General features: G+C 39.1%; 1 protein-coding gene across 1 annotated transcript; it reads right to left on the reverse strand.

The window, feature by feature from the left end:
- Positions 1-7820: 7820 nt before the first annotated feature.
- Positions 7821-57943, reverse strand: LOC139708240 (E3 ubiquitin-protein ligase UBR2-like; the record flags this gene model as incomplete). Its single annotated transcript, XM_071620213.1, has 48 exons — positions 7821-8316; positions 12302-12403; positions 13215-13391; positions 13963-14040; positions 14768-14939; positions 16742-16881; positions 18047-18170; positions 19313-19469; positions 20370-20443; positions 21404-21500; positions 22493-22548; positions 23148-23235; positions 23560-23620; positions 24675-24771; positions 25717-26183; positions 26612-26794; positions 27505-27598; positions 29022-29068; positions 29717-29872; positions 30245-30519; positions 32181-32269; positions 32789-32879; positions 33350-33504; positions 34268-34316; positions 34962-35067; positions 35826-35878; positions 36358-36482; positions 37418-37481; positions 38619-38726; positions 39734-39799; positions 40352-40462; positions 41189-41250; positions 41967-42053; positions 42347-42431; positions 43025-43153; positions 43511-43610; positions 44505-44580; positions 45109-45190; positions 46844-46942; positions 47787-47875; positions 48614-48718; positions 49916-50102; positions 51172-51249; positions 51836-51899; positions 52536-52666; positions 53040-53147; positions 53843-53921; positions 57639-57943. Coding segments are annotated over 48 exons (5664 nt in total), but the record flags the coding sequence as incomplete, so codon positions are not given.
- Between the last annotated feature and the right edge of the window lie 724 nt (positions 57944-58667).

Genomic DNA, 58667 nt, shown 5'->3' on the forward strand with positions numbered 1-58667 from the left:
GAATAAAAAAAAAAAAAAAAAATTATGCTGCAGGTCTGTGTAATGTCTCTTTATAATGTATATTTACACACAATTATACATTCATATGTACATACATACATACATACACACATACATATACATACATGCATACACACACAAATATACATATATATATATATATATATATATAACATACAGATAAAGACATACACATGCATACATATTGCTGATATATCATTTAGCATGTAATTACAAGGAACGCATTAGACGGAGTTTCAAGCTATATGATGTTACCAAATATGGTAAAGTTTATTGTTTGCATGTCTGCTATACATAATAAGATCTGTGAAGAATAACACTCTGAATGTCAAAAACATGCAGAAAACCACACACATGAGATCTGTAATGTCGACAGCTTCTTATCATTACCATTATTCTCGGGCAAATGCAATGCCCCAAAACAATAAAACTGAATAAAAAATAAATAAAAAATCTAGTCCGATCAGATAGCAATATCCACACTTGACCATGTCTGAGAATATTATGTCAACACATGAAGAGAATTCTTAATTTCAACTTCATGCATCTTGATATAAATATTCAGACTATTTGCAGGTTCCCATACCAAATTCATGTCCACTGCATGGCTATCGACAGTCATACAGGCTAGCTATTCCACGACACAAAAGGTCTGTCTGATATAAAGGGCCGAGTTGGAGAAAGCACCAACACATTTCCACATTTCTTCACCAATCACATATTACAGAAAAGTACAATTAAATGACAAGTTGTTTTTCTGTTGTTCTTTTTTTTTTTGTCTGAAAGCCAAGTCAGTGAAAGAAGTATACCTATACCTTGCACAAATGCACTGCAAGACAGAAAGAACATGAACTTTATATAGTGGTCAAAATGGTAGTTCGCCAAAACTGGCGCACCTGGTCACATGACTGTTTTGTCACCTAAGGGGGACCGCCCCAAAGGCACCACTCATGAATATTTATGTCGCCATGCTCTTATGCTAGATAAACAGTGTATACAACCGTACTATCTTCCTGCATAATTTTGCTGGCGGGAGTGTGTGTGCATTTGTCTTAAATTCAATTACTTGCAAAACACAAAGTGTAACAGATCAAGACACATCCCACTGTATGGTTAAATGCCGAGTGCAGTGGGTAAAAATCATCCAAAACTACACATAATCAACGAACCTATTGAAGCAAATTAAGAAATTGAGAACTGTTTAATGATGCTTGAGAATTTTTGAATACACACCGAAGAGTTCAAGTGATTTGTTTGAGGCAAGCAATCACATAAGAGTACTCTGGAACAGCAGGGCCCTATTTCATAAAAAGTTGATATGATAGCAACTCTTGCTGGAATGGCAATTGTCATAGTAACGACAAGAATCCAGCTTCCTGATTGGCTGTTGCCATTGGAAGTTGCCATTCCAGCAAGAGTTGCCATCCTAACTTCTTTTATGAAATGGGGCCCAGAACACACCTATTTTCTCAAACACAGTTGCAGGTTTAAACACAGTTTAGGATAGTACACCACTGAACTCTGAAGTACACACTTAGTTCCAGCTTTCCACAGATGGATTTTACATCGGTTATGTTTGAAGAAGTGTCTGTGTGGAATGGACAACTCAACCATGAAAAAAAAAAAAAAAAAAAGACATGTAAGTGTGTGAGCCAAGATTAGAGTTAAATTCAATTAAACCCCACCAGCCACAGACATTACATTTTGAAAGAGAGAGCAAAAAAAAAAAAAAAAAAAGGACATTCCATGGTATGGATGCAAGACATCGAAAGAATGAAGTAGTGTCTCAATATCACTGACCTTGCATATAAAGGCCTCAATTTTTTCTTTCTTTCTGTGTGTTTTTTTTTTTCTTTTTGTGCAAGCAAAAACACTCCTCTCATAGCTTGTTTGATGATTGGGTCAGTATCTCCAGAACATCTGAACATGTTAAGTGCCTATCTGGTCATAATAAAAGTGATATATTTCAAATCTTCAGCACCCAAGATTATAAAACACTGAAATCAGGAAAGGAGACATATGAACACCAACATTGACATCGGATGAAAATGTGGTCAATCATTTCAATACTCTCATAACTTTTATTCAGCCATGAAATATGAGCTTTGCATCTTGAGGTATGGCATCACACTATATACTCTGGCAATAACAATTTACACCTCAAAGACTAAACTGTGTTTTCAAAACTTACTCATAGAACTATCCCACACGCAACATAATATATGCATATAGAAAGAAATGTACACATTTTACTTCAGTTTGATTTGTTTCACCTACATTTATCTCATCATTTTCACAATAAAAATTGCACCAAATGCTGAAATGCATTTCTCAATACTTGGTAAATCTGACTTGATGTCAAAAGATATGCCTCTATCTATCATGCATTTTATTTCCACTATTATTAGTTTCATATGTGTACACCAGCTGTCATTGTAATTTGTTTGTTCCCCCTCTTATCTTACCAGATAAGTCACTAACTCTACTCTGACCTCTGAACTCTACTCTGACCTTTGGTCCTTGACTTTTACATCAGCAATTCCACAATTTTATCATCAATCATTCATCTTTTTATTGGTTATCATATCATAAGTTGTTGTTGTTGTTTTTTATTCCATTTGTGTGTTATTTTTCTTCTTATGAGCTTGTGTCAGAAAATGTACAGATATCCTGTTATTCCGTACTCGGTGTCAGCTCAGTACTCGATCCTCGACATCCACGATCGGACTATGATTCATCCAGGACCACTCGAATTCTAATAACTTTTCTGTCCACTTGTCCTTGAACTTACTTTAATTTGCATTCAAAAATCCTTCAATGCTCCCAAAATATTTGGAATACCACTTTTCTCCTTCCTCAGATTTCTCTCGCTTCAATAACTATCTATGCATGCACCAAAAAAATTGGCCTATTTTCATCGAAAATTTCCTGAGGTATTGTGAGCCCTATGAAATTTCAGACTTTGACCGCGCTTACCACATGGTCCCAGAATTTCACTCGCTCTTCTCAGAATAATCTTCTATGCACGCACACCACGATATATATTTAGCTAGAGACGTCTTCCTACGCTAACTCTGCAAACTAGAAATCATTCTGCAAGAATGGTTGAAAGAGCGAGAATTCTCCTGTGGCACCACTGCACATGTGTTGCAATGGCATCATTTTAAGATAAGAGGTACAAAATTTTTTCACTAATAATTCTCCGCACGAAGAAGCATTTAGGAAAATGCCCAAAGGCAGTGAAATGCAGCAAATAATTCAGCAAACTTTTAAGAATCTTTCCATTAATTTTCAACAAAAGAGATACATTGTAAAACCAAATTTTTTTGTGTGTGTGCATGAAAATTTCGCAAGGATCCACGATTTGTGAAAGTAAAATGTGCGCAAAAGTTTTTTGTCTATCTACACAATGCACTGAATGCCAGTGCCGATTTGGGAAAGTTTCATGCGCGTAAAAGACCATTGGCTAAAATTCATGAAAGTTTCATACCGCGAATGTCTCTAGTCTTACAGTTTATCCCTGACTTGGCTAAAAAAAAGCCCAATTTTCCAGAAAAAAAATTCACAATCACTGCCGTTTGATGGATATGCATCTATAGGAGTAACAAAACACATCATCAAGGCAATACAAAAGCCATAGCAGCATTGGCACATACCATTTGTACACCTTTTTTTTTTTCTATCTTGACAACCAACTGCATGTCCGTACACACAGCCCAATCATCGTTCATGTCATGATTCATTTCTGCTGATTCTGCACTGATTAGATTAAACACTTGGGGAATAAAATAAATGAGAACAAAATGAGCAAAGCTCTCGATGTAAGGTGCCAGATGTAAAGACTGCCACAATAAACAGCCGCTGTCAAACTGTCCAATAAACGAGGAATCCAAGACCTTCACAGATCACCTGCTATTGACAGGAATAAACATGAGATGTTACTTACAATGAAGACTATGCGGTGAAAGCAGAGTTTGCCGGGGCTTCAGAGCCCACAGTATTGCAAATCAGCGATGAACCATGTAGCGGTACATAAAATGTTGAATGACACACCAGTTAGGAGTCTCAATATTCAATTCCACATGTGATAAAGAGCCGTACAATGTAAAGAATACAATACACACATTGGGAGACAACATTTGCAAATGTAAGACTGCATCCTAATGTTTATAAACAAATGAATCAAGTGCCCCCATCACACTAAATTCACTAGTATATATCATATACATTGAATATACATTATAAGCAGCCTGGCCTTCTGTTCACCAGTAAGCCAATTGTCTCACATGGCAAAATTTACATATGAACACAGAATCTACTTTAAAAACACTTTTTTCTTTTTCTTCTTTTTGTTTTCTTTTAAAGCTAGATGAGACTGTCCACTGTCATGTAAACATTCACTTTATATACAAGATTAGCTTGAAAACAATCTGACAAGCAAAGAGGAACCTACAGGCATTCGATATTGTAAGATACCCTGTGAAAATACTGCATAAGGTGAAAATGCATTTCATTTTGGTGGTTTGAGTGCCTAGCAAAGTGTGGGGAGTTAGAGGTGGATGAACTCTGTCATTACTGAAGGCGGCGGCTCTGTTTGGTGTAGAAATGTTTGGTTCTCAAGAGGTGCACACACAACGTTTGCTCCTTGTAGCACTAGCAAGCTCGCTAGCGGACATACCGTTACTCGTACTATTATGTTTGTGTGGCAGCGACAGCATACAGTGCGATACTATCATGTACTACAGTACATTGTACATGGTACATTTAGACAGCGCGTAGCGGTGATCGCTAGCTGAGCGCGGAGCGTAAAACTGAGAAAATCACTAGCACTTCCGCATTTTATCCTCGTCCAAGTTTATTTGAATAAAAGAAAGCCGATATACCGTAACCTTAGTTTTTTTAACCAGAGAAATTGACTAACCATGAAACTTAGGTAGGCACCCGCCTCTAACCAGAGTTTTTCTCAGGTTATTTATGCAACAGGGCCCAGGCAAACTTATCGACAGTGCAGCTTTTTTCTCCCCAAAATCTTTTGCAAGTACAAGTCTGCGATGAAATTGGCGCTGTGAGCAGTCAGGTTCATCCCATAACGAATAACCATTTTAGCTGCTTTCATGTCTCTTACTGCAATTGGGAAAAAAATCTATTAAGAGTCTCTTGGACTTTTAAAGTTTCATGTTTCCACCAAATACTGACATTGGTTGCCACCGCACACGCCTGTCTGAAATGGTGATGTCACTGCCGTACAACTCTCCCACGTCTCGGTACACAAAAATGTTATCGAAATCACAGTTTTGGTCAATAGTTTTAGCTACTACAACCCTTCTTCATCCTTAGAGTTATCATTGCCATATTGTTACAGTACATAATTGTAACATTTCGATGTGAATGGTAAACAATTCATCCCCACTGATTTGCATGGATTAAACCTGCATGGATGAAACTTGCAAAAAATTTTGCGAGGGGCAATATTTGCAAAAGTAAAATGCACACATATTTTTTTTTTTTCTAGCCAATGCATTGAATGCCAGAACAATGTGGTACACAAAACATGGTTGGCCATTCGCCAAAGGTTTCATGGCGCGAATGTTTCTCGTTGTACAGCAGTTTATTCAGAACATTCCTGCAGGTAAGCAAACAGCAGCTCAACTAGGCCAATGTCATGTCTGACTGTGCCACTCCAACAAAACCAGCCACTGGGCAGTGAGTTAGCTTAGTCGGTAGTGCATCTGCCTCATGATCTAAAGGACTCCAGTTCAATTCCCGGGTCCCACTTAGCAACGTTGTGTGTAATCATACCGTCCCCTTGGATAGGGCATAAAATGGAGGTCCCGTGTGTGATAGAGTCATAGCTCATACACGGAAAAGATCCTGCTTCATTTACTCATCGAAAAGAGCAGGGTGTTTAACCCGGTGAAGTGGTCCCGCCTCGCATCCACCTGGACCCCATGGAAGACTACCTATTGCAGCTGAATATGGGCTTTCCAGCCATCATCTCAGATGGAAATGAAACAAAAACTGTCCATCTGTCCAATTTCGATGAGAGTTCTTTTTGCTGGATTTAGGCTAATGCAATGGCACACACCAACTGTTCCTTGTGCCGCTGGGAATAAACCAGAATCACTTCACTTCAGGATTTGGGTTATCATCAGCTTTTTTCACAGAATGAACTCCCTTTAGAGTATTTCTTACTGTTCAGTATTTACATTTCATGTAGCTTACTCCGTCAGTCAATGTCTCTTTTATAGTTCACTCTAGAAGATGTCACACCTTTCCAGGTTCATCTGACAACAGGTCAGACATTTTGTATACACAGTTCAGATTTATGAAAATATGCATTTGTTTGAGAAGCTAGTAAAAAAAATTAGCTATAATGAATACAAGCAAGAGATATTGCTTGCACAGAGCATAGGTATATATTCATGTATTACATTGCAGAATTTTGACTGCATTTTATCTCACGTTCAATGCTTTTCATTCTATGTGATGTGAACTCTCATGCAGGAGATAATCATTTCCAAAGTTTCCAAAAGTAGGTTGTTTTGCTATCACAACAGTTAAACATGAGGGTTTATTTTAAAAAACGCATGGGTACTACCAAGCAAACAACCAGCAAATTACAAAATCTATTCGAGTGAAACTGATAAGAAATGACCACACCTCAAGACGATGGACTGAAACATGTTGGCGCAAATCATGCCCATGTTCGCATCATCACACACTACAGTCTTTGGCATAACATCAGTACCCTCCTGGCTCTTTTCTAGAAGTCAATCTTTAGATTATAGGTTTAAACGCAAATACACAAACACAAAATACAGCATGTTATGTTAGTATGGTATGAAATGAAAGGATTATACTGAGAACTAGCATTCATGTATTACAGACACAGCCCAGTCCATTCTCTGGAATTTTGTGTGCATCAAAATACTGCATGGACGTACATGGACGTAGAACCTTTGAAATCTGCCACCAAGATATAGGGACATACACATTGAAGGGTAAGAGAGTCGTACAAAATGAAAGCATGCATCTGTGTTGTCACACATCCACAGTGAAAGATGATTTAAGCTGGAAATATGCACTCCTTTGAAATTTGAAGCGTACCCCTTCTCTGCTGCTGACTATCTGCCTGAGCCTTACTGCAAACAGCATACATTGTAATTCTTCAAGTGCCCAATTCTACAAAACACTTTCTAACCTTGGTAGGGGGAGGCCAAGATTTTAAGTGATTTGACATTTTTACTCTAATCAACTTGTAGCACAAAGATAGGACAAACGTACAAACAATCTGACTGAATCTATATATCTATAGTGAATATATGTGTTTGCATGTATGGCACATACAGCAAACAGATTTCTAAGACACACTCTAATGTCAAAACACTTATCTGATCTCACCTACTGACGTAGCAGGAGATGGGCTTACCGCGGTATCTGTAAAGCGTTTCCATGGATACGGCACTTAATTGCACTGACAGAAAGCTGCTTTGTAGGTCTTCTGCTAACTCCTGCTGAGAATGATTGGGCTACTTTCCATAATTGGAAAAGCCAGAGCAAGGACAATTGGGTTTGCCCTGAAGCATCTTGTGCCTTGCACGTTTATCACGGCACCTCAAAGCAGTAGAAGATGAAAGCAGGTGAGAGGGATTAATGGCAATGTTGACGTGGTACTGGTCTCGCATGCTGGTGATGCCACATTCAGCAGAGAAGCGAGCTTGAATCCATCTACATTGCCCTTTAAACTAAGAAGAGTATACTCAAGGAAAAAACAAAAATGCCCCCCCCCCCCTAAAAAAAAAAAAAACCAACAAACAAACAAACAAAAACACTCCTCACAATTTCAATGGGTTTTAATTCATAGATAGACGTACACCAAGCTTTTCACTTAAATTATTGCAAATATCATCAATATGACTGAAATACCCAGTGAGCGTATACTTGGCAATGCCAAATGGTTGACATAGTAACCTAGTCACATGGTAAGAGGGCCCCAGGGTGTTGATCAACCAAGTGAGTGAATAGTTGTATTGTAGTAGGAAAGAAATGACACCCCAAAAAGTGGCATTTCCTACTACAAGTCCCACTGATATATTCTTGCGTGTCAGCAGAGATTGTGTGAGAGGGCTGGCCAAACGGATGGGGGTTGCCATGGCAATTCACATATTCTGCCAGTTCATGAGAGGGGAGCTGCCCTCAAGCCGGCGACTGACGGTAGCTTGGACGGCGTGGGCGAGCCAGAGTTTGTGGAGCTCACCGTAGCACTCCCTGCTGAGGTGGAGGGGGTTCCCACGCCTACAGACACAGACAGAAAGCATAAAAAGAGATATACAATCTGCGCTTTGAGATTCTGCAAACAAGTTAGTCTTGCTTGATCATTTCCTTTCACTTCTACTCGGACAGTGTTGTGATCTGAAATGTGATTTTCTTTATTACCACTTTGGGAGAGACTATGCAGTCACCAGAACAAATCGTCAGTCCAATGCCAAAAGGCCCTTAACACATAGACTTTGTACAGAGTTAAGGGCCTTTTGGCATTGAACCGACGAAATAAACAGGGTGGGTGAATATTCCTCTCTCTCTCGATTACGACAGAAAACTGACGTTCATTGCACAACAGCCGTGATTCTGAAACGTTCAGCTCTTGGGCATTGGTATTATGATATGATAACAATAGCACCAGCTGTTTCTGGTCACGTATATCTCCTTTATCTTCCCAGTGCTGCATTGTTCATTACTACTAACTGTTTGGTCCTGTCCTTCCATCCTAAAATACAAAATCAAAATAAACTAGATATGGAATTTGTCAACAGCACTGACAAATTAGGTGATCCGATTTTTCGAAAATCAATGATTTGAGTCCTGATCCCAATAGGCATGACCATACAGGTTTCATCTGTGTTTAGGGACATTGGCCGTGTGATGTTTGGATTCTCAATTAGAAAAGGGAGTCAGGTCTGCCATCTTTGGTACCATATTCCGTATACACTGTAACGAAGATACAGAATGAAGGATATTTGACCATTGACCCCACTTTGCACAGCCAAGATGGCATCTGAGCAAAAAGTAGTTATTTTGTGAAATGATCCTTGTAACATGGTCTTTGCATATTCAAAATATGGAAAATATTATACATGTATTCACCAAGATACAGGATGAAACATTTATGACCTTTGACCCTTATTTACCTACCCAAGATAGTGTTCGATCAAGTAGTTGTTAGTTTATAAAATAATGTACGTGACATGAGCTAAACATGTGCAAAATATGGGGGTAATAGGGAATGTCTTTCTTGAGTTATTGCAAAGAAAGTTGCAAAAAGAAAGAAATATGAAAATACATCGAAGCTAAACTTTAATTCTAGCAAAGTTTTTCGACATGATTTCGACGTCGTATGAAAAAACGGAGGACTTAAACGATAGCGCAAAGTCTCAGCTACAACATATTAAAATCTGGGAGAAATTCACGGAAGGGTAAGTGAGCTAGTGCTCGATAAAGACAATCATGTCAATTTTCACATCTAGAAAAATTCCCTCCCATAGAGATAACACGTCATAACGAAGATACACAAAGAAGTACATATGACCTCTGACCCCATTTTGCACAGATAAGATGGCATCTGAGCAAAAAGTGGTTAATTTGTGAAATGATTCTTGTAACATGGTCTTTGCGTGTGCAAAATATTGGAAAGATAGGACATGCATTCACTAAGATACAGGATAAAACATTTATGACCTTTGACCCTAATTTACATACCCAAGATGGTGTCCGATCAAGTAGTTGCTATTTTATGAAATAATGTACGTGACATGAACTATTTGTAAACGTGCAAAATATGGTGGAGATAAGGTATGTTTTTCTTGAGTTATTGCAAAGAAAGTTGCAAAACGAAAGGAATATGAAAATATATCAAAGATAAGCTTTAATTTCAACCAAGTTTTTGGACGTGATGCCGACACCGTATGAAAAAATAAAGGGCACACTTCCGATAGATCAAAGTCTCAGCTACAACATATTAAAATCTGGGAGAAATTCACCGAAGCATAAGTGAGCTAGCGCTCGAAAAAGACAGTCATGTCAATTTTCATTTCCAGAAAAACTGCACTCCCATAGAGATAACACGTAAACTAGTCAAAGTTGACAAGATTACTTTCAATCCATTTTTACAAGGTGATGCCGTCATCCAATCAAAATGCTGTTATGACATTAATGAAAGAGCATTTAATAAGCTACAACATACTGAAATCTGGGTGAAAATTGGCAAAGGATAAGTGAGATACACTCGAGTGAACTTGAAATTTGATGACATCATTTTGAAAATTTACTTTTTTTATTTCATTAATAAATTTGATATCTTTTAATCATTTTTCCAGCATCGCCAACCAATGAAATGACATGTACAACTCATTAGCTTTCAGAATATGTAAAGAAAATTGGGGGTCACCGTCCATCCTGAAGAGTAAAATCGGATCTAAAATTGGCGGTTTTTTGGCATAGTTGCACTGTATATCGCCATTGACACGCGCGCGGAATTTCAACTTTGACGGGCCCGTATGACGTCATATTGAGTCGGATTGACTTGACTTGGTAGAAATATTCCTTGACATTTCAGACATCCGATCAAAGTAAAAAAACAGGAAATTTCTATTGCATATGAGCTGTGCGTGTGTATATGCGCGCGCGTACGTTCAATTTTTTCAATTTTTCATAAAATACTCCAAATGGTCTGAAACGTGTGCAAAAAAATTTTGAGCTCGATTGGAGCATACAAATATTTCAACGCGCGCGTATGCGCACGTTTTAAGGGTATAGATGAATTTTGAAAACATGAGTACAATCAGCTTGACTTGAACTACAGTTGAACCTCTCTTATCCGGCCTCCCTTTATCCGGATCTCTCTATTATACGGACGCAATCTCGCCGTGATCTTTTTTTTAATAATTACGGGAGGAAAGGGGGATTCCCAACTCCTTGAGAACTCCTACACAAACACACATGAATTACATATACTTGATACATTTCTTAATAATTATTTAGGTAAATCATCCCAAGAATTTATAAAAGGAAATGGTTTCATTCTTGCAAACACAAACCTCTATTTTGGGGTCTGTTACTGAGTGTAACAATGAAAAGGTTGCAGTATACACATTACTACATGTGGTACTACAATGGGCTACATCAGTACATGTGTATGTATATATATGTACGTGTATAAAGCATCGAGTCTCCCGTATCCGGCCAAATCCCTTATCCTGATGAGCCCCGGTCCCGGCTTGCCCGGATAAGAGAGGTTCAACTGTATATGTGACGTAAATTTCATTGAAAAATTCCATTCCATTAATGAGATATGAATGAGAATGTGTTTTCATATAATGACGTCATAGTGACGTCAAGGTCGACTGATCACAATGATTTTACTAGATCTGTCGTCTTTGTGACACGATACATATATGGTATAAGTTTGACATTCATAGGCAATGCACTTTCTGAGCTAACCTCTACACAAATTTTGCGGAGAAATAAAGAAGAAGAAAAACAAAGAATCAGTACAGATACAGAAGGTGATCCGAGAGGATACTCGGATCACCTAATTATTGAGTTGACTTGTTACTTATTGAAAATTTCCAATCTTCACATTAAAGGAAACCAAACGTCCAAATACATTATGTGGATTGAATGAAAGCAACGATACTAGCAGAACACATCGGTGAAAGTTTGAGGAAAATCGGACAATTGATTAAAAAGCTATGAACTTGTAGTTTCGGTGCCGTAATTGCTGGATAAGGATACTACTACACTCCATGACATCAGTATGGACAACAATATAAAGAAAATATAAAGGAAATGTAACATATTTTCACTTTTCTAGCATAATGAAAGAGCGCTTGACTTACCTCTTTCAGGAAGCAGGGGGAATGATATTACCCTTAATGCAAGTTAGCAACAAGTCGATGGAATCTGTACTTTCATGAAAAATAATATTTTGTGGAATTCTCCTTATATTTTCTGTATATTTATGTCCATGATAACATCATGGAGTGTAGTAGTCTCCTTTAATATCCAGCAATGTCAGCACCAAAAGTTTTGAATTGATAGCCAAATTTTCCTCAAATTTTCACCAATGTGTTCTACTATTATTATTGCTTGCACTCAATCCACATTTATAATTGGGCTTTGGTTTCTTTACGGATGCAGAAACAGCATAACTATTGCTGATCACAATTCCCTCAGATTCAAGGTGCAACCAATGAGGGACTGGTACATAAGAGCGCTCACTCACCTGAGACCAGGGTCCGGTTCTCCATACTCGTCTAGGTAGGGCGGGGTGTAGGAGCATCCACGATTCCTTCCCGACATCAATAGCAGATTGCACTCCCTCACCCTGCAAGCCCACAAAAACAATCATCATTCTTTTCTCTTTTTTCTTAAACGACTCTATTCAATATCACAACGGTAGAACTTCAAGTACCCTTGTCTTGTCATTAATACCATCTTCAAAGCCAGACGTAACATGTGAGGGTGAAGAGATGCAATCAGTCAAAGAGAGCCTACCGGAGGCTGACGGATGAAAAGAAGGTAACGTGATAAGTGCACTACAGTGTGTAGTGTGTAGTACACTACACACCCAGGATTCTCCTCCTTCAGTAATGCCTCTAGCATCCACTCACATGGAGAGAAAAGAATGCAGTCACGTAAATTCCAGACCTCTAAGAGGTACTTTTCGTTGTTGTTGCTGACATCCATGATTAATTCTATTCCAAATGCCTTAGAGCTACATAAAGTGCAGAAATAAGAAAATGGAAAAAAAAAAACACATAGAAACATACCCATCATTTCACTTGTGTCATTTTGTTTTGTTTTGTCTTTTCTTTAGACCATCACCTCTGAGATTCCCAACTTTATATTTTTCTAAGTATTCTTTCAATTGACTTTCTCAGGTTTTCTTGTTGAGGCAAATAATTTTTTTTTTTTTTCAACCTACTGAGTTGATAGAAATGTCAATCAGAATGTACAAAAGGGCCAGAAGTTCCTATGACAAGAGCTTCAGTGAAAACAAGATAGTCTATCAAATGGATATTTCCCGCATCTCAAAATATAGGCTGCAGCCTGAAAACTGACATTCCTGTGACTATCATCATGCCACACAGACTTCTTTGAATCTTTAAGTGTATTGCTAGGGTTGTCGGACTCACCGCAAGAAGATGGCTGAGCCCGCCCCACACATGATGGCATGGGCGGTGCAGGCACCCACCATCTCCCCGTTGATTTCCTTCTGGCAGCAGTAGCTCTGGGAGCAGACCACCGTCCCGCACACCAGGCACATGGCAGGGGCCCGGCTGTCACTCTGGGTGCTGCTCCCTCGTGGGCAACTGCAAGAGACCCAGGGGAGCACGATTGTTATTGATGATCGCAAGCAGGGAAAGAGCTTATGGGAAGCAAGTACTGCCACAGGTTTTTTTTTTTTTTTCCCCCCACAGTGCGCAAGGATTTTGCTAAAAAACAAATGGTTTCAATATACTTACGACAAAAGTGGAACAAAGCCCCCAAAACATGTCTTTTCTTGTGCTGTGGCTGATTTTATCAATTGTCACATTTTAACAAACATGTATGGGAAAAAAAAAGTTCTGATGGTTCCCTTTTTTTCAGACATATTTGTTAAAATGTAGATCAGCAGTTACAATCTTACAAACATATTTGTACAGAGGGTGACAACTATTGAAAAGTCAGCCATAGCACATCTTAACCCCTCTGCACTAATAATCTCTTTCTTTCATGTCTTTTCTCATTGGTCCTGCTTCCTTTTATAAGGTTACTGATTCACAATAACTTAAAATTGCAAAGGTGGTTGGAGTATGCAAACAAAATGGCTAATAAGAATCACACATACTTTTGCTGATGGTTTAATGGCACGACGGAATTGAAGGATTCATTTCGACTTACGCAAATAATGATCGGTCATTCATGAGGTCGCTGTAGTCCCGAGGTAGATCAATAAGTTGGTTTATCTTGAGGGGATACCTGCAATCAGAGCAAACAGATCACAATCATTTTTATCAACCTTCCATCTTCCAGGTACTAAAACCATAGCTTCAACTGTCATTTTCTCTATTAAAACAAAGTCCAAAACCATTTTCATACTCTTCTGTCAGGTATTGATATGTAATGTCTTTTGCTGTGTTACATGGCAATTAAATGCAAATTCAATCTTTACATAAAGAAAATGACAACTGATGGAAAATTGTAAGAGTGGATGTTGTAGTGCGACCAATTTTTCGCACTTTGCTGGGAAAGAAAAGTTTGGTGTGTTTTTAAAATTCTGCGGAATCAAGACATCAATAAGTGAAACATATGATAGAGAAAAATTTTTGCGTATTTTTATTTTTGCGTTAGTTTCTGGTTATGCATAATGTGTGAAAATTTCAACACCGTGCAAATTTCCACTTTTACAATACTAAGGTATTAGTCGGGCATGGAAAATTCAAGTATCACAGCCACAATCCTACAACCAGGCAATAGCCTGATAAACAAGTTTGAAAGAAGAAGAAAATATACAAACAGACATGCACAAACACATCCCTTATTTTTACCTCTACAAGGTCTTTAAAATGGCTGAGAGATAAGTGAGAGTGCCTGATGAACAATGTACATGCAAACGCATTTAACGCCTCATACCTCTGGAAGTTTGCCCCAAAAACTTCTAAACATGATGAAGTATCTATATCTTGATACTGCCTGTCAAACTCACCTGACAAGGTCAGAGTGCTGATGAGTGACCTTTGACCTGATGTCGGGATGACAGCACCACTGTTTGATCATCTCCTCCATGAGAGGGAGTGAGGAGCAGTCAAAGAGACTGGCAAGGTTGGTGGGTAGGTCCAGATACTGGCACAGTGGCTCAAACTCATCGATGCCAGGGTCTGACCACACACAAACACAAAAGATTAACACCTTGAATATTGTGTAATATACCAATATCTATACCACAATATTCCTTGTACTGCATCAATAAATTGAGCAGTGCCAAGGCGGTATGTGAAATATCATTGCTTAATAGTTCAGTTCATTTCAACTCATTTATTCACACAGACTGGGCCTAATGAAATATTTAAAGCCAATGAAAACAACTCAAACCTAACATGCTCTTACATTAACTTGTTGAGGACAACCTGATTTTGCTGTAACACATATTTCCCATAGACACCTGCCTGAGTATATTCGGGACTACTACTATATTCGGGATACATTTAACGGGTTAAATGTATCTTGATCCAGAATAACAGTTTTAACTTTGGAAATGTGTGAAATAATGCTGTGACAACAAAATTTCAATTTGGTATAAACGCCAACTTGCTACTGCTGTTGCCGATGTTACAGATTTAACTTTGACAGGAAAAATCAGGAAAAAGATTCCACATGATGGAATATTCATTTAGTCAATGTGGAAATGATTCTCTGGCCACGAGTCTCTTTTATCTTCAAATTTCTGAAACACATTGTGGACTGCCACCTGAAGAAGAAATATATACAATGTGATATCATCGAGATGAGTGTAATCACAGAGCAACAGTGAACAATAAAATCTTTGAAGGTTTCCTTGGCGGTAGAACGTTGGGTGGTAGAAGGCTTAACGGTGCACCACGTATTCTTTCTAGGGTATGTGTGTGGCCCTGAAAAGGGCCTACCCAATTGGGGATTGGGTAGGCCCTTTTCAATGCCACACACATACCTAGAAAGAATACATGGTGCACCGTTAAGCCTTCTACCACCCAACAGTGAACAACCAACGTGGTTAACCATACGATTGCACTTATGTCATTTAAACACGCACAGATGTATTACCAGTTAAATCGATGGGTCGAGTGCATGAGAACTTCATGCATTCTTTGTAAATATTTGCTAAACACAAATGTATCAAGGAAGCATAGACAGGAATCATGCTACCACAAACATGTTTTAAAAAGTCAATATATGTTCTCAGGGGCTTTTCCTCTTTATGGTTTCACTTGACAATATTGTTGGTGTATATATCAAACGCAGATTATCACACTACAAGCTTTGATACATTTAGACATGGTGAATATTGAACAATAATGTTTAAATGAAAGGAAATGCACACACACAAAAAAAGAATATAAACCATGGTATGGACATTTATATAAGTGGAAACACAGATGCACAAATTTCATGATATAAATCATAAGAGTGGTGTTTTCCCCCTCAAATATACTGCTATGTCACAGCTGGATTTCTCATGCCGGAGCAATCATATCCTGTGACATTTTCGATACTCTCACACAACCACAATAAAGTGGTATGTCATGGGACATTGTTAAACAAACATATTAGTCCCACATGTGTTATTTCAAGTATGCACCCAACTTCTGATGCCTCCATGCAGGGCTATCAACATGAGGGCAAATCTTATACTTCATTGCATGCTGACAGTGGTGGCCTGATCAGAAGTAGACCTCTCAAGTCAAACACTGATTGGTTTTCTTGCTACCAAGATTACTCGGCAGTACATCACGAAAAAGAGAAAAATAATGAATAAACAAAAAAAAAAAAAAATCAAAATTGGTTAGAGGATGCAAACTTCAAGGCATGCTTGTACGGCACCCTCACGTCACTTCTAAGTCATGTCCAAAAGAAGCGGTGAGCCGTAAAAGAGCTCCCGGATCCCTACCCTGCGAAAGCTGACTGTCAGTGTCTGATAACTCACTCTGCAGTTCGGCCGGGTACAGCACGCCGGTGAGGAAGTGGAAGAAGATGGCGGCGCAGCGGAGGAACGGCAGGATAGCCACCTGGACGTGTTTGAGGAGGTTCCAGCCCTGGGGTGGGGGGATCCTCACCCTCTCCAATCTAGAGAGAAAAAGCACATTGAGAGAAAGACAGGAAAAGAATAAAAGAAACCGGAAGAAAGAAACAAAAGAAGGAATGGAAAGATATTGAGTAAACAAAATTTACAAATTAGGAAAATGAAACAAAATAATAAAATTATATGTGCAAAAAACAAGCTAAATGTAGAAAAAAAAGATGACAGTGAACAGTACATGGTAGACAGAGTGGATACCAAATAAACAGAAAAGATAAGAAATCTAAATCACATCCATCCCAACATGACTGACAAATATTATCACTATTTCGCCACAGATTTCATTTCTAAGACATCTGTATTTATAAGAGAAAGAGTCAACTGAGAAACCATCTGGAGAAACACATATCGCTTTAGTGTAATGTTGTGTATTTGAATTAATTCTGTGAGTTACACAGTGTATGCATGGTACTTACAGGCAAAGCTGTGTCAATAATGCAAGTCACAGGAGGGAAGAACTGTGTGCTTTGTTCTACCAAGCAAATCCCTGTGATGGTGTTTGAACCAGGCCCTACTCTCCTTGGGATTCAGCTTGCCACACTGAGGCAAACTGTCAGTGTACCCTCTGCACATCAACATTTCATAGTAAACCCCTGGGGTACAAGACTAGCACACATTTTCCCTGCAAGTTTTGCAACTAACCCCATTTTAATGATGCATGGGTCATTAACTTCTGCAATGTGCTCTTAAAATGGCATGCTTGAATTCCCACCTCTGCCTGTGGCAGTAATAATGTTGATATGCCTGATTGGATTCTGAGTTATCAAGAAACAAAGGATGAGGCATTGCAAATGAGAAGCTTTGAAAAACTGAGGGATCTGACTTACACACAGGATGGAGTAAACACATGTGATATGTTCACATGGGCACATGACCGATGTTCGTGCATCACATGACTGATGTACTTTTTACTGAATTTATGTGAACATTTTATCATTATTATCATTATCATTATTCTTTCATCTTTTTTTATTGGGGGGAGGGGCTTTTGTTTAACGATGTGAACAAACGGATTAGTGGTTGGAAAACTACTTTTTAAATGCAAAAATCAAGATATCTTGTAGATCTCATCACAACACTAAGCACTGAGGTTTGGTGTGAGTAACGGAATATGACTGAAAGCCATGCTGGATGCCCCTCTGTGGTTCTTACCCAGCTAGTTCTAGCAGCATCTCGCAGACTCGGACCAGATGGTGACCCTCCCTGCTGTGGTCCACATTGCTACCATCCTCCTCCATCGACTCATCACCCGACAGAGAATTCATCTCCAAATCATCTACGAGGAAGAGTCAAAAGAAAGCGAAATCACGAGTAAATGAAAGTGAATGAATGGAGATTATCCTGAATGGCTGCGAGGTGACATTTCTCTCTACAGGTATCCAAAGGAGATACATGTATCTGAGACCCTATGGCCCAAATTCATGAAGGTGGTTTAAACTTAGACCATGGTCTAAGATAAGCGTGAAATAGGCGTACCTTTTGACTTGCGCATTTGCTACCTGACATCTGTTGGCGTATGCAATCTGTCAATCATATTTACACAGAAGAAATTTGCATAAGCCATGGTTAAAATCATGGTTTCAATTGTACCATCTTCGTGAATTCAGGCTTGTGGGGAGAACCTATCACTTGAAAGATGAAGTCAGCGGACATCAAGGGGGTCATGGTGCCCATTTGAACAAATAGTTATTCTATCTTCCTGGCAGAGATAATTAGTTGAGTTTGATAAAAATTTTACATTGTAATTTCAAAAGAAGAAAATTTGAAATTTGGCCTCCCTGCTGGATGACAAATGGCTGCAATCACTCACTTGAGCCAAACAGGCAGGCTAAACAATGAAAGATAATAATTTTCATTTCAAAAATACATGTTGACAGCTCTGCTGGTGAGGAATGCCCTAGAAAAGCAGAGTTGGAAAGTTTAGACCAATACATTCCTGTACAACCCTCAAACCAAGGACGCTAATAATGACTATGATATGATCATATTTGCCCAGGGTAAGTGTCCAGAGTAGTAGCTTCAATGCTATTTGAAAGCAACCATTCAGGCAAGGGCCTGGTATAACGTGAGTAAACAGGTGACCCCCAAGACCCCAATCTAAATGACTGGGGTTTGATTCCAAAGTCTAGCTGAGCAATGTTGTGTGTAATCATCCCTTATGGTAAGAGGCAAAATACCCTGTCGCTCGGATAGGACATAAAATGGAGGTCCCGTGTGTGAGAGAGTAACAACTCATGCACGTAAAAGATCCCGCTTCATTCATTCATCACAAGGAACATGGTGCATACCCCCATGAGATGGTCTACCTCACATCTAACTAGACCCCATCGAAGACCAACTAGTGCAGCTGAATATGGGCTACCCAGCCATCTTGTCAGATAGAAAATGAAACCAACCAACCAACCCTGCATTACTCACATGTGATGTCCCTTGATGCTGTGAGGAGGATCTGGGCGAGATGAGCGGTGAAGACGACCCTCAGGAGGTGGTGGTCACTCACCGGACCTCCCATCAGACTCATGGACAGCCTCTCATTGCTGTTGTAGAGCCGGGGCAGCGACATGCACACACTGACCTGTGGGGCAGGCACAGAAGACACATCAAAGTAACAAAGTTTGGTGGACAGATTAACCCCAAAATATAAGCAAAAGACTTCACAGAATGTCTTTTCTCTCTCCATTTAAAAAAAAAAATTAATATAACAGTTGAGCCAGCAAGGTATGAAAATCTTTTTTTTTTCTCCCTCTATCTCTTTTTTTTTCCTGAATGTAAGTATAAGACTTCATATGGAAGGTATAAAAGCAAGGTTTTCACATGATAACCAAACCAAAGACAAAATCTTAAAAATCACATTACTGATACTTACTAGTCTAAAAATCATCATGTAGTGATTTTAATACAACCAACCTTTAGTGTTAAGAACTGTTATAAAGACAAGGAAAAGAGTATAAGGATTTTTTGTTAGACACACTTCGAATCCAAGTTGATATATCAAAAGTACAACTAGACCTACTTCAGTCCGATGAGCAATGCAAACAATTATATCCCAAAACGGATGGATAATTAAATTTGTTTGCCTTTTTTTTTCCATTTCCTGGCCAGCTCTCTCCATACAAGTCATCCAAAAGCAAATTATGATATTGATTTACATGTGACTTTATAATTCTTTCAAAATTTGCGCAACAGTTTCATTTCAAAGGCAATCTCTCTTCCAAAAAAATTTGCACAACAGTTTCATTTCAAAGGCAATTTCTCTTCCAATGTCTCTGCTGTTCCTTGAAGGTCTACGAATGAGGGATGTGGTACAGAAGGGGAAAGAGGTGTTTGTGACAACAAAAAAAAGACTAACAGTGACAAATACATGAGAAGAGGCAATATCAGAAGATAGAATGTGCATTAATATACAGGCAATGATGGTACCACAGCACATCACTGACAGCTCTTATAGAGTCAACTTGAGAATAAACGCACTTACTAGTAATGTAAACATATCAATGTCCAGTATACATGATTCCGGTGACGTCACAGAAGCTTCCTGAGGATAAAGAGCTGTGGAGGAAAACCAACAAGGAATGAGTCAAAAACAAATAAGCTGACGTTAAGGCCTAAAAAAAAAAAAAAAAAAAAAAAAGTGGTATCATTCCAAGGGCCTGTTTTATAGAGATTGCAAGTTGCAATCAATCACAAATTGTGTTTCATAAAACAACTTTGTGATTGATCACAAGTAATGCTCAATCTACTGATAGTTACGCTTGATTTTTCTTGAAATCAAGCGTGTCTTAAGAAACAGGACTTACAGTCAATATTGAACTTACGCTTGATTCAATGAGTTACGCTCAATACATTGAGCGTAAGATCAATCGCAACTCTGTCTTTATTCCAACCATTAAGCTCTGGCATAAAGGCACTAAACGTCGAAATCATTCCTCTTATCAATCTTCGAGTCTCATCTTCACATCTGACCTCTAACACAGAAGCACTAAACCCGCAAATAACCTCACCACAAACTGTGGTAATCGTGAAATTTCAGACAAAGACCGGTCAAATTCACAAGTCCTTCCTGGTGATCCAAAAAGAGAATATTGCCCTGTCACAGTACATCCTCATACCTGGTTTCATGAATTTACTCAGATGCTCATTTGAATTACTGCATACACTATACAGCCATAGAATTTGACCACAATCTGTCCTAAATCCATGAACTTTAACCTCATGGTCCTAAATTTACGAATCTTTTCTACTTGTGATTCATATAGACCTTTACTAGGCCTTAGAGAAATATTTCAACCTTTTCTTGAGTCAAGGTACCATGAGATTTTTTTTTTTTTTTTGGGGGGGGGGGGGGGGCTAAGTAAAGATGGTTAAGCAATGAACTTGTGCCAAATTTATGCAGCATCATGAAAAAATAAATAAAATAAAAACAAGACAGGAAAATATCTAGAGGAAAATAATTTATCAGCCTATCTTAATTTGTCTAAGACTGAGGTCAGTCTCTGCGGACAGACTCACCAGAGAGGAGCCTAATGGCGTGCTGCTGGACATGGGCGTAGTCACTCAGGCAGCTGTTGACCACAGCGTAGCGGATCAGGCAACGCAAGCAGTCGTCCTAGGTTGAACAAATGCAAGGCCAAAACACAACTATGAGACACACATCACCTTCAACCGATCCTAGTGTATTTCATGCAAACTAAAGCACTGAACCCACACCACTGTTTCCTCATGAACTGTGTGTCATATGGGCAATACAACTCACACATTCATTTTTCCTGAAAAACCAAACTGGAAGAAAAAAAAATCAGGCTGTTAATAATAATAATAATAATAATACATACAATTTCTATAGCGCCGTTCTCCACTTTGATTAAATGCTCAAGGCGCTTTACAATTGTACATCAAAGCAAACAGATTGAAAATACAAGTACATCACAGTAATAGAAGAAGGATGAAGAAGCAGAAAAAAAAGACATGAAAGTCTGTCTTCAAAAGACACTGGTCTTCAAAATGCACTGCTAAACAGATAGGATTTTAAATTACTCCTGAAAGATGTTATAGAGCTCGAGTCTTTCAGCTCACGAGGAAGTGAATTCCACAGTGTTGGTCCAGCTGTTAGATGTCTTATGTTTTTTTTTTCTTTTATGTATTCTAATATTATACTTCACATGAAAAGGAGTGATTGTTGGGTTTCATAACAGCGGCAACACATTTAAATACAGTATATTCATTAATGATAGACAACTTTTGCATTACACTTGATGCAAGCTCATTCATACTAAAATGTTCACAAACACTAAAAATTTGTTCATGACTGCATGCTTGCACAATTCACATTGTATCATAAGTTTATCAACATTTTTCATACAAGATATATCAATAAGCATCTATCATACTGGAAAAAAAAATAGGAGTTACGATTATATCAATGTTGTACAAGTCTAGATGTATAGCCTGAACAGTGGTTGGATGTGTGTTTACAACAAGTTTTATCTTCCTACTCACACAAACACACACAGAAACACACACATATACTTCTGTATCACATGTTTATGGAAACAAAAAATAGATTTCAGAGGCAATGAAATCTGTAATTTGGAAACTTACCTGTCTCTGTGATAGTGATCCAAACAGAGCTTTCCCTTCGTTCCTTAGTTGAATCTCTGAGGATGAAAATATGACAACAAATAATACTTGTCAGTGTCAGTGTTACTAGTAAATTTATCATCATCATTCTCGTCATCATGACCATCATCGTCATCATCCTCATTGCTATCAACATCATCAATGTCATCACCACCAGCATTCGCCACTGTCATTATTGTAATCTTCATCATCGTTATCGGCAGCATCAATGTCATCATCATCATCATCATCATCATCATCATCATCATCATCATCATCATCATCATCATCATCATCATCATTATCACAGCATCGCCATCATCACTGAGAGGTACGGATAATTCTGTTGTGAGGAAAACAATTGCTCTCCTTGCATTTATTACTATCTGGGGATAACTCCCTTTAACATCATCAAACACCGTATTGCACAATCCATGTGTGTAATCACAGGAGACTTAAAGAGATGGTTGAAGGACAACATAATATATCTATACTGGGCAATAAATTACCTTTTTCAAAAGTAATTTTTTACAGTAAAGTACTCACACAGTGCTGCCCGAGAGTAGCATGTGCTTGGTACATTCCCCACTGACAGGGAGTATCATATCAATACATCATAAACTTGATTCCACCTCACCTGTGGCCTGGATGGAGTAGGCACACGTGTTCCAGGCTAGGATCGCCATTCTCCTGTCATCGTCATTGGGCATCACATGGAGGCCGACCTGGGAATGTTTGGACAGAATATTTTGACAAAATGTTTTGACAGCTCCACGACAAATGCACTCCTGATCTCTATTCATTTATACTCCGTCCTATTCCATACTTTACTTTTCCCCTTGTTTTGTTTAGTTTTAAATGCCAATTCAATTGATTCTTGCACAGTAGTACACTGGGTGTAGTTAAATTTTTTGTTAATCTTCAATGTTAGTGCCCTAATGACAAAGAATGTGTGGTGTGTGTATGTGTGTGCATGTGCAATGTACCTATTGTGAGTTTGTGTGAGCATACATGTGCAGTCAATACTTGGCATTGAAATCCCAACTTACTGTGTACGCTGATCTTGTGAAGTGTCTGATCATCTCCTTCACACTCTCAGATATTGGCAAGCTGCAGTAGGAAGTAAAATACATGTAGGTGAGTAATAACAACAGTTTCCAACTTCAAACAAATCATGCGAGGACAGCATTAGCGAGTCAAGGAACATGGAAACTGCCATAAATAATGCAGAATGATTAGCAGAAAAGTTTCCCTGCATCAGCATTAGAGATTTACGTGTACTCGATACTTGGTAGTTTTGTTGTTGTATTTATAGGGAAACAGATGGACTGAGGTCTACCAGGGCCTTTGAAATCTTCAGAAATGTTGCAGGGGAAAATTTCCCTTCTTGAATTTGAATAGCACTTTTAGTCAATAGGCATATATTTTCAACAAAATGGCATACAATTCTATGTAATGAAATTGCTACACAAATGACATCCTGTGTAACAGCAGAGACTCCAACCCTCCTGTTTTCGACGGGAGATCTCCCGCCGAAAGCCCATTTTTGCAAAATCTCCCGTTCTCCCATTTGAGATTTGATTTCTCCCGCCCTGGCTCTGTGTCTCCCGGTGGAAAGGATTTCTTACGTATTGCTATCGTATGTTGAAAAAATAAGCCTTAGATAGCACCAGAGAACATCTAAAACCCTAGGAACTTCGCGCTTCGCACACATCAACTTGGAGTCTTCCGTTTGTTAGGGGTTTCGGGCGGGAGAATCTCCAGATCAGAAGGTGCTTGGGGTTGGAGTCTCTGTAACAGTCATATCCAAAATGCATAGCAAATTGCTATAATAATAATAATAAATATCATTTATAAAGCACTTATTACAACGTTTCTAAGCGCTAAGCGTCTCGGAGAAAATTAGAAAGGAGAAATTCAGTCATGAAGTAGATAGTAAGATGAAACACAGTACACAATACATAGTAAACACATTGTAAATTATAACTTATGGAACGAACATGACACACATATATATCTTATAAATCAAGACAAATTACATGTCATGTGATGCCAGGAAGATTATTCCCTGCTTGATGTTACCATTCAGGACGTACGATAGGAGAGCTGTAGAGGACAAGGAAGGGCAAAGTAAAACGGAAAGTTGAGGAGGTGTCATTCATACCACGAGACCTGGTTGAACTGAAAGAGCTGCTGGAACTTCTGGGAGACTGTCTCAGCCAGGAGTCTGGTCAATGATGGGATCTGGCATGGCATGAATCCTGGTCAAGGAGAAACACAAAGAGAGAGACACGGTAATAACATATAGAAATATAGACAAACAGATAGAATGATAGATACAATTTTGTAGATAGACAGATCGATAGATAAATTGCAAGATAGATAGATAGATAGATAGACGGATCAATAGATACATAGACAGGTAGATAGATAGTAAGGTAGATAGATAAATTGATAGATTGATAGATAGATAGATAGATAGATAGATAGATAGATAGATAGATATGAAGATGGACAGATAAAAAGATATACCAAGAATCAATAGACAAATAGATTGATAAATAGATGTACAGACAGACAGAAAATAAAGATGGATGGATAGATAGATGGACAGAAAGACATAGAGAGAAACAAAGACAGATAGAGAACAAACATGAATCTTGCAGGCATGTATCATTTCTATCTTCACACATCTGGTGTCAGAAGGATTATTATTTCAATCAGCAACTAATGATGAATAAGGATAAACATGGAAGGTAGTACTGAGCTAGCTTTGATGTTAACTGCTTTCTTAGTTCTGACCAAAATTGTATCATATTTTTCAGAAAAGGAGAAGGCTTGACAGAATAGGTCACCACTTTTGAAATGCATCAAAAATGCAGACTGTATAATCAAAATAACAGGTTATCGGGGGAACTTACTGCCTTCGACGTGTGGAAGACATAGAAACGAGTTTGAAAAGATGAAAATCATTACCCACTTCCTTTTCAGCTTATACATCTGAAAAAATAAATCTAAGTATCATGAAATCAAATAGATTGTCACACAAGTCTAAGATCCCATCTTTGCTCATGCTATATTTCCACATTTAAGGTACTCCCTGATCGAGTAACTTATCCAAGGACAAATAAGGCGATACACCTTGCTCATACTTCATCTTCCCTTGACTTCCTTTTTATCTCAGAAGTGCTTGAGAACAGACTTACTTCCCACACCAATCTCTCCTTCAGCCCCTGTCCTCTCGGGCACGGCTCCTGTTTTCTCTTTGGCATCATCCTTGGACTCCATCCCAACATCATCACCCCAAGCTGCACCCGCCGCAGCCCCGCCGCCGACCGCTCCCATGTCCTCGTCACCAGCCCCAGCAGCGGCCTCTCCCTCCATGTGGGCCCCTGCGTTACCATGGCCGAGCACATCGTCTTCTGCCTCATCCTCATCCTCGTCCTCCTCTTCCTCCTCTTCGCCCTCATCGGCTGCCTCGTCATCCCCAGCCGCTGCGGCACCGTCACTCGGTGCACCTTCTCCCGACTCCATCGGGACCACGTCGGACTCCTGGTTCTTCCCCGTTGCCGTGGCAGCCGTCTCAAACTCCTGCTGCTGGGCGGAGGCTTGTAAGGTCTTCTGGATGCCCTCCAGCCACTCCTGCAGGCTGATTGGGGTCTCGGGAGATTTCCTGCAGCAACCATCAGGACAAAAAATCCATGGATGAAAATAGCCTAGTTTGAACCTATATCACAGTCACTTTTGATCGTTTAAGGAATAATGTAATGAAATATTCCTACTGTCACACATTCCTACTTTCAAACACTGGATTGTATCAAAGGTACAAAAAGTCAACAAGAGACATCATAAGAATCATCCATATTTTTGTTTTCCTATCAAAAACCAACTTATAGCAATAGATTTAACAGAATCTTTAACATCACATTGCTTCAACAACAAATCACAATCTCATTCTGGTGTCAACCTCCACCACAAACTATATATCTACAAAAAAAAAAACAAACAAACAAAAAAAAAAAACGAGGAAAAACTCTCTAAATGTCTTATCATGAAAGAATATCAGGACACCCGACTATCACAACCGAGTAACATGAGTACCTTTCTGCGACAGCGCCCTCCTGCGCCGCATTCTGCAGGCTGTGGACTGATGGGAGGAGTGGGATGACGGTGTTGCTGAGCGTCTCACACAGGGGACACAGGAACTGGTGCTGGCTGATGTCATAGTTCAGCGCTCCACGCAGATTCCGTCGCTGCTCCTTGGCCATTAGAGACTCAAAAAACCTGTTGTATAAACAAAATTATGCCCCCAAACATGCAATTACTTTACAGAAACATAAATTCCTACAGGTGTACTCTGAAATTACTTTGTACATTGATATTCTCTTCAGTTATACATGAGATATTTTCATCACTATATTGATAAACTACATGTACATTCAAAAACATTGTTATTAAATTTGGTGGACACATACATTCATTTTCCTCAACAACAAAAAATGGTTTGGCAAAAATTCAGAATGTTGTCCTCCATTTAATTCTATCTCAAGCATGCAAAACCAAGACACGATTTTCTAAGTACACTATGCTCCTTCAGCACACATTTACAATGCTGCAGAAGCCAGAAATTCTGTAGAACCTGCCATTTGCATTTAGTGGGTAGTAATATTAATTGCACATTATTCACCAACTGGCATATTAACTGATGCTGTTCATACCAATCAGCATTCACATACTGAAACTGACTGTCAATAGGTAAAAGATGATGTCACCCCCCCCCCCCCCCTCCCCCATAGTCCACATTAGATCACCACAGTACTCACAAGATGTGATATCTTTACACCAAAGTGGATTGTCCAACTTTGATTTCAAATCCAAATTTTGGTGATCGACCTAACGCTAAGTGAATAGATTGTCAAGTTCAAACTTCAGTGCACAGGCACGAAAAAGGTTAAGAGCAATGGCATCTGCAGATCAGTTTTGCGACATCTTACCCCTGCCAGCAGGTGGCATGCATGATGTGGCCGCAAGAGTTGACATTCGTTCCCCAGTAGAGATTGGCGCTAGCAAAAAGTGGATCAAATTTCTCTGCAGAGCAAGAAACATAAATCGGCAAAATAGATTACATGACCCCGAGTCTCTCTTCCCCTTGAACTGTTCTCACATAACAACATTGCTCTTCTAATTGAAATACAGATTTGTACGATATTTCTGGATATTTCTGAATGTCTCTGATTCTTTGATGGGAGTGTTGCATCACTTACATGTTTTGCACAATTCAAAATTGTCCCTGGAAGGTCGTTCCACAACATCACATCATGTCAATAAATCTATCTCGTATATACTCTCACAGCACTTTCTGTAAAATATGGCATATGTTCTCAAGGATTTACAGCAATATCCTTTTTTTTTCCCTCATCAGTACTACAAAAATAAAAATTATAACAAAAAACAAACAAAAACAGCATCTACTAGGTGTCTGAACAAATTGACATGGTCAATACAAATCATCACATTCTCCATGGATGAATATCACACATAAACTTGCAATGAATTATTGCTTTCTGACTGCCTGATCATGTTCACAACAATTGATCATCCTACACAATGTTGAAGAAAGAAAAAAATGTGAACAAAGGAAAAGAGATATTTTTTTGTATGGGTGCAAGGGTTGATTCGGAGACGCTTTTTGTTAATACATTGTAGTTTCTATATATTGATTCAGTCAGTCTTCTTTTTTTTAGGCATGAAAATGCACATGAAGTAAAAACATTTCCGATTCCTCTGACACAAAACATTACAGTCCTGTTCTACACATTCTCCAGCTGTGAGTCAGAATCGTACTCCACTATTTTGAAATATCCTACATGTTTCATTACATTAATGGTGTCAGCATGATATTTATCATTACAGCACAGGTGCATTACACATCTACAATTTCCCCTCCTCTACCATGTAATATATAGGTAATTATATAACACCGAAATAGATCCTTGTCAATTGATTAGTTGTTTGATATTGATCATTTGTCCCATTTTACTATTACATCATAATTTGTGCCATTGTGGCTCCATTTACCGTGCAATCTTGGATCCGTGCCATTTGCTCCATTCGCACACATGCCGAAATCCTGGCACACTACGTACGTAAAATGATTGCATTTGCAGTGTGCATGCGATCACGCATAATGACGGACAGCGCGCTAGCGTATAGCACCGAGCACTCTCTCGATCTCAGATCTCGAAATTCTCTCTTGTTTCTGAATTCATAAAACATCACATGACAAGGATTTATTTTTAGGTGTTATATAATTCAAATGATAAACGCTATTTCATTTCTGCAATGGACATTATATTTCATTCGGTGAAAGATTAAATCTTTGGTCCTTTCAACGAGGCGCAGCAGAGTTGAATGGATCATTTCATCTTTCACCTTATGACATATTCTGTCCATATAAACATTCATTATTTGTATAAAGTACAAGCCACAATTGGTGGGTGGCTTTACTTACCAGGGTTCTCTATTCTTTTATGTCTTGCTTTTGAGAGCACTGTTGACCTGTCAGATTGAAACAGAAATGGGTCAGAAGTGTTAGAGATTGTGCAATGGTATTGAAGCCTTCTATCTAAAATTATCTTTCATTCTATTTATCTCTCACTCTTCTTTGATTTGGGAAAATATTACATATCAATACATCTCATTAACATCATTCATATAATCTTGTTACTAATAACTATAAGGTGTGTGAGCACAGAAGGTAGTTTGATGTATGCAACAGCTCTGTGGGCTGACATCTTTGGATAAAATATTCCAGTACCAAACTGATGCTACATTTTTATTTGAAGACACACATTAATGGCAGGTCAGCTGCACGATTTTTGCTTTTTTCTTAGTATTAATTTTCTAGAAATGGGTATTTTGTTGTCTGATTCCATCTTCTTTTCAACTTGACAGCTGCATCTGAGAACCTACGGCAAAAGTCAAGAGGTTAAAGTACTGTAAAACATGATATATTTGTGGCACAAAAATTTTGAGAATTGGAGCCGATGGCCTTTTTCGCGACATGGAATTTTCACGTATTGCCACTGGCATTCAATGCATATAGTGTAGACAAGAACTTTTGCATGCATTGTAATTTTGTGAATCTTGGCTCTCGCAAAATTCGCGAAATTATAATGCACGAGAACATTCCTCGTTTTACAGTACCTTTGGATGAATGCAGCTAACACCATGGCTTTATTATCAAATGCTATATCTTCCTCCTCTTGACACAGGATGCAGGTTGCCGTGGACACCTCGGCCATGATGGCCGGGCTCTGCCGGGGACCGAGGCAGCAGGGGTACTCAGAGCCAATAGGCTCTCTGTGAAGATAGAGGAAAGAGAGAAGGGGGGGGGGGGGGGGGGCAACAACAGTGATTATTGCTGTAGAAAAATGCATCTGCAAACATGAATAAGTCTGGTACAACAGTCTGGAACAAACACACAAAGTCACAAACAAACTGCAAAAAAATTTAGTAGACTATTCCTACAAAAAATACAATCAACTCTACACTGGGAGTAGGAAAAATCTTGGGCTGATTGGAATCCTTTCGAAATAAAGATTTTTCAGAATTATGTAATTGTAAAAAAAATGCCTATTAGAATATCTGAGCAAAGTATATACACATAGGCAGAGGTATCAAAACAACCACAATTTAAAAAGAAACTTTGAATATCTAAAAATTTGTTCTTACCCAGTGTCCATGCTACAGGTGGAGGAGGTTCGGTGACGAGGGACGCTCTCGTTGGTGGCATCGAAGAACTCTGGATTTTTTCGGATAAAGTTTTTCTGCATGGCAGACATCTGCGTCATGAGGTGCTCGCGGCGTTTCTTGGCCAGCGCCGCCTTGCGCTTGCGCTCTTCCGCATCCTTGGCCGCATCCTCCTTGGCTGAGGCACTGGCTGGAGGAGGTGGTGGCTTCATTTGGGCAGCTGGGTGGCCCGTCAGCTTCTGGACCTGCTCGAATTTCTGCAGAAACGGAACACAGGAACAACAGAGATTGATCGATTGTAATTCATCTTCACTTTGCGTTCACAAAAACAAAGAGGCAAAGATATCTGAATCAAAACAAGGAAAAGTAGAAATTACGCGGTGCGTAACATACGTCCCCGCCGGAAGTAGCATTTAGTGGCAAAATGTACAATATAGGTAAAAAATCAAGGTCAAAGGTCAAAGAAGTCAAAGGTCAAAATTCTGTGTACAAGTTTTGAAGCCCTCACCTAGTGCCATCACATAAAGCAAACGGAATCGAAATTGGGTTAGAAATGGCGAAGGAGTAGCATTTTGTAGCCAATGTACAATATAGGTCAAAAATCAAGGTCAAAGGTCAAAGAAGGCAAAGGTCAAAATTCTGTGTAGAAGTTTTGAAGCCCTCACCTAGTGCCATCACATAAAGCAAACGGAATCAAAATCGGGTTAGAAATGGCGAAGGAGTAGCATTTTGTAGCAAAATGTACACTATAGGTAAAAAATCAAGGTCAAAGGTCAAAGAAGTCAAAGGTCAAAATTCTGTGTAGAAGTTTTGAAGCCCTCACCTAGTGCCATCACATAAAGCAAACGGAATCGAAATCGGGTAAGAAATGGCGAAGGAGTAGCATTTTGAAGCAAAATGTACAATATAGGTAAAAAATCAAGGTCAAAGATCAAAGAAGTCAAAGGTCAAAATTCTGTGTAGAAGTTTTGAAGCCCTCACCTAGTGCCATCACATAAAGCAAACGGAATCGAAATCGGGTAAGAAATGGCGAAGGAGTAGCATTTTGTAGCAAAATGTACAATAAAGGTAAAAAATCAAGGTCAAAGGTCAAAGAAGTCAAAGGTCAAAATTCTGTGTACAAGTTTTGAAGCCCTCACCTAGTGCCATCACATAAAGCAAACGGAATCGAAATCGGGTTAGAAATGGCGAAGGAGTAACATTTTGAAGCAAAATGTACAATATAGGTCAAAGGTCAAGGTCAAAGGTCACAACTGAAATTCTGTGTAGAAGTTTCAAAGCTCCCATGTAGTGCTATCATATAAAGCAAACAGAATCAAAATTGGCTCATAAATGACAGAGAAGTAGCAAATTGAACATTTTGATCACACACGGACGCACAGACGGACGGACGGACACACGGACGGACGGACGTCCGTTAGCACGCTACAGACGGACGGACGGACACACGGACACACACACGTACGGAGCCCGTTTCATAGTCCCCTGCTCAAACTCGTTCGGCGGGGACAATAACTGTCATGATACCATGACATTTTGTTTTTTAATGATATAAATGATATTCAAAACGTATACTTTTGTAGCAACAGATGAATGCAATGGCCCTACACAGACTGGTAATTCACAAGTTTCGTGGTGTCCTTTGTATCACAATGATGTCACTGAATAAACAGTTACTAGTTGAACACTGCAACAACTTACATCTCAGCCCTGTGTCACAGAAATATCTGTGAGTTTTTAAGTTGCAAAGATGGCCATTACCATGGCAACATTTACTAATGTAACAGCTGATTGGTTGTTTCCTACCTGCTGCCAAAGCAACTGCAATTATTTCAATGAGGTGGGAGGAGGGAGGATAAGGGTGGGTAGGCAAAGGGGGTAGTGAATGGAATAGTGAGAGTATTAAAGTTGAACTCACCTCTAGCACCCACTGAAGGAACTCACTGTGAGCCTCAAAACGGGCATAACCCACCAGACCCTGAAGGGCCTCCAAGAGACTGGGGGACCCTGCATGACAAGATGCAGGAGAAACAAAACAAGACAAGTTAACACTGATATTTTTAAAAATGCAAGAAATGGCTGGATAGATCCTTTTTTCAAGCATCAAATACAGATGCAAGATTATTTCTGAAAATCCAGATTTGTGACAAAAATGATGCATATTCTGAGTGTCAATGGACTAGTCCCGCCTCAAAATAAAAAATTCACATTTCGTAGCTGCCTCATGTTGCTTCATTCAAAAATTCTTCAACTATGAAACAGGACTTCTGTCATTTCCCCTTCTACTATTGCAAACTTCAATCCATTACAACTATCAACGCCATCGATATCCCCCCCCCCCCAAAAAAAAAAAAAAAAAAAAAAAAAAGGAAGACAAGGCAAGGAAACCTTCGGGGAAAAGTTTACAAAGAATTTCTACAGCTTGTGAGGATTGTGAGTTTCTTCAATTTGTCTCCCTCTACAAATTTCTTCTAGTGCAACTATCTGAATGGGTTGTCAGGACGAGGAAATCTGCTTGTGACTTACCGTGTGCTGCCTTGATCATGAATGTCATTGGTTTGCCCTCCTTGTGACTGGCCTCTGATTCTAAGATTGCCACGCCCACCAGGTAGAGCACCTTTGAAGAGATGGAGGGACACAAGCAAATTGGATAAGTGAACAGTAAAAGCGAGTACAAAAGGCAATAATAAACACACAGACTGCATCCATCTTGCTTACACTGATCCAATGATAACTAACACAGAGTCTCCTTGATCCTGTATGTACATTTAAAGCCTATTTCATCCTCCTTGTTTCAATTATATAGCTTGAAGCAAGGTGCTATGTCAACTTGGGTGTCACAGGTTAAGGATATGAAGGACGTTTTTCCTGCTATGCGTTACAAATCTCAGGGTATATTTACTTTCAAACAAAGACTTCCAAACAAAAACTGTCCATCCAGTTTACTGAGACAACACAATGCATTCAGTAGAACCAAACAGTTTTCTGTTACCACACCCTCATATACCATTGCTACCCCCTCCTCCTCCTCTCCTCCTCCCCTCCCCTCCCCCTCCCCCTCCCCTCCCTTCCCACACCCCGACTCACTCTGTGCATAATGTTGTCAGTGAGGTGGATTCCCTTCGGCTTGCGAACCCTCAGCAGCAGTGTGCGTATGATGAACATGAAGGTGTCGCAGTGGAGGATGCGTAGGAGTGGCTTGAAGCTGGCCGTCAGCCCTGGCTGCTTGTGTGGCACAATCACTGGTGGTGACAACGATGAGAGAGCAAAAAATAAAGTGTTCAGCATCCACTGCCATAACTCAAGTCTTCTGAGCAACAAAGGACATGTTGACTGACTGACTGAATGAATGGCCATGTTCAAGCGCTAAAAAGCAAAGCAAACCGAACCATACTGTATTATGCCAGATTGTGAGCATTGGAGTACCTGTGGAGATAGCGCACCTTCAGGAGTTGTGTTTGGACTCGCGTCAGAGGGGTGATATGTTTTGTAGAAACAGGATCATGCATCTGGCACACTTATGCAACATACAGGTGCCTGTAACACGTTTATGCAACATACAGGTGTCCGTAATACAGAGAAACAACTTTGTATTACGACGTAGCACATGTTACATGTATCCTTCTCGTGTCAATTTTTGGTACGGTAAGCTTATGGACCACTTTGCATTCGAGCGCTCTGTGGCACAGGATGGTACATTATGCTTTTGGAGCACATCATATGAGTGGTCCACTTTTAGCATGGTATGGTACGTTACATTTCGGGAGGGTTCGAGCGCTCCTCTGGCATGGGTACTGTACAGTATGGTACACTTTAGGAGAGCACTCAACCACACCCAATCACTGCCATGCCCTTGCATCAAATGCTACACTACAATATTTTTTTTAACACAAACTTCATATATCACATCACCTCTGCTCTGCTCATGTATTAGATGGCCCTCAATCAAAGCATTTAAACTTAGCATCACTTATCAGTGCACACTGTCATTTATTGTTTACTCACATTGAGGTTTCCCTTCCAGCTTTCTTCTCTGCCTGATTTGCTCCTCAGACTGTAATGAGATGGGAAATATATAGATGTAAACCAAACATTATTTCCACGAAGGTAATAACACAACACATCCTTCATAATGAAAGTATCCCAACACTATGCAACTTCTGTCATCCCTGTTGTGATATATGACGTTATGACTCTACGTCACCTTCAGTCTTCCTATGCTACTTGAAGTAATTAAATGTATGAGCATTAATGTCAACTTTCTCTTCTTGGGATAGATGCAATGCATTTTCCTGGCAGCTTTTGAAAAATGCTAATGGCTATGCCACCCAAGCATAGGCCCTAAGAAGGAATGCCGTATCTTTGTATACGAGTAAATATTGTCAAAACAGTTTCTGCATCTGCCTCCCCGTGATCATATGTTTGTAAGCACAAGAGCAAGTCTTTGCTTGGTTTGTGCTTGGTTTGTCTTACTACAACCGATATTGTACAATTTTGTTGCAATGGGCTTACATATTTTAGAATTTTGCAGTCAATGTTTCCATTTGTTGCTTCAAATCATTTGTATCTAACAATCTTTATTCAAAGTCATCATAATAGCAGCACACATAGACTCTGTCACAAGAATGATGATTCAAATAAACCTATCTTTTATCTATACAGCCACATACGCCTACCCAACATGACTAGGGACACATACCTTGGTTTGATCCACCTTGCCATAGTGGTAGAAATAAGGGCTGTACTCATCTAGGCAGTCTGTCTTCAGCTCGTACATTCCTTTTCCTACGCCACCCGTCGGCTTCCTGAAACGACAGCGTAGCATGCAACAAGTTGATATCTCGAACTGACGATTACCACCTGGTATGTAGAATTATCCAATCTATGCTGTTCTTAACCCATCTACTTTTCAATGCACAGTATATGTGCATATATATTCAATGCATACTAGTGAACAGGTATACTGATAATAGTCAGTATGTCCGGGGATAGAGCCTTCTCTTCTGTTGCACCACGTCTGTGAAACTCTCTACAAGTCCTGCTTTGGAATTGCAACAACCGCAATACCTTCAAATCTGAACTGAAGACCTACATTTTCCAGCAACTTTGTGAATGATGTGTGACACATTGTGGGAGCTAGGTGCCTTTGAATGTTTCACAGATAATTGGCGCTATATAAATGTTGTTTCATCATCATCACTGATTGATCATGATGCCTCAGTCACTCGGTTAATAATTTGAAGCATGAAATCAAAGTAGAATCCACTGAAGTATAACATTCAACATATAATGGTTATCAGTTTGTGCAAGGAGAGTGTTAAACATACCAGCCATTACACTGGAGATCTGCCTACTTACTACTTCTTACACTCTCTTTATCCACAGAGCCTCGCTTGTAAAAAGCAGTGGCTGTAATTTTCAACACCTATGAACTAGGCACTAGCTGACTGGTTGCAAAAAGTTATTACTCAATCATTATCGACAATTTCATGATGATTTTGGTTATAAAAGATACAGAAGGGAAAAAACACACACACCCCAACCATCTAAGCTTGATACTTACTTGAAGTCTGCAACGTGGTTGATCACTGCTTCCATCCCAGTCTCATGGCAGTGCTGGAAATGAAACAATTCAAAAATCATATTAATTATGATATTGATTAATGAATAATAATCAACCTTCAGATGTGAGTTTCTTCAATATGTCTCCCTCTACAAATTAAATTTGTTAAGAGTGCAACTGCTGATCTGTAAATTAACAATCATGCCAGAAAAAAGGAACCAGTGGCACTCGAACCGGTCATCTACTGCTAGAAGGAGACAAATTTAGAGGGAGACAAATTGAAGAAACTCACACCTGAACCTTCACCCCTCTGAATAATATCTTTCTTTCATTTGATAATCAACATATCAAAATCATTTTCATACTCGAGTGCATATGCAGATACCTTAGTGAATATTACCTATTACAAGAACAGAGAGTTTCCCCATCTATCCTCTCAAATTTCTGCCAACTGCAACAAAAGAGCAAAGATATACATAGCTTGGGGTTAGGGTTGAAAGGTGAGAGGTCATATAAAGTGTATGTGACTTACATCCTCTGGCAGGGCTTTGGTGAGCTCGCTGTGAGCCATGGGGTTGATACACAGCTGGTGGAGGACCTCTCGTCGCACGCGAGCCTCGTCCGACACTTCACCCACCCCTCGCACGTACCTCTCACCTGCAATGCAAAAATAAAGTGGGGTTTGGGGGACATATGAAACGTAAGCACTCGGCCTTAATTCCAATGTCATGTACATTGTTTCTTTATGCAGTAATTGACACATATTTCAATCATCACACAAAACCAGTGTATCTGAAATTGACACTGATTCCACTAGATATTTGATCACTTCTGAAATCAACAGGCAGGAGATGCCTGGCAGTAAAGTTGCCGGTCTGAATACAGTCGGCCATTTGACAGCAGGAGCAGCTTGACAATGAGCATTACCGCTGGAATACATGCATCTTAGCACAGAGCAACACATTCTTGACATGATTTGGCGAACTCAGCTTGCCTATGAAGGCATGTCATGTTTACCAGTCAGTGCTCTTCCATTCTTTCTCTCCGTAGATCATGTAGGTTGGGCAACACATAATAGTTACGTTCAGACCCTTAATCTCAATGATAGCTATCTTTGAGAATAAGCTTGTAGTTGCACACTGTGTAGACACACTCATTGATAGCTACGTTGAAGTTGACTCAAAGATAGCTATCCACGTGATATCTCAGGGTTAGAACTCTATCAACCAGCCGCGGGGGTCCCCACTCGTAGTTAGGCATCCTGTGGACAGAACTTGTTGATAGGAACTTGTAGATAAGCGTAGTTTCGGGGGAGAGTGAGCCTATCCTCTACACAAAACAAAGCAAAACAAAGTGGTCCTAATAAAAGGTGGGTCCCACCTTTTACTAAAATCTCTTTGTTTCTGGATATCTCAGCCATTTCAAAACCAATTTTCATCAAATACACTTTGATTTCCTTTTTAGAACTGTATGCTCTTTGATATTTCATATAAGTGGTTCCTAATTATCTTGCAAAAATTTCAAACCTGAATCCCCATCCCAACCAAAACTATATCATCCCTCTAATGAGAGAAATACTGAGGAGCACTCACAGAGAATTGTGATGAGAAGACCCAGGAATTCCTCAGTGATGACTGGCAGATGAGCATTGCAATCCTGAACAAACAAAAAAAAGGTAAGAAACAACAATTACAAAAAACATTGCCATTAACATCTTGACATGGATAATGTGGATTATGACTATTATAATCTAGTGGATTGTGGATGAAAAGGAGCTACATCGGGAAAGTCCTTTCAGTCACTAGCAATCAGTGATCAATCTGATTGTTAATATACAAATGACGCACAGGTCTGAGTGCATCAGTCGGAATTGTGTGCATAAGGTAACTATGGAATGCTTAACCCACGAGGCGAAGCCTAGTGGGTTTAGGCCAAATTCCATAGTTACCGCATGCACACTATATTCTGACTTACGCACGAAAAGACATGTGCGTCATCTGCTTTATAGAATGGGTAATTTTCTTGCCAAAAACCCATTTTTCTATCGTGTTACACAATGACAAATTTACTGGATGCATTTCCTTTTGGCTTGCCATAGACGAGAGCCCAAAAACCATGCATCAGTTTTTACTGGACGAATGGTTTCTCCTCAGAACCATGCACTGATGCATGGTTGTTTTAGCCAATGGGCGTCTCGTACTGAGTGCGCAAACGCTTGCTTAATGCGCGAACCTTTGTTACAAGTGCGCGATAACACGTTTACCACTGTGACTCAGCATGCAGCCAGTATAAATAAACACATAGCTCTCGACCAATGACATCGCAGGATTCTCGCTACCCATTCAATAAAAAATGATGAAGCTCATTCTCATTAAAATGACAGATTGAGAGTGTACACATAACCAGACATTTATTGTGCCAAATAGTAAATGATTACCCTAACCAAAGCTCGAACCCATTCACACACATTGTTATTACTCTCTACCTGTAGGAGCACTGTCATAGATAAACTCATAATGCCATCACAAACGCGTATCTTTCAGAGGATACTAATATTTTCAATTGTACTTTCATTCTTTCTTTGTTGAATTGTGTCGCACCATGTCATGTAATCTGACAACTTTATTCACTGACTTAGGAAATGCAGAAATACACAGCTAACAAAGTTTGTTGGTTAGTGAAAGGCAACCCATATGCATTTTAGGATTGTATAAATTCACGACCTGTAGGATCTAGGGATGACTGGCCACCTGATCCATTCAAGCTTATTCTGAGAGCAGCCAGTCTCATTACCTCAGGTGCCTTGCTCTCCTCAAACTCCCTTGTCCAGCAGCGGACGAGGTCAAATCGGCTGACCAGAGAGATGACAAAGTCGTTGGGATCCATCAGACTCCCTCCAATCTGGGGAGGCAAAGAAGGGAGGGCGCCATCAACCAATGCCATAAGAAAACACCGACAAGTTCTTTACTGAACGCAAGAGATTATTAAGCCGAGGGGTGAAGGTTGAGGTGTGAGTTTTTCTTAGTGAAAATAAATCATTGTAGTTCAGTACTTCCGATCTCACAAATTTCATTTGTACAGGGAGACAAATTGAAGAAAACTCACACCTCAAGTTCTTTACTGTTCATCAATGGGGTGGTGCAATTCAAAATGGAGGAGCTGTTGTGGTTCAGTGGTTAAGGTAACAGACTATGAATCACAAGGTCCCTGGTTCAAGTCCCCTGGCTGCTGTGGGTGTGCCCCCAGACAAGGCACTTTATCCTCATTGCCTTGTCCTTTCGTAGGGGACTTAAAGCCTGCAATCTTGTAGTTGCGTGCTTACAAGCATTCACTGTTTCCTTAGCGGTCATATTAAACAAATCAATTTAATATCCAATATTCAAAAGAATTCAAATGCCAGTACGTAATTTGTTGTGGTTCCATAAAAATGTCAAAATAGCCATTGTGAGATTGTAATTTCACTTGCATAAAACTCCCCATTTGTTTTACCTACAGACAGAAGCAAGTTACTCTTTTCTGTGTAGGTGTGAATATGTGCATACAAGTAATTCAATTTAGAGGAATGTGCCAAACATGTGATTTTACTGCTCATTTCATTGAGGCACTGCATTAAAATCCTGTTCATACCAATGCGTAATTTGGCAGCATATCTACAAAAAATTCATCACTGACACACAGCCAATGGTGCCTTGTGAAGGTTTAGCTTTTTGTACTTGTTGCGCATCTTACCTCATTGGACTTTTTACTCTCTCAACCGACAATGCATGAGTTAGTCATTTAAGATGCAGAAGGTTCTTAAATCAAGAATCTGCACCTTGTTTCTAAAAACACCCTTCAGGTTCTAAACTGATCATATGCAGAGCAGAGGGATGGAGCGGGTTAAAGGCAGTGAGAGCCTTAATCATTACCTGTAACATGAGGATGTCTTTGTCATACATCTCCGTCTGGCACTTCACATTCTGGTAGTAGTAGATCTGGTGAGAGAAATTAACAAATGTTGATCAAAATACACATGAAATATATTTGGAACAATGTGCCACTTGTAAAAATGCAGATTCTATCAACATCACCACTCACAAGAAGATCTTTCATTTGCCGAGTGTTTCATTCATATCTCAGTAAAAAAGAAACAGAAATAAACCCAGCAATGCTCACTATAGTACCTTCACATATTTCAACCTGTGCCAAAAATCACCAATCCTAATGCCACCAATCAAAAAACAAAAGTCTTTTGCAGTGTAAACATGCTGGCTGATGGTGAGGCACTGCAGCATAGTGGATAGGACTCCTGACTTTCAATTGGAGGTCCCCTATTCGAATCCAGTCAAGTGCATAAATCCTTACACGAGTTTTTTTTTACCAACCATGTCCCTCTCAACCCAGGTTTATAAATGGTGACCTGGCAACACTAGGATAATAATAATGGCAGGGCCCTCTGGTACAGCAGAGGCAACACTGAAGAGGCTACCCTGGATAATGAAGACCAATATATAATTACTATTATTATAATAAACATGCTGGGTAACCTGGTTTAGAAGCGAGAAGCCGTTTCTCCGCCACATCCCAGCATGCACCTGTGCAATGAGGACCTGGGTCCGAAGGGGATCTTCTATCAGCTCTTCCGGGAGGAGGGTCGGCTGTGGGGTCAAAGGTCACATAAAAGAGTGAGATGTGTATCAATGGCTTTGTGCACAGGGAGGTGAGAGTGAAAGAGCATCTCAACAAACTTTCTGTCAATTGACTTGCATCAAATGTCACGTACATCAAACATATGTGACACTTTAAGTTCTTTCTCTCTTTTTTTCTTTTGTCTTGCTCTTGCTTCTGTTGAGAAAATTCCTGAAAACGATGATGTGAATTAGTCAACTTTTAAGACATTACAGAATGTAACACTAAATAACTTCTGCTCTAACTCTGTTATTGGCAAATCACTTTTCCCTCAATGTCAATACCAGAGGATTAGTAGGCCAAAAAGAGTTAAAAGGGTTCCACTTTCGATGTACGCTACCTTCAAAGGGTAGCATTCACCTTAAATCTTCCCTCACTAATGAGTATGCTGTATTAAAAAAAAAAAGAAGAAGAAGAAGAAAGGAGGATTCTTTCATCATATTCAGTGCCAGGGACTTTGGAGAGTGTGTACAATGTGGGGTTTTCTGTGCCAATCTGCACATAGCGCACACATAAGGTTATTGGTCGAATGAAATGAAAACTATCACTGGCTCTTGCACAGCAGCAGTACGTGTAAATGACCAATCTTTTCGTTTTGACAAGTATGCTATGACACACTGAGTCAGCTACCTATTCTTAATAGTCCCCATTGTAGGAAAACATCAAAGCATTTCCCCAAGTTTGATAACACTTACTCCATTCATCAAACCCTCCGTGTAGAAATTGAGTCCATAGTGGCCAAGGTGGAGATGCAACCCTGGGGAACAAGATTTCACTCAAAGTAAGTTCACAGTTAACGAAACAAATAGCTCAAAATCCTGGATAGTTTACTCAAAATTATGTTTGTTTGTTTTTCAATGAAAAGTACACATAACTTTGACCTATCACTGACAAATGTAGAGGTTGATATCATTCCCCCGCCTTCTGAGGGAGGCAAGTCAAGAGCTCTTTCATTAAGCTAGAAAAATGATAGGTAGTAGAGTTCACTTTATATTTTTTCTAATATCACTCAACTTTTAAAACATCATAAAACGGGTCTAGGGCAATTACCCCCTGGGCAATTACCCCGCACCCTTCCCCTGGCCCTAATCCTAATCCTAATCCTGAACCTAACCCTAACCCTAACCCAAACTCCTAACCCTAAACCTCACCCTAACCCTAATCTTTACTCTAACCTTACCACTAACCAGTATTTGGCCGGGGGGTAATTGCCCTCTGGGGGTAATTGCCCGGATACGCATAAAACTGTTGTATTCCCCTTATCCAGTGGTGACAGCATTAAAACTTCCAAAATTGAGATCTTCTGAAGGGACTGTCTGATTCTCCTCGAACTTCACTAATGTGTTCTATTAACATTGCTACATTTACTGAATCAACATATATATTTGGGGTGAATTCCTTTCTAAAAACAAGATAACGATCCATGTACAAAAGATTAGAAAATTAAAATGCATCTCCAGCACAATTACTTACCTGCCAAGAATCTGACCAAAGAATAATGAACACTGACCGTCATTTCGCTCACAGAATATTTGATACAGCTGCTCACTTTATTGTTGACTGCAAAATTGAATAACAGATCAAGACAAATAAAGAATACAACAAGAAAATGGTACATGACAAATGACAAGCAAAAATAAGTATGCTTCGACGATACACATTATATCTGTAACACTTTTATCTCAATGGTACTTGTCTAAAAATATTCTCAGAAAGTGAGTAAAAAAAAATCCCAGAGAGGCACAATTCAATGGCAAAAAGATACACTCTAAAAATACACTATTTACAAAATGAAACTGCAACTTGATATTACTGCTCAGGATAGGCCAAGCAGGGATTTGGCAGTGGTTTACCTTGAACATTCTCTCTTTCCATTTCTCTCGGGAGTTTTCTGAGAGCGGCCATCGTGGCCCTGTAGGCCTTGATCAGCAAAGACCTCTGAAAGAGTAGAAAAAAATGGTTTGAGGTGATTAATCATTAGAAAATGATATCAACTACAGAAATGTGAAGGGGGGGGGGGGGGTAAGTAGCAATGCTTTCAAACTAAGGTGGTGATTAATGGTGTACTTTTATTGACGCCGACATTACTAGCACATACACAAACACTCTTTGCAAAGGGGTAGAAAGAGTTGTTAGTTGTGCCTTGGCCAGCATATCTGAATGAAAACTCTATTCCTGGAAATACCATTCTTATTCTATTCTCAAACCAAAAGATTAAAATCTCTTTCTGAAAACACAAAATTCTGAAGATTCCTATAAAATGACTATAATCAAATATTGTGAAAGCACATCAAGATTACCAAGCATAACCACGGCAGGCATCTTCTATGTTATGTTTTGCAAACAGGACATTTCAAGACAACGTTCACCCACATTTTCTTCAGAGCAACAGTGCAAGTCGTCAGATGAGAATGATATGGGCGTTAAGTTGCCTCAAACACTATGGGTTCAGTGGCAATTTAACGCCCTTATCATTCTCTCCCGACAAAGTTATGACTGTTTCCCCGAGGAGACAATGTGCTGGCACTTACATCAGACGAACACCAGTCTAGAAGGAGGGTGATGCAGGGACCCAGTCTGATTTGCATGGAGACAGCCATCTCCCACTCTGGCTCATACTCAATGTGATGGCCGACCTGACGCCTTACATGGTCCATTGCCTAGATGTATGAAAGAGACAGACAGATAGACAGACAGACAGACACAGACAGAGAGAGAGGGAGAGAAAGATAATTTTGTCACAACATGCAGCTTCTCTAAAAAAAAAAACACCATGAATACATAGACAGAATGTGGGGGAATAGTTTCGTTGCATATTCAACAAACCTTACAGGAGCACAAACTTGTTCTTTTTAATTCTGCCAGTTGGCAGGGCTATGGCAAAGGCATCTTAGTTGCTTCCTCTTATTTGTTTTATTTATTTATTTATTTATTTATTTATTTATTTATTTTATTTTATTTTTTTTTTGGGGGGGGGGTTCAAGCGAGCTAGGAAAAAAGAAAACTAAAGAACTTACATGCATACTGGTGAGAAGCTCCAGAAGAACCAGGACTCCTTCTATGACTCGCTCTCTCAACACAGGTGTCCAAGGGTCCGGCTTGTTTGACAGCACATACCTGGAACACCACAGAGAAAGCACAGTGAAACCCTCCTTTTTCTTTTTCTTTTTTGTGTGCAAATAATGCCTGATATAGTACAGCATACTGAAGTGATGTCACAGTCTTTTGTTATAGTCTAGTGCTGATTCCACACAAGATATCTCTGCCTACAGCTTCTGGCACTGAGTCGGAACTTGGATGCGAGCATGGTTAGCAACCGTTGTGTTCACAGATGTTAGGGCTACAATATGTGAGGTTGTATAGAACCGGTTTCCATGGGGACAAATGGCTATGACATCACACTTTGGTACCCAACTGTGAATGACACAAAGAGTGACCTGTAGGCAGGTGGCCACAGGAGAAAGATTGGCACAAAGTCAAATAAATGTCCATTTTCTCTGTGAACAAATTTGCATGTGGTCCTTGCATGCAGTGGAAAGCATTGATTCATGGACATTTGATACTCTATCCTGGGTCATTTTCACCATTGTTGTTGCACAGCTCACTCATCCAGCTGATCTACTGTCACAGTAAGATGCTCAGACTGAAGATTGGTTAACAAATCTATGAAGCTTATTACATTACGTACGCATGACCTGCATTTCAATTAGAGACAGGGACATTTACCTGTTCTGATGCAGATTATTTTTTTCCACTTGCTGTTAAAAAGATCTACATACAGCATGAAGGTTGATAACGAGTACTGGCATTCATTAATGGCCTCAAACATCAAAATCTAGTGCATCTTTGTTCTTTGTTGGCAACTCTGACTTAGATTGTAACGATACCAGACATGAGTTCACACATACAAGTTTTCTTTTTTTAGCAGATACCTACAAAAGATGCATCATTCATCTTTGTGTCCATCACATTTCAATCCATGATACTACTACTCTTTTCCTACACCCTTACCTTAGGTCAAATAGGGCGCACTGAGCTCTCCGTATTGCATTTGGAGGATTTCTTCTAAACTGAAGCTTCCCTTCTCCTGAAAAGTAAATGGCATAAAATTGACATAAAACAGTGATGACCTAAGAGTAAGAAAAACACAGGGCTGTATTGGGTTAAAAACGGGGTGAATAAGAAACATCCTCAGAACTCAATACACATCCTCACTTAGCTCTAAAAATAGTATTAAACTACAGTACATACATTTTGTAGATTAGTTACGGCATAAGTCTTTGATTATAAGCCAGGCCAAGAGGGTAATCTATCATTTTTCTTTCTGGACACCCATACTTTATTTGTAGTATACTTCATAGTGTTTTCACATTTGATATTACAAGAGTCAGCTGACACTTGTGAAATTAACAGTGGCAGCAGTGTGGGAAAAAAAAAATGTCACTGCAAAGCGCATAAAACAGATGAGCACTGAAAGTAATTCAGACCCACTCCCCTCTGATAAAAAGTCAAGTGTCTATCAAAGGCATGTGACATCCCAAACTGGCTCTGGGATAAGGACTTGCCACATGAAATGATGAGACAACCAAAAATGAAGACTTTTGTGACCACTCACCATCGACAAACTGTTTGGTCTGATCCACATAACTCCTGAGAATGACGTAGAGGAGGTTGTGTTCTTCGACTAGCATGCGAGACTGTCGAGAAATGAGGAATGTGGTTTTGATTGATTCTGTTTGTGCTGTGTGAACATATCGATGTGAATGTGAAAGCTAGCCAGAAGTCAACACAACAGAAAAACAAGCAGTACAGTAAAAATAGAAGACATGCTTAATATAAATCACTCTCAAAACATTAAAAAAAGCAAATTGTTTCCTATATCATTTTCGACAGGTGTGATAGTATATATATATATATATATATATATATATATATATATATATATATGTATTTTTTTTTTTCACATCTTGAAATGCCCGACTTACAGAAGTGACGTCACTGGCGGAAAAGAAGGCTGCAACAATTTGTGACACCACAGTAGTGGGACAACAAAATGGAAAATACAAAGAATATTTTCAAAATATTATTTCCCCTGCCTTCTGAAGGGGGTAAGCACTTTTTCAAGATGCTACAAAAGTGAAAAAATGTTGAATTTGTACCATGACATCAGAAACTGTCGAAGTCTTCTTTTCCAGCAACGACAGCATATGGATTTGATCAAAACTTTCAATCTAAAAATTCTGTAACAGATTGTCTGATTTCCATGAAACTCCACTGATGTGTTCTGCTCATATTTCTGAATTAACTGACCAACACAGTTTGGGGTGAATTCTTGTATAATGTGGTATTGAAATACATCTTCCTGTCTTTGGCAAGAATAAACAATAATATTTCTTTGCAGACACCCAGTTATATCCTTTTATTCTGCAATCCATTCAAAATGAAAATCAAAACATGTATTAAACTTGAAACTGATGCTACTAGTAGTACACACTCTTTGAATATTTGAAACATTCTGAAATGCAACCTCAAGGAGACTAAATGTGGGACTTCCTCTAATACGCTTTTTCACTATGATATCAAAAGAAACAAATGAAATTGAAAGTGAAATGTGTCAGATAACAGATGAATCAAAGTACAATCTCATCTGCTTTCAGTTTTACTTTATCATTGCACTGTTGCAGTGCATTTCACTAACTCTTTATGTGCCATGGTGTAAACCCCTGTATGCCACATTATTCTGAGATAGCAACATAGTCATGCCTTGGGTTTTTAAAATCTATGAAAATTTTATAGATTTCTGTTACCTGGGCCTACAACGAGCAAAGTTGTAGAGAAAATGTCAAGCTTTGCTCTGATTTAAACTGTACAACAAATCTATGATTGTGGTTTTCTTTCTAATGACCAGTAGCTTCATTACTGTATAAGAGCCATGGCTTTTGCACACAAACAGTGACAGAAACTTAGAATGCACTGGCAATTCCAATTAGGAACACCCCTTGATAGTCTATTACCACATAAAATAGAAGCTACATGTAACAGGAATGGAATCGCAAGAAACGCTTTCATTGTACTGGAACATTTGGCCATTTATCAATCGTTTTGGGCAGGTTTGTGGGTTTGAGCAGAATATGCAAAGTTGGCACGCCATCAACTGAGTCAGGAGTGCAAACACGGCACATAAAGAGTTAACAGACACTGTACAATGATGAGGATAATTCTTGCCAAGTGTTGATAAAAATCTGACCAGGCATTTTATAGTATAGTGATCAAGAATCTGACTCTAGGGGGAAAAAAAAAGAAAAAACAAACAAAAACCCAGCTCATCGGAGCACATGGTTTCCACTTACGACAGTTGGGACAGTAAATATCTGGACTGAGAGAGACGAAATTGACAGGGCGTGGTCATGATCATCGGTGACATAATCAAGCAGGATCTTTGGGTAGTGCTGCAAACAAAGTGGAAGAAAAAAACAACACCATTGTACAGAAATGCTTCCATGACATTTGCTCCTGCGACAATTGCTCCCATGAAGTAGCTGCACGCTCAGCCAAACATAAATTCTACCCACAAACATAACTCTAACCCTAATCCTCATCTTCACATCAAACTAAACCTAAAACCCTATCACAACCCTAACCTGAAGTCCTTGGAGAATATACATGTATGAAGGGAACAACTGTCGCAAGAGCAAAAGTTGTGTCATCTAAAGAAATATCTCATGAAGAAATATGACAGACAAGTTATGCATTGCACTCAAGGGCCTGGAAGCTATGGCAGATGTGCAATTGCTAGCCATGTTTTCCTGTAGCAATATCAGAAAAATAAACATAGTTTACAGGACCGGAATAGCATAAAGAACAAAATGACCTATGAAAAATTTGGCCCTGAAAGATGAAAGGAAGTAATGTACAGAACACAATTATAAATGTGAGAAACCACTAGATGAGCACTTGTTTCGTCTCTATGCTTATTCAATTCTGGTTCTGTTGGTTCCTGGACTTGGTGTTTGTTTACACACCCTTTGCTCCATCATAGAATCATTATTTCAACAAGTCAGGAAAGCTATAAAAGCAGACGTGAATTTGTGAACATATGAATTCATGTAAGAAGGAATGAACAAGTAAATCATGAAACAACAAATGATACAAAAAAGAATGAATATATGACTGTATAAGATGAATGAATGTATGTTTTGTTTGTATAATACATGCGTGAATGAATGAATGAATGAATGAATGAATGAATGTATGAATGTATGAATGAATATTTGGAGGACACGGGTTTGGTACCTTTGTGAAGACAGCAGCAAACTTTTTCTTGTGTTCAGCATCCATTAACAATGTGAGCATGAAGAGCTGGTGCCAGTGGGTTCTGGCAACTGTACAAATATAATGAAAAAAACAAAATGGAATGAAACAATGATTAGAAATATTATAAACTTGCATCAAATCCTTATGTTTGCAATCAGAGCCATTGTTGCTTCTGTTGTTGTTGCTATTATTATCAATCTTACCAACACAAACCTGCCCAATTATCATATGCAGAAGCACAAAACTTTGACAGTTTTGCATAAGACTTTGCAATTGAAGGACCTCCACGAAATCAAGTGACATGGATGTTACATGGCACTTGTGGGGTCTTGATAAGAGAAAGTTTTATCTTCTAGGCGGTGAGTGCATGTAGTACTAGCAATATACAGTATACACAATATATTAAGCGAGCCTAATTTTTGGTGCAGTGGGACTTCCCAACAATTTTGCGAGTGGTTAAATTTGCGATTGTGGAGTACAGTACTGAATGGAGAAATGTATGCATGCGCGTCACATTCATGTCGGGATTAGAGTTAATAATTTCGCTTACTTTTAAATTTGCAAATAGCACCCAACTTTTGAAGTTCGCAAAATATTTGGCTTATACAGTAAACAAAGCATAAAATGTACATGTATAAAAAGTGTGGAAATTGTGAAAAACACTTAGATAACTGCTCCAGAGGATGGCACTGACACTCGTAGCGAACAAAGAGATATTTCTTCCATATCTTAGAACTTAACACTGGTGTACGGCAGTCACAGACTGACATAAAAAAAAAAAAAGAAGTTACGTAATTCTGGCTCACCTTTCCACAGACTGGTATCATCCAGTATACACTCCTCAACTATTGCTGTACCCCGCTCTTCATCCACCCAAAGCAGCTCCTGACATAGCAACACACGCAAGGCATCTAGATTGTCCACGATAAAGCAGGCCAATTTCACAAATAATGTTATACATTAGGAGTATATAGTATCATTATATAGTATATATACATATATATATATATATATATATATAATCATATGCACATATATGATAATAATAATGAATTATTCATTGAGCATATAAACAACATTTACTGAGTAGCAAGAGCTCCTTAATGCTATTTTACTGCACTGTCACGTATGAAGGTTTGTCTGCATTCTGGGCCCGCCTGCATAAAATGATGTGATCAAACAAAGTTACTAGTCACAAAATCAAGCACAAGTCAGGTATCAGCCAATCAGAACTGAGCATTCACAGACTTGTATTTCATTTTCTGATTTATGTTCTATTTCAACTTTTATTTAACAGGGCCGAGGCTATTCATGCACTGTGGCAAGAACTCGAGATCAAGAATGATTTTAGTGCAAATTAGTCAAACAGCTAGACCCATCCCACCCCCCTCCCCAAAAAAGTTGCATTCGAAATACATGAATGTTCGTACGTCAATTATGTAGGGGACACTTAGTCGATATCTTCATTCTTATCTTCTGTTTTGAAGTACCCCATAGGAAGAACCGAATGAAATCTGACTACTAATACTGTAGATTAAGAATTATTTTGCTTCTCATAGCTGCAGCTGGTATACTTGATACAGAGATTAGGGAATAAAAAAAGATATTTGTGCCAACTTGACGTCAATGAGAGATATCTGTCACAGAAATATGTGTATCAAACCAAACAAATAACAATACCCATAATAAAACACCCAAACCCTCCCCTTGAAGGTGGGGGGGGGGGGGAATAAGAAGTGTCACAGGAATGAGTACAGCCACTTTGAAACAAAACATGAATACAAGCTGAAACCCACAAATTCACAGAATAAAAGAATTTGATTTTATGGTCTACAACTAGTCGACTATGTTTACGCAGGTGTGCCAATTGCTGCTTACTGTATAAGCTGTTATTTTTGCAAGGGTTTCATTTTCGCAAATTTGTGAATCATAGTTGGACCACAAATTTAACAACACATGAAAATGTTGCCATGCGCTAGGGTAATAACGCATTTACAATAGCCTCGCTGTCAATTCACGAAAATGTCTGTCACCTCCTCATTCACAAAAATATCTGTACACGAAAATTACAGATAATACAGTAATTGAAGCTATGAAACACTACGCACCTGATCGTCCGGCGAGTGAGGCCATCCAGCGCAGGAACCACAGGCAGCATGACTGGTGAGCCACCATCGTTGTGTGCATCACAATCACTTTGAGGGGGGTGCTGTCCAACCGAGATGTTGTCCGCTCGATGATGCTCTTCGCCTGGTCACACTCCCTCACCTGACCAGTGCGTACGGCACTACGACCCTGTCATCATCAAAAACATCAAACTTTAGTATTATCTTCGTAGTCACCCAATGCCTAAATGAATTCTCATTCAGAAGCAAAACAAAAGAAACTAGAAAAGCACTCGAAGAGCGCAGAACTCCACCAAGCAACTCATTCCCATCCATTATACATGCATGCTGAAAATCACTCAATTTCCCAATATAGAAGCCTTTTGTTTACATCATCAGTTTCAAGCTACACGGCGCCTCGCCTGAGCAGAGCACGCACTTCAGAGTACTCATGCAAAGCTCAAATATGTGCAGCTTGTTGAATTCCCAAGTTCATTGACCCTATTTGCAAAAAGATTAAAAAATCCTACAAAAATTAATTAAAAATCTCAGCATCACATCCAAAATTGAATCATCTGTACCTTGTGTCATTTTCAACTTTTCCTGCAAGTTTGATTAAAATCCGTTCACAACTTATAGAGCTATTTTGCAAACAGACAAACCACTGCTAATGATCACATAACCTCCTCCTTCCTTGGCGGAGGTAATTAAAACACATTGAGCAACAGAAGCACACTGATCTGTCCCCCACCTAGTAGTGGGCACATTAAAAGGCAGTAACAAAAGAAAACTAACTCTTTTTTTTTTTTTTTTTTTGGTCACCTTGTGGCTTTCCAGCATACAATAATACATGCACCCCATATCTTCTGGAATGATGTACATTATTAAACACAAATAACGTCTTAATGTCAGTCACCATACAGGACAATGGTGAGAGCAGAATAAGAATTAATTTGTTTAATTTGTTTTCTCTTATCAAAACCACTTCCCTTGTAATTACTCAACCTTCTTTAAGACTCATAGCAGTGCTCTGAAATGAGAACACACTAATTTCAAGATATCCACTGACAACATTGACATTTCCTTGGAATATAGATTTTAATAAATACTGGCAAAATATTCTCTTTAATATCATGATGCTCCGTTCTTATGTATGCAATTTTCAAGATGTTTTAGTAAAAGTAGGAAAATCAATCCAGCTCTATCAACATTGTACCCAGCCAGACAAATCTGCCAAGGATGGAGGATACTGTACTCACATCTTTATCCACTATTGTTGCAAACTCCAGTGCTGTCTTGCTGTTACACTCAATGGCTTTCTTTAATGAGCTTATCACCTGACCGGGCGAGAATGGAAAAAAACTTTGTTATACTTCGCAATCATTCCACTACAAACAACTGACATGTATTAGGTATTTCTGATCGTGACAAATATTCACCAATAGACTTTGAAGAAGTAACTTATTCGCTACAGAAATCTAAGATTTTCCAAAGTGACAGAGAACACAATACAAGAGTCATGATGAATAAATATAAATATGTACTATATATACATATATATATATATATATATATATATATATATATATAGGCACAAGCGATGTCGTTTTTACTGGGTAACTGTTTAGGTGGCAGCTATCTAATACATATGACACAGTTTGCCTTAAAGCTAAGCTTAGCAAGTTTGTTGGAAACAAATGCATTTCTCATTAAAAGTTGTGATATGATTATGGATGAATACAACATAACTGCCAGCATGATATTTTTACACCATATAGGATGCAGGCAAGTTTGACCCTGAAAAACCTAATGGAACAAGCAAAAAACTTTTTACTTAATAAGATAATACATATAAAGTGCTTTACAGCAAATACTTTTTTCCCCTTTGCAAACATTGTCCTCAAAGTTACAGCATTCAATTACCTGGTCATAAGTGTGAACTTCATCGTTGAACAGCATTGTGCAGTACACCTCAGGTACAGTTCTCCTGCAACAACAGTTAATGTGTGTGTGAGATATCTGGTTATTTGTTGCCTGCTAATACACTTACATGTAGTTGATAATTCATAAACCCTGACAAGGATGGAAATTAAGATACAAAATTATAACAGCAATGCATAGATCATCGTATACATCATGTATACAATATTACAGTATGATGGAATTTCGCTCCCCCCCCCCCCCCATCATAAACAATTAGATCTAGGAACTAAGGAATAAGGTTCAACAAATGTATCTCATACATTGTACATATATGCTAATAATGATGATACCTCAGTTTTGAATGCCCACATCTTAATTATCCTATGTGGCATAGTGCCATTTTATTCAGTACATGACACACAATGTCTGAACATGCAGTTCATATCATATTGCTCAATTACTGGAAAAATGCCAGTGAGCTGTTGACTACATTGTACAGCAAGCACATCATCAATGTCATAGCTGTCACATACATAACAGCATAGTGGAATACCCAGCATGTCATAGATTACTGCATATGCTGAAATTTTTCAAGGTGGTTCCATTTTTGTGAATTTCGTGAGTAGGCTCTTAAATACAAAAATAACAAGCAAAACATGATTTTGACAATTTTGACAAAAATAAAATCTCCGGGACTTACGTTGGCGTGAGCTCCTCCGGGATGACTTTTGGTTCCTCCAGCAGGAGGGTGTGGCGGCAGTGCCTCAGGAGGATGCGGAAGAGGTTCAGAGCCCGACGTTTGATCTCCTCTGGAAAGTTGTCCAAAGGATTCTGAAAACAAACAGGAGACAAAGGAAGTAGAAACACATTCTTTCTTTTTTTCTTTCTTTTTTTTAAACAGGACTCATACCATTAAACAGTTTTCATATCATTACAGCTTTATCTTCATCCCTTGCTAAGCCCTCACACAGTGCACCCCCGTTATAACAAAGTCCTTGGGACTGGCAGTTTTCTTTAGTTATATTGAAATTTCATTATAGCCAAACAGTAAAGTAAATAGGAATATATACATGACAAATTTGGGACCCGAATGTTTACTTCTTGCTACGAGAATTTCGTTATGACCGTGTTCGTTATAACGAGATGCACTGTACAACTGATAAAGAATGCAACTAAGCAAATCGAGCAGGTGTCATCAGCTCACCTGTGGTGGTTGAGTGGCTCCCTGGGAGTGAAGCTGGCAGAACGGCTCCTGCTTCCAAGCCTCCTCGTCCCCACAGTCACAGTAGCCTCCTCCCCCAGACGTGTTCATCTGCAGGAGCACAGAGTCCATAGGTCAGAGTTGACAGGTCAGAGTTGACAAGTCAGAGAGCACATTGAACCATAGCTCAGCAAAGATTGAGTGTGAAAGGACTGCAGTATTGACTAAATGCACTTTAATTACTGGTGGGACTATTAGTAATCTTGCAGACAAATCACTCTTTTATCCCATCAACATACTCTTAAGTTTTCAGAAAGATTTGCTTCTAAGGTTATAAATCATTCACTTACAACAGCTGGTGCAAAAATATGTCTCACTTCTTCTTTTTTAAAAACAAAATATTCAGAGCATTTTATTATCATCAATATTTACTTTAAATGAAGAAATACTATCTCCTAAAGAGATTTCCACACCATTAATCTGCAACAGCCATCTTCTTAAAATAAACCAAATATTGCAGACACTTGCTTGCTAGACACCTCTGACACCCAACTAACCGATGACTACATAATGTGAACTTCGCTAAAATTTTATAAGGATAGCTATTTTTTTCCTCCAGAAACAAAAAGTGGAACATCCATAGTATATGATACACTACTATTTTGTAGCTGTTGTTTGTCTTTTCACACTATCATACCCACAGCCAGTGTGTTGGATCTGCAAATCAAAAGGAGGTGCAGTGGAGGTGGGTTAGAGGGGAGTTGGGGAGGGGAGAGAACTGTTGACATTGTATCCTTCCTGCCTACCTTGTATCTGTGATGCTTGTGTGCACTCTTCTGGAAGCAGTCAATACACAGCACACAGGTGGGATCCATGGCACAGTCCCTGATAACAATGTGTGAAAAAACAACAACAACAAAGAACAGGGGAAACCCCTATCAGTTCTCTTGAACACACACACACACAGGCCTTCCTTTCATGAAGCACTTTAAGTCTTTAGAGCATTCTATATATTTGTGTGCCTGCAGTCACCATGGCAACAGACAGGTACTAATCGATCAGTTTCAGTAGGAGCATTGAAAGTTATATGAATTAGCAATGACAACTACAGTGCACTCCTGTTGTAACAAACATGGTTATAACAAAATTCTGGTTACAAAGAAATAAGAATTCAGGCCGCAACATTATCCTCTCATTGTTTTTCTATTATTAATTTGTTTGATTATAACAAAAATTTCGATATAATGAACAAATATTGCTGGTCCTGAGGACTTCGTTACGACGGGAGTCCACCGTACATTAAATGTATTCCATATGATTGGCAAAGTTTGTTTCAACACATGGTCTACTTCACTACTGCAGTATACACATGTACTAGATACGCACATTCATATCAATTTCTATGTCTGGCAGATACTGTAAATACAGACAGCATAATTAGCACTTGGTCAGGCAAACCGCATGGTACCTTTTAACTTGGTATAACATAGATAACCTTTAGTGACATTGGCACGCAAGCAATTAGACTGCACAAGTGACCTGGCGTATTTACCATTACCCGCAGTTGAACAAGGTATTAGAGACAAGCAGTCTAGCTAGGTTACTTGAACAACTCATCACGGATGCCGGGATACAGGCTCAGGAAGACATTTATGAGATAAGCCTTGAGTGGAGGCTACAGATAATGTGCACATCCGTGCCATCCACAGTGATGTGGCTAAAAATGCAGCTAGCACAGACATCCACAGTATCATCCTGTTCCCAGGTACACAATTGCAAAGTCAAATTGACCATTGGGTGATATTACCCAGTTCTGACATTCTGAATACAAGTAGCAGAACAAGAAAATTGCAATAACAGTCACATTAAGGTTTGCTGACAAAAGCAATAGTATAGATGGGCCTTAGTCAGCAAATACCTGGTATAAAAAAAGAAAAATAAAACACCCAAACTCATTCTAGTCTAGACATAATAGAGGCATGAGGAAGTCAGATTTGCTTTTATCCCCAAATACAATGACTATAGATACAGTAGCTATAGTGGTGGAATTACAACAACAGGTTTGTTTGTTTTATCAAACCCCACATATTGATGGTTATGGGAAGTGTATATATGTGACCCGCTACAACAAAAAGGTCCTAAAGTCGCGCACGGTCGAAGCCGTGAAAATCGAGTTTGAAGTCAGAGCATTAAAATTGGTCAAATCTTATGATTTTCTGATTTTGACATATTATTGGAGTCTGACATGTCTTCTATCATTTATCGAGATTTTGACGCAAAATGATGAAAGGAAAGACCAAAAAATGGCGTTTTTCTGAACCATGTTTTTTGGCGTTTCAGCGAAGCAGAAACTGGTTTGAAAATTTGGATTGAGCGCCACAGATAGGCTCCGCCCCTAACACCGACCTGAGTGATCTCATTGGTCAGTTTGCTGCTTGCTGCTAACCGAAGCGTGATACTCGCACACTGCCCAGTCGACTGGTGCGTGCAGGCGGGGTGCTCGATGCTCAGCCGCTTCTCACATCCTGGTCACTGATTGGTCGGTGAGGAGACCGCCGACGCTGTGCTTGAATGAACTTTTCGGGGGTTGCTAGGGCTTACCTTCTATTGTCCAGAGCTGAAAACTGACTTGCGTGTCCCTTGATCGCGATTGCGTCGAAAGGAAAACTTTTAGGGCGCTTTTCTCGAAACAGTGATTTCCCAGACGTCTCGACATGCTCTCTTTTAAACATCGATATCTCCGCAGCCGATTATTTTTATAATTATTGTTATATATCAATTTAAAGCAGAAAGATTAGGGAATTATGTCATGCAATTTTCAAATATTCGACCTCGCCCGACTTTAGGATCATTTTGTTGTAGCGGGTCACATATACCAAAAAATTGACAATTTCAAAGAATTTACTTGCACCTCTTAAATCATAAGTCAGTTGTTACTTTTGTCAATTCTAATCATATTTGAATTCATGTTGTTTCAGGTATGCACTTTCCTTAGGTTTCTTGGTCTCCTCTAGTGCATCATTGGATTCATATCCCATGTTTCACTTACCACATATTTCTGATGTATGGCAAGTTTTCATTTCAAAAGAAACATCAATTTTTGTTGTGCGGAAAAAGGTTTGAATTATATATTATATGCTTCACACTTCAACATGTAAACCTACCTTTTAGTCCAAACAGAGTACTTCAATGAAGAAAAAAAAAACAAAAAAAGAATAGATTCTACAGTGTCTGATATATATGATTCAATATGAACAATGATTTATTGCATTTGCTATACAATTCACATTTTTATTTCTACAAATTTTGCCACGCTGAGCAACATTCACGACATTAAACAACTTGTGAAAATATTGCCTCCCCATGACACAAGTGCCATATATTGTCTCCAAGGTTGGAAATCGTTACTTTACCAATGAAGAGGAATAATACATGAATACATGTACAATGTATACTATGTCATTCTGTCAATGAGGTTCTCCATAACAAATTCAAACCCTCATGAAATTGTCTTAAAAGTCTCACTTTGCAAAATATATGGTGTACACAGTAATAAACAGCTTGTGATTATCCCCAGATTAAGCAGTGGTTCCACTATATTTTGTACTTTCAGTTCCGGACCTACATAACGAATGCTGACAACAACTGGGGCAGGAGGTAGAAATAACAACAACAAGGAAAAGTAGAAATTACGCGGTGCGTAATATATGTCCCCGCCGGAAGTAGCATTTAGTAGCAAAATGTACAATATAGGTAAAAAGATCAAGGTCAAAGGTCAAAGAAGTCAAAGGTCAAAATTCTATGTGGAAGTTTTGAAACCCTCACCTAGTGCCATCACATAAAGCAAACGGAATCGAAATCGGGTTAGAAATAGCGAAGGAGTAGCATTTTGTAGCCAATGTACAATATAGGTCAAAAATCAAGGTCAAAGGTCAAAGAAGTCAAAGGTCAAAATTCTGTGTAGAAGTTTTGAAGCCCTCACCTAGTGCCATCATATAAAGCAAACGGAATCGAAATTGGGTTAGAAATGGCGAAGGAGTAGCATTTTGAAGCAAAATGTACAATATAGGTCAAAGGTCAAGGTCAAAGGTCACAATTGAAATTCTGTATAGAAGTTTCAAAGCTCCCATGTAGTGCTATCATATAAACAAACAGATTCAAAATCGGGTTAGAAATGGCGAAGGAGTAGCATGTTGCACATTTTGATCACACACGGACGCACAGACGGACGGACGGACGCACAGACGGACGGACACACAGACACACACACGTACGGAGCCCGTTTCATAGTCCCCTGCTCGAACTCGTTCGGCGGGGACAACAACATGTATCATTTTTACTACTATGTACCATTACCATCATCATCACCATAATCATTGCTTTAGCTACACTGCCACTCTATAAAGTGCATGCATGCCAAAACATTCAGCTTTCTACCACCTTGGTACACCAGGGTAAAGAGGAATTCTGTGGATAAAGGGTCTCGTTCTGCAAAAAAAAACAAAAAAAAACAAAAAAAAAACAAAAAAAAAAAACAAACAAACAGAATCCCAACAAGTGTTTGTCTTATATACACCAATAAAGTTATATACCACTCTTTACCTGCATGAATAAGTGGGCTCGCCATTCTTGAAGACATGTCCGCAAAGCTGGGGTGGGCATTCGGATGCCTTGATGGCTTCTAGCACTACCTTGGGATCGTCACCGAAGAGGAACCACTCCAGAGGGAGCCCAACTCGATTGTTCAGCTCCTCCTCGTCCTCCTCCTTCTGCCGTCCATTGCTCAGGAAGATCTCAGGCACGATGTCTGCTAGGAAGGAGAAGATGGACTTCCTCAGGGTCCGCGCTTCTTTACACTTGGACCATTCCTGCAAGAGGAGAAGAATTAGAAGAAGGCTCGTTGTAGAAGATCATCTAACTGTCCTTGTTGTATCTACTGTAGCTAAGTCATCATCATCATCTCATTACCTTTCATTTCTAGAAGTTATACAGTATAGATGTCAATAAACCTGAATTACAATGTATCATCTATTTGTGATAGCAATGACATCAATGTCATTCTCGACCAGAGACAAATCTGACACCTGTTTCTTCCCATCATCTGGAGTGACGCCCTTTATGGCTAAGCAAGGGTTCATCTTGGCATCACGTCAGTGTCATTAAAAGGAGATACAGTAAAGGCTGAAAAACATTGGCAAGAAATCTGTGGTGTAACAGGTGCACTAGTACATTGAACAAGTCAAACTCCTACATAAAGATGTCAATGTTACAAATGCATCTTGCAGTGATTTTGCAGCATTCTTTCTGACTTTTGACCAATCATTCACAAAAGATGCAGATTGCACATTCATACATGTATAAATTTGAAATCCTCATTTTCCTGAAGTTAGTTGGGTAATCCCTCTGGACAATTGATACACATCACGCTTACGACAGCATTTATAAAGAAATGATCTAAGGACCATTGAATTTGAAATATTCTAATTCCACTAACAGGGGACATAATTAGTACATCGAGGCAAAAGGTCACTCTGGTGTGTCAACTCTCGATCACACTTCCATGGATCTCGGCAGGACATCTACATCTGTCCACATGCATGCTTTACATGACACAGACAAAGAATGCTAGTC

The sequence above is a fragment of the Diadema antillarum genome, unplaced genomic scaffold (assembly GCF_040938485.1).
Source record: "Diadema antillarum isolate AM-2024a unplaced genomic scaffold, OU_Dant_1.0 scf00000036, whole genome shotgun sequence".
In the NCBI taxonomy this organism is placed as follows: Eukaryota; Metazoa; Echinodermata; class Echinoidea; order Diadematoida; family Diadematidae; genus Diadema; species Diadema antillarum.